We start from the raw sequence: 72,089 nt of genomic DNA, 5'->3' as shown, positions 1-72,089 counted from the left end.
ATAAATTGTCGAAGAATAAGAGAAATGGGTAAATACAACCTTAGAAATGAACTGTACTATCATGTTTCCCTTTTTCTGCAAATTTGGCTATGTACATGTACCATAAATATGTGAACATAACATGTACATCGTGTAATTATAGTAATTTGTATGGCTTTTTACAGGTTGACTGTTTCCGCTTGACAATCAGCAGTATATAATTATAGATGGCATTACAAGAAGGGACGTTTCACGAGCAGCATTTTAATATTGCTGTATTGGGTAACGCTTGGACACGTTAGTTTTTGAAAGCTAGAACAATTTATCGAACTTAGATTTTGCTAAGAAAAAAGCAAAATAATTCAGGTACCTGTAGACAGTTTATAAATGTATTTGCTGGATAAATTTGGTCCTCAATGCTCTTCAACTTCGTACTTGATTTGGTCTTTGACATTTTTTTATTCGTGCGTTACTGATTAGTTTTTCGAAGACAAAACTCGCGTCTGGCGTAAATATAAAATTTCAATCCTGGTATCTATGATGAGTTTGTTTACATGTTTGGGATACATGGATGCTTTCTACACAATATCATTTCATATGGGAATATTTGGTGTGTTCTTAATTTCTAATATCAAATTTGATATATTTGCAAACGGAATGGGTATAATCAACCTCAGATACGACTACTTATGACATTAGGAATATATCCCAGGTCTTAAAGTTTGAAAATAAGTACTATCATAGTTCTAAAAGAGGGACGAAAGATACCAAAGGGACAGTCAAACTCGTAAATCTAAAACAAACTGACAACGCCATGGCTAAAAATGAAAAAGACAAACATAAAAACAATAGTACACATGACACAACATAGAAAACTAAAGAATAAACAACACGAACCCCACCAAAAACTAGGGGTGATCTCAGGTGCTCCGGAAGGGTAAGCAGATCCTGCTCCACATGTGGCACCCGTCGTGTTGCTTATGTGATTACAAATCCAGTAAATAGTCTAATTCGGTAGGTAAATTGTTAGATCGAATTTTGTTCATTCTGGTGAAAAAGCTTGTCCCTCAGTTCAACAAAACGGTTCGTCATGTTTATGTCGATGTTTACTTGGTGTTGTATCTTTTGTTTTATAACACTCAAATAACAGATGTTACTGAAATAGAAAAAAAACTCCTTAGTCTACCTAGCTTCATCATTTAACAATAAAGTCTCTAGTGATGATATTGCATTCATTGTTGCATTTTAATATTGATTGTACATGGAATTTTTGTAGGCCGAACATAGATATCTGAGTCATGATAACAAGTCAGTTGAACACCAAATGTAACTGAGTAAGAAAACTTGACATAAACCATTTAACGATATTGCAATCCGCTTAATTAGTACAACACTATAGATCATATTTTCATAAAATAACTATCAAAGTAATAGTAAAAGTGGTTCACTTCTTGCTTTCATGTTTTGATGTATAAAAACGAACAAATGATTTTGACACAACGTAATTATCTGTATCGCAGTTCAAAGCTATCCAGATCAAAGCTTTCGTGTTAATTGTAATCAATTAGTTGTAGATTATAGAAATACAACATTGATTTTTTTTTACTGCAATATGTAGTAGATATAATTAGCGATTGTCAAATATGAAAACTCGATTCATACGTGTTGTATTATTTAAGATTTGGTATTAATTTATTCATTTGTATGAGTAGATGCACAATGCACGTTGATAAATTAATGTCTTGGGTCACAATGCAATCGGTACTGCAAACCTCTGAATCAAGTAATTGGTAACAGCTTCATAGTTTTTGTTCAACTCATCGGTCCGATGTCGTATGAATGATTTGTACATGGCCAACACTAATCCTTATCAAAAGTAAAAGAGTGACACCAAAAGATAGAATAAACCGAATTTGTTATTCATTTTTCAAAAATAGCAAGTGATCTTCTTGAAGTGAAATAAAAACAACATGTATATGAAGCTTCCCAATTACTATTCTGAAAATATTTAATGTATGTTTTTAACTCTTGGTTTATTTGTGTTTATCGTGATTATCGCGTCCCTACTGTGTCTGTCATAAACTTACAAATGACGAAGAGGTTGAATATGCCATTTTGTTCATAGGAAAACGCTTTTACCTAATCAGGACTGTTACATTTATTCAGTTATTTCTATTTGTTTGATGTGTATGAGCTTTTGATTTTGCTTTTTAATATGAGACTTCAATCTTTTAATTTTCCTTTGAGGTCGATGTTCGTGTTGTTTTACTTTATTCAACACTTCAACACTTTTTATTATAGATATATTTAGCGAAATATTTCTTCTCACTAATTAAAAGTTTACTTTATATTTTACCTGCAGCATTTCCGACGAAAAATGTCAACGATTAAACAAGATTCAACATTAGCAACTGATCGTCGTTAATGGAAATCATTATAAAATTTCAAAAACCAGTGGTATGATACCAAACTGACAAAAATAACAGCATGATTCTTTTTCACTTTTCAATTCTTATCAAGAAGATTTAATGCTGTTAATGTAGCAATGGTTATATCTGAAAATGTCTTTGTGTTGTTGGTTAGAAAATGATATCCGAAGGTCTTATAGTTATTTTGACACGAAAATACGTTCAACCAGGTTATGTAGACAGTATGTACATTATTCCTTAAAAAATAATAATGTGCTAAGGATCAATTCTTCCATATCAGCACATTTGAATTTTGAACGAAAACCTAATGAATTGTAGCTATGTATTCATACGAAACAAATCGTACATGTTTATCGATATTACATTTCAGATAACAAACAACTAATGAATGGACAAGACAGAGTGTCATTAACTGAAGTTCTATCATACAGATAATTATAATGAATTTCCAGATTAAACACCTCAATGGTTTACAGCCATTGTCAATCGAAATAAAATAGATTGAAAGATGGTAACAACAGACAATAACTAATGAAATAATCGGGGATGTGTCTTGTCATCTCTCCAACTCACTCTTAAGGATGTGAAGTATAAGTAATAGTTATACACCGAGGGAAAGGTATGTCTGGATAAGAAACCCCGTCGGCCAGCAACCAGTAAATCGTTATTTTTCATGATAGTAGAATACAAAAATCACACATCGATTAAGTATATTTAAAAGTACACAATTTGCCGAAATTGTGCAATCCTAAACGCCAATGCCAACAACCATAAAAAGGTACTATTTCAAAAATTTGCAAAGACACAGTTAAAAGGTGAACAGAGAAAATACAATTTAAAACCCCACTAAATATCGTTTCTTTCAAATTATAGACACATGTACACTAAAATAAACGACTTTCTCCTCCTTTTTTTCTGGATCTTCACACCCTTTATAGGATAACCATACTTTCGTATGTCGAACAGTTCTACCACAAACAAAATAGAGAATAAATTAACAATCGTAACACAACAACATTATGTACACTATTTACATTTTTTACGTCTTTATATGTTTTTACAAGGGCAGATATTTTAAATTTATTCTTAATTTTTTTTTGTCTACTGATCAATATTTAATAAGATAACATTTACAGATTAGGTCACATATTCACTTTTTAGATAATTCACAAAAGACAAGATGTGACACTAATTTATTCACTGTTTATTATGAGAGCAAATAGAAGGATAATGTGTTTACAACTATTTGCAATTAAATTCAAAGAATATTTATGAACTGAAACTCTTAATATTTAATAAGACTAGAACACACCCGTGATATCGCGGGTCTGTGACTGAATTAAAGTATACAACTATGCGCAAGCCTTATTTTAGTATTAGTATTGTCATCTGATAAAGTCATGCCGATTATAAGATACACAGTTTTCTCTGCTTTCAAATCTTTCTGTTTGAACCCGTCGAACTGGAACTTATCAATTTTTGGTAAAATATTAATTATTTGGAAAACAAAAGGTCCTGGAATGGAGTATATTTTAATCAACAGCATTGTCCTATATTAGTTATAAATAAAGTTGAATTCTTTGATTCGCTGTTTTACGTCATGCCCGCTAACAAACTGAAAACTGTACCTATACGCCTTATTTTTAGTTCAGATTTACAATAGGTAACAATTTGCCAATTTAGTAGTGTCAACCCTGTGATAATGACCCGTGTATATAGCATATTAATCCTGAATACACCGTTTGTTGGGGCGCCTGTCAGATTCGGAACGTACAGATAAGGTAATAGGTAACAGGTGAATATATTATTGGTATCGGTATCGGACTCGACCTGGAACTTCTTAATTATTGGCAATATTAATTACGTGGAAAACAAAAGGGCCGGGAGTGGTGTAATTTTTAATCTACACCTTTGTACTATATTAGTTATATATAAAGTTGAATTCTTTGATTCGTCGTCTTTACGTGATGACGGCTGACAAATTCGACCTCGTAATTTTAGTATTATAGATGGATTATACTGTTAAGAATAGTATTAAGTAGACTAAAACTTTAAAATGTTTGATATAATTTCACATTGCTGACCCTCCAATCCTTGCACCCACTCTCAATCAGCCTTTTTCTTTGCTTGTTCTTTCATCACCAGTTGAAATCGTGAGTTGTGTATGCGGAACACTAGTCTTCTTGATTGGAATTCTATTTAAGATATCAGGTCATATGTGATTCTGTATATCTTTTGTATTTTGGTAATGTCCATTAATACTTGAATTGTCATTTCACATGTGAGATCTTCTTAATGCACATTCCCATTTGTGGTAAGTATGTTCTTAATTGTTTGTAGTATTGGATCAAGCAGGTATTTCCACGCTTCACATTCTATAACCAAATGTTTTACTGTATCTTCTATACAGTCACAGGCTATACAATGATCTTCGGTTCCTTCTTTGTATATCTTATACCGTAAAGGTTGTAGTATATAAGTTCTAGTTAAAAGTTTGATCTTGGTTGGTACTCTCTTGCTGTCTCTGTGAGATTGGTGCTTGATTCGCAAGATTAGATGTTACAGTATTTTTCCTGGCATTAATATGTCACTGTTAAGGTATAGAGTTTAGCTAGAGATGAACTCGCTCAATTTAGTGGGCGTTAATACTTTTTTAAGCTTTATTTAACAGATCATCCTTTTTCATCTGAATATCTAGCCACTCACTTTCATTTCCGTGGTAGTATTTAAGCCTGATTGCTTTTACTTCAATAAACCAACTGTTACTATTCATTGACTTGATGCACAATTGCCTCCTTGATAGTTGTTATTCTAAACTTTCGTTTGGTTGGGAACATACATTTATGAAGAGGGTCATAACCTTTAAGTGTATTTGTGCTTCTACTGGTAGTATTCCTGTCAAGATGTTAATTGCAGGATCTGGTAGTGACATCAGTTGCTTGAGCATTTTCTGTTGACATTTCCCCAATTTCACTAGATCCAGAGATCGTGGTGTTAATAGATCAATTCCATATAATAACAATGGCAAGATGTAGATTTCTACTTCAATATCGGTTGTTTTTTTGCTCATGAGTGCGACGTCATCTGCACATGCGCTAGTATTGCAGAGTATATTTCCAATTCTACATCCTAAATTTGTTGTTTGTGAAGCTTGTATATATACGTAACTAGGACCACTCCGTTGCGTACTCCTTGTAGTACATTAAATAGCTCAGAAATGTTGCCATTTCATTTAACTGCAACTTTTGCATTTGTGTGTATACTCTGAATGATTGTCCAGTGTTTATCATGTTTATCATCAATTCCAGCATGCTAGAGCCGCTTCATAAGATGGGAATGTATGAATACATCAAAGGCTGATTTTAAGTCCAGCAGTACAAGTTCGAATTCTTGATTGTTATCTTTGGATTCACGGTATATTTCTTCGACCGGTAATGCTGCATTTGCTGGTCCTGAGCCTGCTGTAAATCCTCGTTTAGTTACCTTTTGTTTTACAAGTTCTGCTGGGTTGATCCTTACTTTCACAATTGTTACTATCACTTTGTTTAAAAGAGGGACGAAAGATACCAAAGAGACAGTCAAACTCATAAATATAAAACAAACTGACAACGTCATGGCTAAAAATGAAAAAGACAAACAGAAAAACAATAGTACACATGACACAACATAGATCACCAAAGAATGAACAACACGAACCCAAACAAAAACTAGGGGTGATCTCAGGTGCTCCGGAAAGGTAAGCAGATCCTGCTCCACATGTGGCACCTGTCGTGTTGCTTATGTGATTACAAATCCGGTAAATAGTCTAATTCGGTAGGTCACATTCATGAAAGGGAAGGGTATTGTAGTTACGACGTAAGGAACATATCCGATATCATTTGTGATTATAACATAGGTAATACAGTGATTCCTATGTAATTAGTTGTTAAGTTTTTCTCGCCTTTGTTTAAAAACATGGGGGTGAGTAATCCCTCCTTTAGCATGTCTGGCACCTTGCCTTCTTTGAATATTATGTTGATGAGGTTTACATGTAGTAACAACATTTTCATTTTTTTTCCGGCTTGCAATATATATATTCTTCAGTGATGCCATAGATATTAGCTGATTTTCCCTTATTAATTGATTTGATTGCTTTGGTAGTTAGTCTAGTGTGGCCATATTCTTGCCAATCATGACGCCCAAAATGAGCAGATTGAATATAATATAATTTTCAAACATAATGTGAAGAAAATAAAAAATAGGTTAAACCAAGTAAATCATATGATTAATTTTGATTTAATTGATTAATAGAAAATATCAAAGCAAATGAAGTTAGGAATTTGTAATAATAAAAGTATATAGTATAATATGACCCATTGTCTGTTACTCTGGTACCTTTATTGGACAACACATCTCATAGTATACTAATAATCTATCAAATGTAAAAGAAATGTATATATAATCATACATATCATTTTACATCTTCATATAGAGAAATCTAATTTAATATTGTATTTCTGTTTATATCTAAAACCTCTAATTATTGACAAATTATTATCAAAATGTTTTTATCTTGAAGTTCATTTTCCATTAACTAAATAAAAAGAGATTTGACATCACCTTTTGAAATATTTTTATTTTAAATATATATTTTGCCTAGAAAGTATTTTTCTAACATTATCCTAAGTTTTACATGTAAAAAGAAAATGCATCTCATCTGTTTTTTCCTCTTTACAAAGTTTGCAAATTATATTTATAGTTTAATATTCAAGTAACGACTTTTTACTATTTCAAGCTTGTGAACTCTAAATTTTAATCTTGTTAATTCACATCTTTGAATGTAACGTAATTTCAATAAGTATGGCTCAAAATCACATCTATCGTCTTTGAATTGGTCACTATTTCCATGTTGCTTAACAATGAAGTTTGATAACATTTTCTCTTTATCCATTTGATAGTCATGGATTAAGAAAAAAACAGACGACTTCGTAGTCTTAGATTTTAAAATAGCAGTAAATCATCGATTTAAATATTAATGAAAAATACAAAACGTGAGACAGCACTGCAATTTATTTGTAAGACTTTTCATCTAAATGATGAAAACTATGCAATTTACAATTTGCGACGACTGAGTTTGAAATAAAAACAGACTTTGTTTATTTCATTGTTTTAACTTAGCCATACTTATTGAAATTACGTTACATTCAAAGATGTATTAACAAGGTTAAACATTGGAGTTCACATAAAGGTGATTATTCAAATACATAGTCTTATTCATACAGAAATATACGGCCAATGTAAATATGTTGTAGCAAAATAAAAACAAGAACGGTGACCAAAAATCTAAAATGCATTACAAATTTTACACAATCGGCTTTTTTCTCCAAAAACTCTCAAATTGTATAGGTAAGTAGTTTTATATCTTTTCTACCAAAATATTTCCGACGAGCCATATTATCAAGAATTTTAATAATCAGTATTGTGAATTTTCTGTTGAAATGTATCCAAACACATGTACATTTTTAACATTACATGAAAACATGCCATCCCTTTTTAATTCAGAATCTTATATGAAACATTCTTTTGTAAATTATATGATTTGGATTAATAGATATACTTCTACACATTATAATTAAGTATACGGAACTATTTGGTTTGTTTAAAATTTCAATTGTCGATATTGGTATACAAATGGAATAAGTATATTCAAACTGAGATACGATTTGTTTATGACAAGTCATGGCGTATGATTTGAAAATAAGTACTATGATTTTAAACTGTAGGATTATATTTTGTTCATTCTAGTGAAAAAGCATTTAACTAAGTTAAACAAAAAGGTCTATATATCCAGTGTCGATATAAGTATATTTGCCAATTTCATCGGCATATTTAACATGAGGTACGATTTTTAAATGACAATAAGTATATACCCGAAGTCAAAACATAAGATTTGTAAAAAAAGTATTATAATTCTAAATTGTTAGATAGGATTTTGTTCATTCTGGTAAAAAGCATTTAACTAAGTTAAACAAAAAGGCCTAGGTTGATGCCTATCTGTCAATTATACCTTTTATTTAATTAGCACTAATATAACAGATGTAACAGATAAAGAAAGGTTCCTTAGTACAACTAGCTTCATCATTGCACATGAAATTTTGTGTGTTGATATTGCATTTATTCAGCATTTTGCATTTTGATTTTGCTTGCACATGGTATTTTATTAGACCAATCATAGATATCTTTCTCATGTTCATGAGTTAGTTGAAAACCACGTATAACTGAGTAAGAAAACCTGACATAAACCATTTGCTGATATTGAAATCTAAAATACTTGGGACAAAAATATTGTACATATTGTCATAATTTAACTATCAAATCTATAGTTAGAGTGGTTCACTACTTGCTTTCTTGTTTTAATGAATAAAAACGAATAAATGATTATGAAAAAAATGTAATTATCGCAGTACAAAGTTGTCCAGATGAAAGCTTTCATGTTCATTGTAATCAATCAGTTGTAGATTAGAGAGTTGTACCATTGATTTTTATATTGGAAAACGAAGTAGACACAAATCAGTGATTGTCAAATAGGAAAAGTCGATTTATAAGTGTTGTATTATTTCAGATTTGGTATTAATTTATCTAATGCATATTTGTCGCTAGTAAGTACAATAAATAAGATGAAATTAATATCATTGAGTCAAAATAAAACAGCAAACCTATGCTTTACGTACACTTGAAACTGGAAACAACGAGATGCACACATTTTTTCTGTGCAACTTATCGTCCTGATTTCCTATGAATTATGTTTATATGCCCGTCGTTCATACTTAATAAATGTAATTTCTAAATTACTAAAATTTAACAAAACGTTGAAACACGCAGGGAAGAAAGAGATAGAAATCACACTTGAACGCTAAAATACATGGACTGATTGACAACTTTGTCCAAAAGGTTAGATCGACAATATATTTGTTGAGTTTGGAGGATTTATATTTCAACAGACAATTGGTATTCCAATGGGTACTAATTGTGCACTCCTGCTGGCTGATTTGTTTTTGTACTCGTATGACGCAGTATTTATTCATAACCTTACAAAAGACAAAAAGAAAAAGCACCTTGCCAAATTATTTAATTTTACTTTCCGATATATTGATGATGTTCTATAATTGAATAACCCATTTATCAGCCAATACTTACATCTCATATTTTCCAGTGAACTTGAAATTAAAGATACTACTGATACTAAAAGGACTGCTTCATACCTTAATCCTTTCCTCAATATTGACGTAGATGGACGACTTCACACGAAAATCTATGATAAACGGGACGATTTTCAACTTCCAAATTATTAATTTCCGATTTCTCAGCAGTAACATACCCTCTGCCCCTTCGTATGGTGTTTACATATCACAATTGATACGTTATTCTCGTGCTTGTTCAAATTATACGGGCTTCATATACAGGAGAGTGCTCCTTACGCAGAAACTGCTCCAACAAAGTTATGCGGAGGACAGATTAAAATTGACACCATCACAAATTGGTGGATCCATACGATGTGTCTTTGACCAAACTAGGACATTTTTACCGCATGGTAGATTGTAATTTGTCATTATGTCGTCTTACCTTTAATTACCAAACGTGACTTATTCCCGATTGTGACTGTTTTGCTGAGTGTGAATTCGCATTACTATAAGACGTAGTACGGTACTTGTCTATCCAAAATGCAAGTATTTAGTTTAAATGTTCTATGTTATATTTGTAATTCTCATCGGATTTTGTCAAATGTGTTGACGACTTTTTTTATTATGTTGATGTGTTATGTTAAAGAAAATTATTCACCGCCTTCATTTATTAGATTTGATTTTGTTCAACGTTATCAGTACGATACTTTACGTTTGAAGTAAGATTCATAACAAACCGGATATAGCTTTATAATATAGTTAATTGCTACCTGAGTTTGCTATTAATAAGTATTAAAATGTGCATTGTTATTAAATGCAATATCAGTATTTAGTTCAAATATGTAAATGACGTCATTTTTGTCATTTTTTACAGTTTCAAATATGACTTCACTTGGCGTTAAGGTTTATACTTATTCGGATGTGTCTACTTTTTGTGTTGCAAATGTCTGGTTATGTAATGTATTTTAGTTGCTCCCTATAATTTGTTAATACTTCAGTTTTATCATGTACAACTTTTATATAGTCATTTTATAAAATTTACTGTTTGCAAAAGTATAAATGAGTGTAAATAAGAAGGATGTTCTGGTAACTAACAGAAAACCCTTGCCGTTTTTGGCACACCTTTTTTTATCTTTTGGTGGCTGTTGTTCGTGTTATTCTTTGTCAGTTGTGTTCTCCAATTTATTTATATTGTAGTCCTGTGGTATTGTGTTGTCATTTTGATGTTATATTTCACATGGCCATTAAAGTGCAAAGTTTGGCATGCCACAAAACCAGGTTCAATCCACCATTTTTTCCTTTAAAAAAGTCATGTACCAAGTCAGGAATATGGCCATTGTTATATTATATTTCGTTTCTGTGTGTGTTACATTTTAACGTTGCGTCGTTTGTTTTCTCTTATTTTTTAGTGTAAATTCACATTGCGATAAGACGTGTCACGGTACTTACAAATGTATATATCCCAAATTCATGTATTTGGTTTTGATTTTATATTTGTATTCTCGTGGGATTTTGTCTGATGCTCGGTCCGTTTCTGTTGGTTACATTTTAGTGTTATGTCGTTCTTCTTCTCTTATATTTAATGTGTTTCCCTCGGTTTTAGATTGTTACCCCGATTTTGTTTTTTGTCCATGGATTTATGAGTTTTGAACAGCGGTATACTACTGTTGCCTTTATTTAGAATCTACCTCCTGCATTTCATGCATTGACTATAGATGAAGAAACACCATTTGATAGCAGAATAAAACCTTTATTTTTAAAGGATAGACATGTGGGATCTATGACAACATATACACTTGTTTGTTAAAATAACGTTCTCATTTCAAATACATGAAGATGCATAACGACAGAGGCACCTCTAAATTTTCCAAGAAAGGAATTACAGAAATTACTTAAATAACATTAAGTATCTAATATCAAGCCACAGTAACTATCAAAACCAAACTAAATTAACAAGAAGGAAATATATTCATAGACATATAACAACGGTCAAAATTTAATCAAACTGGCCTGGTTTTGTACAAAACAAAACAAAAATAGGGTTATATTAACTATATTTTCGTATACTCATTAATTTGCAATTGTTATGAAAGTGATATAGATATAGGAAGATGTGGTGTGAGTGCAAATGAGACAAATCTTCATTTAATTTAAAATTTAAAAAAGTAGACCATGATATACACGATAGATTGTTAATAAATAGGTTGTGCAAAACAACTATATGGTTCCTCACCTGAACGAGGATAACACAAAGCAAACAAACAAGTTTGAAAGCATTTTTACTACCGGAAGCAAACTAAGACAAACTGTTGCTTATCCATTTGGTGTCAAGCACAATAGATCAACGACTCCTTAATACAATTATCTCGTTGATATTTCAAAACTTGTTTGTTGATCATTTTTCAAATATATCTACTGATGGTCTTTTTTAAAATAAATTAAGAACCATATCAAATAGGAAATATCCCAAAAATTATTCTGCAAATCTGTAATTATTTTTTTTCAGATGCTGGATTGGTTTTGTTTATCTTCATTTTGGCATCACTACTGTTTCTGTCACACAGTAAAGAAAACCAGGTTTACTCCACCATGTTGTCCAATAGAAAATGCTTGATTTTACCTAAATCAGAAACATGACAGTTGTACAATTTTAATCATTCGTTTAATGTGTTTGAGCTTTTATTTTGCTCGTTATTTATAGAATTCTCTCTTTTAATTTTCCTTTGAGTTTAGTATTTTTTATATTTTACTTTATACAACAAAACGACATTTTTGTCATATGTCAACACTTTTAACTAGAGATCTAATTAGCGATAGCTGGTTTCTTACTAATTAAAATGTTACTTAATATTTTACCTGAAGCATTTCCGAAGTTATATGTCAAAGATCAAACAACAAATGACATTAGCAACTGGTGGCCGTTAATGGGAATTGTTATTGAATTTCAAAAACCAGTGGAATGGTACCAAAATGACAAAATTTACAGCATGCTTCATCTTAACTTTTCACATTTTATCAAGAATATTTTATGTCGAAAGGGTAGCAATAGTCATATCGGAAGATGCATTTGTGTTGTTGGTAAGAAACAAAATGAGATCCGAAGGTATAATCATTATTTTGAAACGAAATTTTTAAGAGCATTTCCTTTCATGTTTTCGATGAACGAATAATTGCTGTTTACAAGAACGATGTTTGTTAAGAGCTTATTGCCAAAGGAGTTGTACAAAAGCGTTATCTTTGATAGAGATGGGCTCTTGTTAAACTACATTTTCTTTATGAAAATATACTAGCTTATCTTGTTTATATTGAATATTTAACATTGCTTGAACAAACAACAGTATATTGCAACCTCGCTTGCATGTTCTACAAATGAATAATCCTATATATAAACAAATTGTTGTCCTCATTGAAAGGTTGATTGTTATAAAACTTTTCTTATGGCATGAACCATATTTTGACATTAAGGACTCAAAAATAATTCTTTGAAATTAAAAAGCTGTGTTTTTTCGGAATTAATTCTACTAAATCCTGCTTTACCTTCTCGACTACCATACAGCGTGAAATTTAAAACCCATCTCCACATAAAAATTCCATTATATTTTCCATCATACTTGTAACGAAATATATTTTTATATATTTTGTTAATAATGACGGATAAAAAGGCATGCTATACCAAACAACATGGAGGTTTGCATTGACAACATATTCTTTGAAATTTGCAGGAATGTTTTCTGCAGGTTGTCGACATTCATATGGGAAACAAACTATGCACATCTACTTCGTATTTTATATTTTTATATTAATCATAGTTTCTTCAGACACTTGTTGAAAACAAGAAGATTAAATAAGCTAGAGTATTTTATTTCATTCACAGATATATTGATGATGCTCTTTTCATTAACAATTAAGACTTTATCTTACTTGATCACATTAATACCATCACCGTTGTGGTCTTTGCATCTTTGACGAGTCTCTACTATTTACCACACCTTGTTTTGTGTCTGTATCAGATTAATTTGCTTGTTTGTTATAACATTTAAGTCAGTTGTGTTGTATGTCTGTGTTGTATGTGTGGCCACGTTTGACTGCTGTGTCCCTATGATTGTAACATTATAAATTAACAGCAATGTTCATATATTGGCAACTCGACGAGTTGTTAAAAACAATTTTCCTATCATATCGGAGCAAAATATTCTACTCTTTTTGTTTAATCTCCTTCCGTTTACAGATTGCATAGAATACCGTTATACACGACTTCTTATTATCTCTTACCAGCCAGAAAAAAACAGATTGTGAACTCGGTATGTCAAATAATACATTTTCCACATACTTTTAAAACATTTTTAAAAGGAGGCATTGAATGCTTTAATATTTCATTTTAGAGCATCAGAAAATGTAGACAGTTCAAATTTATACATTCAATAATTCGCAAAACATAATAATGTAGTAACGATCAATTATTTCATATCAGCAAATTTGAATTTTGAACGGAAATCTAATGCATTCAAGCTATTTATTCATACGAAACTAATCGTACATGTATATCGATATTAAATTTCAAATGTCAATACCAAACAACTAATGAATGGAATAGACGGAGTGTCATTAACTGAAGTTCTATCATACAGATAATTATAATGAATTTCCAGATTAAACACCTCAATGGTTTACAGTCATTGTCAATCGAAGTAGAATAAATTGAAAGATGGGGACAACAGACAATAACTGATGAAATAATCAGGGTTTTACTTGCTGTCTCTGCAACTTACACTTAAGGGTTTACTTAGGTGAAAATAAAAAAAAAATGAAATTGAACATGATACTATAGGTGGGAGTAACATAAGTTAAGGAAGATAATAAGCTTAAAATAATGATAGGTCATGGAGCTCTTTTCGAGTTATTTGATTGGTTTTAATATGGCTGGACAAGGCATACTCTGACTTTTACCTTGTATTTGCATTGGTAATATTTTAGTCTCAAATCAAAAGAAAGGTATGAACTTTTATGAGCCATCAAGTATAATATGAAAAGATAAATGGGTGTTATGGAGAAATCTGTTTTTCCTTGTATCATATGGAGAAAAAGCAAGGAGTCAGAACTTTCGACATCAATTCTAAAACCGAATATTTATGAGTCTGAAATATGACTGTAGTTTTCCATTCGTTTAAGGTGTTTTATCTTTTGTTTTTGCCATTTTGCTTTCCAATTAAAATTTTCGTCTGAGTTAAGTATTTTTGTAATTTTACTTTTTCTTCACATACAAACATCAAATTTTGTTGCTCTCTTTTTTTTTTCTAAATTTCAACTAGACCAAACTAGAATGACAAAGTTTCAGGTTAAGGTAAATGTCTAGCGACTTTTAAAATAGAAACTATTTAGATCATATTTGTTGAGAGGCAACACTGAAGACAAGTCAAGACGTATTTTAACGTGCATTGGATATAATCCCGAAACAGACCTGGTAGCTCAAATTTAGGTTAATTACGTTTCCCTCTTGATGCTGGTAATGGGCTTTCCGTTTAAAGATTTATTGGAGTTTGGTGTGTTTGGTATTTTACTTTTTGATATAGTAGCTGTTTGATACATCTCGTACTCTATCATTTAACGTCACAAACATGATTTGAATTTACCGTTTGAAAAACCATCCTCATATTAAATTGATGTTTATCTTACTATTTGAAGATAATAAAAAAAGAACAATGATTCATTGTATACTAAATCATTAGGTTCTTTGTTCTCTACCTATAATACGAACATCAGCGTTTACTTGAAGCAATTATACGAATTGATTTTCAATAAAAGACAGAATACAGAATATAGTGATCTCATTTTATAATGAAATTGGTGAAGGGGGTAATTTTCTTATTGACGTTATTCCATTTCAGATAAGATAAATTTCAATCAAAAGAGAAAAGACACCAAGCGTAAGGTAATGATAGAGATAACTCAGATAATTGAGAAAACAGAGACGTTTTGACTTTGAATCGTAATTACAGAGCAATCATTTCATCGAACAATTTCTTTTTTTCTATTATTCAAATTACATAAGTTTCTACAGTTAATTTCGATTCCAAAATTACCATACAAAGAAACAGATCGAGTAATTCAAACACAAAGAACTCAACGAAAAAAATAGTGTTGCTTTAAAAGCGAATTAGAAAATGAAATAGCATATTTTGTAATTAATCTAATAACAAATAAAAAATTTGAAAGGGCCATTGTACGAACTGGTAAAATTGTATTACCCTGTATCTACAAGATAGTAGCGACTTTTATAAGATATGCTGTGCCAATAACCTTAATATGTGTAAGTTCTCAAAGAAAAAAAATTAATAGAAAATTATTGAACCTGAAAAAATTATTTGAAAAATAACTTTAATACACAAATTTGGCCGTTATTTTTCTCGTTTGAATTGTTTCACATTGTCATTTCGGTGCCTTTTGTAGCGGACTATGTGGTATAGTCTTTGCTTATTGGTGAAGGCCTTACGAGACAGCTAGCTACTTCTTTTTATTAGGCAATTTGCTAAAAACTGTTTATGGAATTAACATATCATGCCTTCTATTACTATATAGTATGCAATTTCGTAAGCAAAAATCGTTTTTTAAAATGCAGTGCATTTTCAAATTTTAAGATGTAACTAGTTAAATTAAGTACAGTCTGTACTATCATTTTATCACTTTTAATGACATTTAGTCTATGTATCATACATATGTGTGTGAAGCAAAATATTGTCCTATAAAATATTGTACCACAAGACAATATTTCATAACTATGTACCATGAAAGATTGTCCTCGTCTATGGAAAAATGTCCAGAGAAGGACAAATTTTCAAAGCGAACATTGGTCTGTATATAGACAATATTTCACAGATGGATACTGTGGAACTCTCCCTTGTTAAAGGGAGTTTATGTATTGTGTGAATTGAGACAAAAGTTCACAAATGAATACTATGAAATTGTGTTCTGTTAAAGGGAGGTAATATTTAAGTTATATTTTGTGAGTATTGAGACAATATTTCACAGACAGATTGTAATGGAATGTTGTCTCATGAAGGGGAGGTTATCACCATAAACCGGTTTTCGTGTTAGAGAAGGTCAATAGGAATTTTTGTGTATATATTTACAAGATAAATGATTGTCAGTACATTACTTATATTTCAGTGTACAGTATAATGTAATACAATGAAACATATGACGAAGAGTTGTCTCATTGGCACTCAAACCACATCTTCCTATATCTATTTGTCAATTCTTTATTGTATAATAAATCATTTGTAAAGCATCTATGCAAATTTGAAACTCACTGTTACTAATAATATAAATTCCTTACTATACAAAACCATTTTAGTTGTAAAGTCAAGCAACGTGCATGATGCATGCTTGTGTACTATTACTAGTTGAGTAAACAAATGGATTAAAAAAGATTTTCAAATTCAGTATTGATCAGTATTGCACAGTGAATTATTGTCATGAACAGAATTCCAGAGTGAAATATTGTTCAAAAGGAGATGACAAAATTTCATGGACAAGAACACTATTTCATTATAAAATATTGTCAAGGACAATATTTCATTATGCAAAACTGTCAGTCGACAATATTTTATATTTTATATATTTTGTCCGACAGACACTATTTCATGAGGGGGGCAAGGGGGGTCCCAATAACAGCAAAACAGCAAATTGATTTGGCTTATAACAGATAACAAGGAATTAAAATGGACAAAAACAGATAACAGTAAATAGAATATTAAAATAAGTCCAATCCTTGACAAATCCAGTATTTCTTATTACTGGTATACTTTTTTGTAATGTATTCCATTTTCTTTGAACATGGTTTTTATAATTTTGTATCTAGATAATGTATTTGGTATATTCTTGTTCGTCCGTCGTCAACATGTCGGACATTAACTCAAACACTCTTTAACCAATTTACATAAAACTTTGAGGAATTGTTTATATCTATTGGCGTGGGCTCCCTATTGTTTTATATGAGTTTTATATTTTAAGTTTCTGAGTAATGGGGTTTTATTAAATTAAAAATGGTGTTTTTTTCAGTTTTCTGATAATATCTCAAAAATCCTTTCACAAGTTTGCAAGGAATTTTTGCAAATTGTTAATATCTATTGACATGAGCTCCCTTTCAATTTTTATAAATTTAAAATTCTACGTTTTCGATTTAAGGGGTTTTATGAATCAAAAAGGGGTGATTTTCTAGTTTTCGGACATTTTTTAAAACACAAAAACGTTTTTAGCAGTTCTCATGAATCTTTGTTGAATTGTTTATATCTATTGTAATAAGCTCTTTTGATTTTTATAAAGGAGTAGGTCCAGTAAGAGTCCATGCTAAATTACTGAAATCTTCACAATTCCAGCATTTTAGTTAACTTTTAGACGGTTTTCGTGTAAAACGAAAGTGGCCGCATTCGTGTTCATCCAAAATATTGAAATGGAAGTTGTATTTGATAAAAATAAATAACATATATAAAGATTGAGGATGAACACGGATGCGACCACTTTCATTTTTGACAAAAACCATCTGAAAAGTGACATTTTTTCGCATATTTGGTTGATTTTTAATATTTTAGCTTGAATCGGATCGATTTTAATGACTAAATGAGTTAAAGTCTTTCACAAAAAATAATTGAATCAAATGAAACAGACACTTAAAAAAAGTGGTCAAAATCTATCATTAGATGAAACTGAAATTTAAGGCCAAAATCGGACCTTACCGGACCTACTCCTTTTCGATTTTATGTTATTCAGTTAAGGGGTTTATTCATTAAAAAATTTGTATTTTACCAGTTTTCGGACAATAACTCAAAAATGTTTTATTAATAAGCAGTTCTCATGAAACTTTGATGTTTTGTTTATATACATGATATATGTTGACTGATTTTGAAGTTATCGAATATTTCTAAAAGGTGACGGGCGTATCATGTGCTCATGGCGTAGCTGTTTATTTGTTATAGAACACTTTTTAACATTTATTTTTGTACAGATATTAAATAGAAACTCACACATGCTTGTAATTTAAAAAGTGTGTAATAAAATTAAGAATGGAAATGAGGAATATGTCTGAGAGACAAAAATGATATCTAGTAAAAATCAAGGGAAGTTTTGGTATCAAAGTAGGTCCAATTGACATAGTTCTTGTGTTTGTTGCTACTAAAAAACTACCTAAAAGAGTTTATATATTCGCATTCTGAGGCAAATTTAGTTGTATATAGGGTACAAAAATCAAAAGCACCGATTATAAGCATGCAATTTATCAAGTACCTCGAACCAATTTTGACACTCCAAAAGTAATTTATTCCACTATTTTCAAAGGCCTTATTTGAACAATTTTATCAGGTTTTTGATTGTATTAAGTCTACTAGTAAGTAAAATACATAGTTTAGTAGGGGAACAATGGCGTTGATACGAAATAAATTTTTGTTTGTAATGAGTTATGTGCAGCTTCGGAACCCAGTATATGGTGGTAACTTTCATTGTACAATGTATTTGGTTCTGCTTTAAAAAGAGCTTAGTCTACACATGTACAATATAATATAAAAGGTTAACTGGTTGTAAGGTTGTAAATCCTAGTCATTCATTGAGATCCTTGTCAGATATTCCTGACCATATGTTTTTCTTTTTGTCTTATTAAGAATTGTTCTAATTTAATATATTCGTACAGGAAACAAGAAACATTATCCTCATACAAAAAAATAAGATTATTCTAAATAAATGTTCCAAAAAAAAAATGGAATGTATTACAAAGGATAATCATAAGATATAAGGGAATTGTCCTGGACCTTACTTCTGTGATGGGTATATGTTAATGGAATCCTTCTCTGAATACAGGACCAATACATTAGTAGTGGTAGACCCCAATATCAAATGATCTTCATTTTCTACCGAATTTTGGCTGTCAAAAAATGCTAACATTCCAATCTTCAATAACAGTTAACAGCAAATATATTATCACAATAACAGATAACAAAAAAACTAAGAGCCCAATAACAGCTAACAAAGAATCAGACAATAACAGCTAACAGCAAATAGATTTTCAGAATAACAGATAACAAAGAATTAAAATGCCCCATAACATCATAACAGCTAAACCCCTTGCCCCCCCTCTTTCATGGATGACAATATTTTATGTTACATGTGGTCATAACGTGTACATTTCTTTAATCTGTAGTAAATTGAATACTGTAGTTGTTTTGAGGTATACTGTTTCCGCTTGACAAACAACAGAAGACATTTATAGCTTCCCTTGCAAATAGGAAAGTTTTCCAAGCCGCCTTATAGGTGCCTGTGTTATTTAACGATTTATCAACTTTGTATTCAAAATCGAGAACAATTTATCGAATCAGGATTTTGTTTTCTAAAAAGCAAAATATTTCAGGTATCTGTACACAATTTTATAAATATATTTGCTGGATAAAATATATGTGTGGGAATAATGAATGCATTTATACACATTATCACTAAAGGTACGGACATATTTGGATTGTTTTAAATTTCCATTGTCGATATTAGTATATTTACAGATAAAATGGGTATATTTAACCTGAGATACGAGTTCTTAATGACAATAAGAATATACCCGAAGTATGATTTGAAAATAAGTACTAAAATTCTAAATTGTTAAATTTGATTTTGTTCATTCTGGTGAACAATTGAACTAAGTTTAACAAAAAGGTAAAAGTAGATGTCTACTTGTTATAATGCTTTTTATTTAATTAGCACTAAAATAACAAATGTAACCGATAAAGAAAAGTTCCATAATACACCTTGCTTCACCATTTCACAAGAAAGTCTCTTTTGATAATATTGCATTTATATTTTTTGCATCTTGCATTTTGATAACGTTTTCACATTGAATTTTAAAAAGGCTGAACCTGAATAGCTATTCCTGGTCATAAGTCTGTTAAACACTAAATATAATTGCGTAATTATATCGGAAAACCTGACATACACCATTCGCCAATATTGCAATCCAAAATATCTTGTACAACACTTTTGAAAATATTTTCAATATATAACTATGAAATCTATAGTAAAAGTGGTTCACTACTTGCTTTCCTGTTTTGATGTATAAAAATGAACAAATTGTTATGACGAAAGGTAATTATCTGTATCGCAGTACAAGGCTATCTAGATCAAAACTTTCATGTTCATTGAAATAATTTAGTTGTAGATTAGTGAATTGCAACCTTGATTTATATGTTGCAATACGTAGAAAACAAAGTCAGTGATTATTAGCGTTATCTTTGATAGAGATGCGTTCCTGTTAAACTACATATTCGTCATGGCAAAATTGAATATTTCAATTAACAAAAAAACTACTAGCTTATCTTGTTAATATTGCATATTTAACATTGCTTGAACAAACAACAGTTAATTGCCGGTTCACTTGCATGTTCTAAAAAGGAACTTCAATCTATATAAAACAAAATGTTGTCCGCATTGAAATGATGATTGTTAAAAGACCATGACACTGTTAACTCGAGGCATAAACCATATATTGATACTAGGAACTCAAAAGAGTTTCTTTAAAATTAAAAAGCTGGGTCACTTCCGGAATTGATTCTACTAAATCCTTTTCTCACCTTCTCCACCACCATACAGCATAAAGTCTAAAATCCGTCTTAACGAAAAAATCCTTTATGCTTTCCCTCATCAAACTTGTAACGGAATGTATTTTTATCATATTTTGTTAATTATGGGGAATAAAAAAAAGCATGCTATACCGAACAACATGAAGGTTTCATTACAACATATTTGTTGAAATTGAAGGGAATTATTTTTGGAGGTTGTCGGCATTCCTATGGGAAACAAACTATGCACATCTTCTTGGTCTTTTCTATTTGTATATGCAACGGGGTTTTGTCACTTGTTGAAAACAAGAAGATCTAATAATCTAGATTATTTTATTTCATTTACAGATATATTTATGATGCTCTTTCCATTAACAATTAGGACTTTATCTGACATGATTCCATTCACACATGCACAAATGTAGTTTCGACATGTTTAATGAGTATCTACTATTTACAATACCTTTTTTTGGTGTCTGTTTTAGATAAACTTGCTAGTTTGTTTTAAATACTTTAGTCAGATGTGTTGTATGTGTGAACACGTTTGACTTCTGTGTTCCTCTTATTGTCACATTATTAATAAATAGAAATGTTCATTAATGGAATTTTTGGTTGGTAAAACAAATTTTCTCACGATATCGGAGCAAATAAACTCATCATAGATACCAGTTAATATTATATATACGGCAGACGCGCGTGTCGTCTACAAAAGACTAATCAGTGACGCTCGAATCCCAAAAAGTGTAAAAAAGTGAAATAAAATTCAAAGTTGAAGAGCATTTATATCCAAAAGTCCTAAAAGTGTTGCCAAAAATGCAAATGAGACAATGGGGTCAGTGATGCAATATATTCTATTCTTTTTGTTTGGTTTCCTTACGTATAAAGATTGCAAAGAATCGTTATACGCTGACTGAAGATGATATTATCAAAACGCTGGACTTTTTGATCGACATTATATTTGTTGAGTTTGGAGGATTCATATTTCCACAGACAATCGGTATTCCAATGGGTTCTAATTGTGTACCACTATTAGCCGATTTGTGTTTGTACTCGTATGAAGCAGAATTCATTCCAAACATTCTAAAGACAAGCAGAAAAATCACCTTGCGAAATTCTTTAATTTTACTTTCCGATATATTGATGATGTTCTATCATTGAATAACCCATATTTCAGCCAATACTTGCATCTCATATATCCCAGTGAACTTGGAATTTAGGGTACTACTCATACTAGAAGGACTGATGTACACCTTGATCTTTTCCTCAAAATTGACACAGATGGACGACTTCACACGAAAATCGTCTTTCTTAATTTTCGGAACACATTTTAGAAATTCAAATGTGACGTCACTTTGGGCGCTGCAATGGCTTCGGCTAAAACTGCTGTGATTTTGCAAGGTAGTCGTATTTATTTCTATAGCTAGTCACCACTTTCGTTTAATCAAATATATCTATTATATAGTCATTTTTTAAAATAAACTATTTGCGAAACTATGTATTATCATGATTATTCTTGGTAATAATGTTGTTTTTGTCCCAGACGGTTATTGGCAGCAACTTTTTGAAACTTTTGGTCCTTGACGATATTCAACTTTGTACTTGTTTTGGCTTTCAATTTTTTTTCCATCTGAGCATAGTTTTGTGTGAATGTAACGCACGTCTGGAGTAAATCTTGTACCTGGTACCTTTTGATTGCTATAATTTGTTTGTTTTTACATTTTTATGTCCTATATTTTCTCCCATTTTTTTTGTAGCCCTGTCGTGTGAAGTTGTCATTTTAATGTCAAAATTTACGTTGGCATTAAAGCGGGAGGTTTGGCATGCCATCAAACCAGGTTCAAACCCACCATTGTTTTCATTAAATGCCCTAAACCAAGTCGGGAAAACTGCCATTGTTCCGGTAAAGTTCGTTTCTGTGTGTGTTACATTTTAGTGTTGTGTTTCTGTTGTGTCGTAGTTCTCTTATATTTGATACGTCTCTCTCACTTTTAGTTTGTAACCCGGATTTAATTTTACATATATCGATTTATGAATTTCGAACAGCGTTATACTACTGTTGCCTTTATTTCTGAATATCTCTTACCAGCTAGTAAAAACCCACAAACTGTGAACACGGAATGTCAAATAATACATTTTCCACATACTTTTAAAAGAATGCATTGAATGCTTTAATATTTTATTATAGAGCATAGAAAGTTACATTCAATATGTTTAATCAGACAATGTAGACATAATAAGGCGCTAACGATCAATTCTTTCATATCAGCACATTTGAATTTTGAACGGAAATCTAATGAATTGTAACTATTTATTCATACGAAACTAAGCGTACATCTATATCGATATTACATTTCAGATGTCAATACCAAACAACTAATGAATGTACTAGACTGAGTGTCATTAACTGAAGTTCTATCATACAGATAATTATAATGAATTTCCAGATTAAACACCTCAATGGTTTACAGTCATTGTCAATCGAAATATAATAGATTGAAAGATGGAAACAGCAGACAATAACTAACGAAATTATTGTGGATTTTACTTGCCATCTTTGCATCTTACAAACATAAGGATTAACTTATGTGAAAATAAAAAATATCCGAAAATTAAAATGATACTGTAAGTTGAAATAGCATTAGTTAATGAAGAAATAAGCTTGCAAAAGTCCAATAAAATAGCTGGAAAAGGCTTAGTCGTATTTGACATTGTATTTGCATTGGTATTATTTTGGTATTATTTTGGTCTCAAATCAAAAGAAAGGTATAACCTTTTATGAGCTATCAAGTCTAATATGAAAAGATAAATGGATGTTATGGAGGAATCTTTTTTTCTTTGCATCATAAGGAGAGAAAAAACAAGGAGTGAGAACTCTTGACATCAATTCCAAAACATCACCTAAGTACATTTTTGTACATCCATAAGTCAGTAATATATCAGTTGCTGTCCATTCGTTTTATGTGTTGTATCATTTTATTTTGCCATTTGATTACAAATTTTCCAATTTGGTTTTTCTTCGGGGTTCAGTATTTTTGTAGTTTTACTTTTTTCTTAACATAAACAAATCAAATTATTTTTAGCTCTCTTTTTTTCAAAAACAATAGATCCTCTACAATAACACAGTGTTGGGTTAATGTAAATATCTAGCGACTATAAAAAAAAGAAACAATTTAGATGACCTGTGTTGAGAGGCAACACTGAAGACATGACAAGATGTATTTTAACTTGTATTAAATATATAATTCTCGAAATAGGCCCGGTAGGTCAAACCCAGGTTAATCACGTTTCAACCTCATAAATGATAAAGGACTTTCTGATTTGAGTTTTCCTTGATTTTTATACGAAATCTATAAGCAATTGGAAATGTCACTAGCAATTGATTTTACAGATGTTTTAATCTGTAAAATGCACCTCTATATGTCAGAACATGGAATGGGACAACGACAGATTCCTTAATTGACAATAGATTATATTCAAATAGTTAAATAATCAACGTATTTTTTACTGTTAAAAAACATTATAAAAGTGAATAATAAAATTTGAAGAATACATATACATATACGAACACTTTGGGAACATGCTAAACATTCATCAGTCTAACCAAAATCATAAATTTTACACGAAAAGCAACCAGTAAATCGACATGTTTCATGATAATAAGATACACAAAACGAAAACTCGAATCAAATTAAGCAAATTTAAAATTAGGTATTTCGCCAAATTATGCAAATTATCACAAATTGTACAATTTCAAAATGTTTGCAATGCCTCAGTTAAAAGGTGAACAGACAAAATCAATTTTTGAACCCCCAAAAACATCGTTTCTCTCTAATTAGATATTTCTGTACACTACAATAAACGAACATTCGTGGTAATATCATAGCCAACCATCTACCTTATATGCCAGATTTTTTAACCACATATAAGTCTTTCAATTGGTCAATATTTCTAGACTGCATTACTATGAAGTCAGATTACATTTTCTAAACGCTGATTACCCATTTGATAATTATGGATTTAGGACAATCAAGGTACTTCACAGTCTTATATGTTAAAATATCAGTAAATCATCGATTCACTTATTGATGAAAGTACAAAACTTCAGACAGCAATGCTTTTTTTTTGTATAACTTTTCATATAAATGATGAAATCTATGCGATTTACACTATTACGACGACTTTGTATAGAATCACCACATATTGGGTTTATTTCATTGTTTTAACTTAGCGATATAAGGGTGAACTATTCATATACATAGTCTTATTCATACAGGAATATACGTCAATGAAGACGTTTTGTAGCAAAATACAACAAGTACGGTCATGAAGGTGACCAAACAAACATTTTTTTCTCAAAAAACTTTCAAATTGTATAAAGTAATTAGTTTTCTGTCTATTCTAAGAAAAGATAGTTTGCTGAAAATAATTATTTAAAATTGATAATTTGGGACTGGCAATATCATCAAGAATTTCAATGATCAGTATTTTCGTTGAAATATTTCCAAATAAATATCCATATTTTATATTGCATGGAACACACTATCCTGATTTAATTCAGATCCTTATGCGAAAAATATGCTTTGTGAATTGCGTGCACACTAAACAATAACAAATACGACGACATTTTAAGTAATTGCTACCAAAATTCATTACGCACCATGCACATCCATTTTAGTCGATATGTCAATAAAACTGATATGACAAAATCGGCAAATAAACAGATAAGAAACGATTTATAGGTAAAGATTTTTTGACGCATATGAAAAATAATCAATTAAACAATAAGTAAAGATGCTTGTAAAACTTCGCTGTATTTGAATTCAGTCGTTCCTTTTTATAATTTGGCGGGAACAGTTTTTGTTATACTTGCGCACCTTTCTGTGAATATATACGTGCACCACCTATCTGCCGAAATATTCAAACGAGCAAAACCATGGCACAGCAAAAATTTATAGAAGAAACTGCATACATGCGTGATCAAAATTCATCGTTACACGAGGAACATGAACCCCTCCATAACTCGGCCATATTTTCCAGTAAATAAAGCGTGCATATATCTGTTTTATAACTTACACCTTTTCGTGTTGATCATGCAAGTGACACTCCGGGAATACATGTCAAGTTTGAGGTGCAAAGAACGGGATTGTGGTAACAACTAGTAAACTATATGCATGGTCATTTGTGATACAGTTATTTAATAAGAGTCAACCAATTCATATATAGTGGCTTCAAATAAATTTTTCATTTGGAAACCTGGCACAACGATTTCCACATATTAACTCTTTTTAATGCAAATCAGAATATGTAATGTAAATTCCGAAATCTATTAATCAACTGACCTTTAAAAATAAACATTATTTTCTTGAGCTGATGAAATTTTGAAAGAAATAAAAAAATGCTGTGATGATAATTTAACAAAGATCACAAAAAATATTCCTTCAATATTATTTCTTTTTCCAATTGGAATTAAATAACTTTGATTTGTTACAGTAACCTTTGAAACTAATTAATAATTAAGGAATGTATCTCCCTCATGCAAAGCTCTGGGTCCTTTTACGGATTTGGCTATTCTTTTTGGACCTTTTGGATCATAGCTCATCGCCTTTTATATAAGGTTTGGCTTACAAATATTGTGGCCAGGAGCAATAAGGGACATGTATTGTCGAATTACGTATATGGTGCAGGAAAATTGGTACCGTTAATGCTATTTAAATAGTGTATCATCATTCATCGTTCTGGTTTGCAAAAATATTTATATTTATTATATTATCGGGGCTTTTTATAGCTGACTATATGCGGTATGGGCTTTGCTCATTGTTGAAGGCCATACGGTGACTTATAATTGTTAATGTTTGTGTCATTTTGGTCTTTTGTGGATAGTTGTCTCATTGGCAATCATACCTCATCTTCTTTTTTTGTATTTGCCATCTTAGTTTACATTTATTTCCCTTTGTGCTTCTGTTTTTCGGACTTTTCATGCTTGATAGTAGTTCAAAAGTTTGACCAAGAGGATATATGATGAAGATTATTTAACAAATTTAAGAAATGTTTTCAATGATATTAGTTTAACAAATCACAGAAATATTTTACTTACCTGGCGACACACTGTGATTTTGATTCGTTCTGTTGCTTAGTGCTTATTATATTTATTGACGTATCTCATTTCCATCGGTTGTATGTATTTCTTAGAAAGTAGTTCCTAAGTCTATTTTTTTCCATTACTGATCATGCTGTTCACAATGGTTTTATATGGAAGTAATAATATAATTCCTCTTCGGTACATTTTACTTTCAATAAAGATTTAAAAAATCAAAGTTTGCAATTGTGCTTATTGATTGTTATAATCTGTTTTCTGAAATGTAAGAGAATAGTATAAATTGTATAAGTGTCAAGATTTCCATTTTATCTGATTTTTATATTTCCTGGGGTCACAAGTTTCCGCTTGCAGAGGAGAAATCAAATAACATAGCGACAACACAATCATTTAGTATCGTTGCTAGCAACACATAAAGTAGACAGTAATTACATTGGAGAAAATACAGAATCATTAGAAGTGTTGAAGTAGCTAATCTAACGAATAGAATAAATAACACTTAGTTCCTCCAATGTATAGACGTTACTATTGCTTTTCTGTGCTAATCTACCAAATGGAATAAATAAAGGATACTCCTACCACTGCAAAATATATGATCGTGGCTAAAGAGTGAATGAATATTTTAATGTGTGTTTTGTCATTGGGATTTATGAATATCAACTAAATGGTAATGCATTGAAGAGCAAGGAGAACAGTTTTAAGAAATGAAATGATATTGGATTTTTCACTTCACTTTGCATTAATTGGATTCATGTCTTTAGCAGGTAGGATAATTTTTCTCTCTTTTTACTTCCACCCCATTTTCTGCGGATCTTTTTTTTCTCTCTCTATGTCTCCTTCTCTGTCTGTGTTTGTTTTCATTACTGCTATAGTTTATATTTTAAATTTAACTTCGTTTTAAACGGGATTAAAATGTTTTAGTGGCATGCATCTCAAATTTCTCCTTGTCTAGTCAGTACATAATAAAGTACATTAAAAGTATTGTTAATGAGACAAATATTTATCATCAATTATGTGATTCACTGATGTTAAACAAAATGTTCATGAATTAGACATGTATTACTTCAAAAATATGACTGAAAAACAGAATGAAAAGGCAGTCCCGCATTCACATGTAACCAGCAAGAAAACAATCGACATTGAAAAGTCAAAACGAAAAGTCCCATATCAAATGACAAAATCAAAAACTCATACACATAAAAATTAATGAGAAATTAAACTGTCATATTCCAAAATAGGTACATGGTAAGGGCAACAAGCAAACACAAATTTATCTCATTTGAGTGTATATACTAGAATTTTATTTTCATATCATTTTACACAAATATATATCAAGTAAACACTCAGTTTTAATAAACAATATACAATACTATTATACATGTGGACTTATTTGTATAAAACACGTTCAAAAACTGAGCACGAGCTTAAATGAGGTGGTGGGTGGAGGTCATAAAGACTAGAGGAACATTGAAATCTCATTACTCAACGAAAAGGGATGCCTTACCAAAACAAAGATAAAACGACAAACAGACAATCAAGTAGTTAAGACACTACATAAAACTTTCTTGTAGTGAAATTATTTGTTCCCCCCCCAAAAAAAAGCACTCTTTTAAATTTATAATATAGCTAAACACGGTGTTCATATATAATTATCATACAATGATTTTTTATGCAAGGTATGATTTAATATTGCAATAGATTATACCTGTAAATGCCCTAAATACATCGGTCATTTATCGATGAAACAAACACTTATAATATGTAAAGAAATGAAACCATATGGCCGACATATTTTGTAAAACCCATCAATGATTATATATTCCTTTATATCTTTATATGATCACGATAACATCTCATCCAAAAATAAATATTATTTCAGTAGAATAAGAAGACTTTTTATGCTTGAATTTTACGCTAACAATTATTGTTATACAGTTGTATATCAATTTCATACGGTAAAATTACATCTATGTTAAATTCGACGTTTGACAGATAAAATATTTATTTTATCGTCCGAATGGTTTAACAAAAAAGCACAATATTTATCATAACAATACTATATATAGATGTGTTTTAACTTGATAAAACAAAGCGAATGTCTGATATAATATTTGAATACGTGAATAACATAGATTTGCTTATAATGAGAAAGTCAACGGGAATACAGACATATTCATAAAAGTTTAGTGTACCACTAACCTCACAAAATACTGAGTTTGATATCATTAAAAAAAACTGTTAACAAAAGTGGAAACACCCCAAAAACGAAAATCACGCTATAATGAGCCATACATTATATTTATGAATAAGTGTTGTGGTATGCTGTTAACGTTCCTCTGGCAACGATTTGATTTTGTAAAAAACAATGGCGAAGATACTTCGATGTGATAAATATTTATCAGTGTTCAGATTTATTGATAGAAGAGTATTTCAGTGCATTTATTTGTTTGAAATACATAAACTCATAAACGGTAGAAATAATGATGAGTGTTTAAATTCATGACAGAAACAAACCAATTCATACACTTGTTGTATAAAGCTCAATCGTAGAACGATTGGTAGAAGTTACCCATATTTTATCATAGACCCATAGATTTATACTTCCAGTACTAATGTCTCTATTTGTGATTATGACTGTTTCAAGGATTTGACAAATATTTAATATTAATAAACAAGTTGCGCAAACCTTGTAGCGACCAATATATTCAGTTTGATATTATTGTCGAGATAATAGATTCGACCGAAATAACGTTTTAGCCAGAAAGGGTGTCATAGATACATTCACATTAAGGACAGGGTTACATATGAGTAACTTTGGTATGAAGATTATCTATAAAATGCATTTTTAATTTGTGCTAATGGACGTCGGTTTATTGTTGCGCTTTATAATCTGTAAGATGCGTTCCGCAAATACCATTGATTATACTAATGAAAAAATCGAATACCAAAACCTGTAAACGAGTTGCCGATAATCCTATTAGTGCTAGAATTCACTTTTTGCAAGTGTGATTACTCATTACCGTTACGTCCAGGGATGACAAAATGTTATATTTCATTTTTTAGATCAGATACATTATATGTTGTATTGCAATAATCGGGCAATGTCAAATGACAAAATCAAAAGCTCAAACATATTAAACTAATGAGAAAACAAACTGTCATATTACTGACTTAATACATAATGGTAGGGACATAATAAGCAAACTACTCCGATCGTAAATCTGCAGGTAACTTTAAAGAACATAGTGTTTCATTCTATAATTCCTTCAATTGAGGTTCGATTCCAAATAATTTCCCTTGTGTCCTTTTTTTATGTTTTCCTTGTCCAAAACGTGTTGTTAAAACGCCAAAATCTAACAACCTGCAATTAGAGCTTTTCCATGACGCTTTATTGTCATAGTATTTTTCAAAACAAAACCAAAAATCAATATCAATAAAAACATAAACAAAACAATCATAATCCATGTGAACTTTTCGTATAAAACACGTGCATATATCGGTTATTCATCTACGAATCAAAAACTTATAGTATGTACTAATAAAAGAAAGAAACCATATGGTCAATATATTTTGTAAAACCCATCAATGTTTGTATAGTTCTATATCGGTTTACATCTTTATATGCAAACGATAAGATCTCAACCATAAATAAATGTTTTTTTTTCAGTAGAAAAGAAGACTTTTTATGTCTTGACTTTTACGCTAACAATTAATGTTATATCAATTGTATACGGTAAAATAACATTCATGTTAAATTTGAGGTTTGACAAATACAAAATGCATTTTATCGTGTTAATTGATCAACCGAAATGCACGACATTAGGAATAAAAACAAAACAATAAACAGTTTTGTTTTAATTTGAATAACTCAAAACGGCTACTGTCTGATATGAAATTAAAAAAAACAAAGATTTACTTTTAATAAGAAAGTCGTAATAAAGTGTTCAAAGTACCACTTACCTCACCTAAAGCTGCATGTGATATCATATGTACTTATTAAAAAACAAAACTGAAAACAAACGGGAAAATATCTCACACTTATATCTAACGCTGTTAAAATTTAATGATATAAGATTATTCCACAACAGATATTTGTTTTAAAACATAAACTCAGAAACGGTAGAATTACTACTGAGTGTTAAAATGCATCACACATACCAACCAATTCATAAACGTGTTGCATTAAGCTCAATGGTAGAAGTTTTTATCAAATGCCTGCTTGTGGATTTATACTTCCAGTAATAATTTCTCTATTGTGATATGATTTTGTAAAGGATTGCACACAATTCTTGAAATCTAAAAACTAGATTGATAAAATGTGTACCGGCCGAACTATCCAGTTCATAAATAATGTTGTCGATATAATAGAATTAACTGAAATAATGTGCAATACACAAAAAGCTGCCAAAGATCCATTTATATTGAGGACAGGGTTACATATGAGTAGCTAGGCTATGAAAATTACTTCAGAAAATGCATTTTTAATTTGTGTTAACGGATCGACGTCAGTTTTTTGTTGCATTTTATCTAAAAGCGAGACGTGTTCCTTGAATCCTGTAGAAATAACTTTTCAACGAAATCGATTACCAAAACTTGTAAACGAGTTGCTGAGTATCCCATTAATTCACGAATGCGCTCATCGCATGAGAGAATTATCATCAGCTTTACAATGGGGTTGACAGAATGTTCTATTTCTATAATTGGATTAGACATATTTTATTTCTTTGCCTGAAATGTTAATAAAAAAAGAATATACACTATCTTTTTAATAACGTCCTCAGTACTTTTTGAATTGTTGTATGACGTCATAGGGTTGACATGATTGGTTTTATATTACTCATACATCAGAGTTCTCCCCTGCAACCAATTAAACAAATGTTTAAGATCTGATAAACCTGAATTATTCACCGAGATTAAATCGTCTTGATATCCGCATCTTTCAAATGGTGTTTTGTTTTTAGTTTTAGCGTGTCAGAGGCTTCATTTAAAAAAATAACATTAAAAACTACCAATACAAGTTATGGTAACACACACTGAAAAGAAATACAGACCTGCATGTATATTCAAAAAGGAAAAGTCACTGAAACATAAAGAATCAAACACTAGATTATATCAAATAACGGAACGAATGTAAAACTAATGTCATATTCCTATATCTATAAACGAAAATGATGGTGAGCTGATCCTGATGTTAAGGATAGCTGAACCTCACATATAGTAACTGTATGACAGCTATGTATAGTGTTGTTGTATTTACTAAACTCTGCGACAATATCGGATAGTCACACACAAATAATATACAAATAATTTTGATCAATCAGCCAAAATTTGGTAAACATACATCACAGCTATAGCTTGCTACTCGGTGTGAGCCAAAGCTCCGCATTGACGGCGGAACCTTGATCTATAATGGTTTACTTTTATAAATTGTTACTTGGATTGAGAGTTGTATCTTTGGCACTCATACCACACACTAACTATCACAACTGGTTAAAACTTTGAAATAATGTAGTCGATTGAACATTTGACCAAGAAACCAGCAGAAAATCTGTTGTAGCATGTGCAGTTTAAAGTGAAAATAAATTACAAATGATCAAAATACAAATCAGGGTTATCAAAATGAAAACAGCACTACCACAACCTTTCGGGTTCGAACCTTACTTCTGGAGCAACCTGCACCTGATACGATATCGTCAAAATCTTGTAGCTGGATGCATAAATACCTAGTCACGTCAAGAGTAAAACAACCCAGGTACATAATAACAAACAAACAAATATAGGAAAAATTGGATTGATTATAATAACTTCATCTTCTAGAATTTTTAGCTTAGGACCACTAAATATATTTCTATAAGGTTGTTTACGAACAGTGTCCCTAGTAATGACAGAGGGTTAATTGCCATTAATTTTTATACCCCTTCCAAAACTATTTCTCCATGTTAAATGCCTCAAATTGAAAGAAGGGGGTAAAATTACACTGTACAAAAATTTGGGTCAAGAATTTTAAAGGAAAGTAGTGATTTGGTCCAGCTGAAAAAGGTTAAAAATTAACACTTCGGAAGCTGTCAAAAGATTTCAAGACGCCCTAAACATAAAATTGTCCTTATTTTGAGTAAGAGCAGATGGAGTTTTCTATAATTGTGATATAATCTGTCCCAAAGGTAGTACAACACCCTGTAAACATTTCATTAAGAAAGCGCAGGTGGGATTTTTTTAATTTTCATTTATCTTCTAAAAGAAATGCACTACGAAATAATTGTGGTCTCGGACAAGGTCTTTGAACTGTTCTGTGATCTTTAAGAAAAAAGGACGAGGAGTTCATTGGCAAAATCCCTAAGAGCTATTAATTGTTTATTCAGAAACTAATGAAATCATCTAGGTAGCACCTGCAAAACTGTTAACATAATATTAGTTGAGAAATGTATAATTCATTTGCAGATAAAGCTTGTGTATTGCTATTGGTCGAGGAAATGTTTTACTTTAATTTATCACATATTTTGTACTGATATGTACGTTTTTGCATGGCCAATAATAGCCGGAAGTCAAGGTTGGTTATCAGCCCTCGAAATCCAAATCAAGCCCCCGAGTTATTTCCGGTAAACTGTCAATCAAAGACTATTTGTAAACAAGTCGAACACAATGAAAAGAAATGTAGAAAATCTGCTGTAGAAGAAAAAAGTAGAAATCAACAGTGAAAATCACAAAATTTCCCGTAAAATTTTTACGTCATAAAGAATTTATAAAATATATGACGCCAAATTGGAATGAGTAGCGATATAGGATTCTTTTTAAGCATTTTTGAACATTTGTAATGTAACACTTTAAAGTCGTTTAATATTTGCAATTTTTAGAATTAATATATTGATTGTTAATTATTTCTGAAACTCTTCACAAAATGTTGTTTACCTACTTGATACGAACTTATTTTAACTCACAGTGATACATTTTTTATTTTATTTTCGTTAAATATCTTTTTGATTTTTGATGAGATATCAAACATAATTTGGTGTAAACTATTTGTTTTCTCTTGCTAAAAAATATGTGATAAATAGATTATTACATGTCATTTTTCATATCGTCCCTGGTATCAGCCCAAGACCCATATACATCGCGCGTCCAAAGCCCTCAGGCTTGATATGGGAGTCTAGGGCTGATACCAGGGCCATATGAAAAATGCCATGTACCAATATATAATTAAATCGTTTCGATGGTCAAAGAGTATAGTACTTAGATAATTATTGTGGTTAAATTCGACGCGATTGTCTAACATATTATTATACGTGGTTTTGTAGGGATGTATAAATACCCGGCCACGTTCACTTGTATTTTTTGTGTATCTGATGAGTTAAGCTTTTTTCAACTGATTTTATAGTTCGTTCTTATGTTGTACTGTTATACAACTGTCCCAGGTTAGGGGAGGGTTGGGATCCCGGTAACATGTTTAACCCCGCCACATTATGTATGTATGTGCCGGTCCCAAGTCAGGAGCCTGTAATTCAGTGGTTGTCGTTTGTTTATGTGTTACATATTTTTTTACATAAATAAGGCCGTTAGTTAATTGTTTTACCTTGTCTTATCGGGGCCTTTAATAGCTGACTATGCGGTATGGGCTTTGCTTATTGTTGAAGGCCGTACGGTGACCTACAGTTGTTAATGTTTGGTCATTTTGGTCTTTTGGGTATAGTTGTCTCATTGGCAATCATACCACATTTTCTTTTTTTATATTTGTTAATATCAAGTGTAGGATGATACATTACAGGAACTCAATTAAATAAGTTTGAAGATTTGAACTTATATGATTTAATATCTTTGATCATCTTGTTTGTTACAGTAGAAAGTCGTTTCGTACCTTAACTAATTCGTAGAGACAATTTCCAAATTGTTCCAACATTTTCCATTTTGTACCCAATATATAAACATTTCGTATCCTATGAGCAAGATGCTTCTTCTATTTCGTATCTCAAAGACAAAATACATGCTTACTCTTACGTATCATTTCTTCGGAATTTTTTTTTTTTTTTTTTTTTAAAGAAAAGTAATTTTGAGATGATTTGAATTGTTTAACATAAAAAAGCACTTCGGATGCATCCTATCATAGGAATATTTTTACATAAAATTTTGTTTAACATACAAATAGCACCTTAGATGCATCCTATCATAGAATTTTTATAAAAGACCGATCATTGGTTTGATTATAATTCACTTGAAAACTTTGATAGTTTTAATTACACGTGGTTTTTATGCAGGATTTATTCTTTACTAATTTGTTGACTCTCAAAATGTGTGATAGGTATCTATTTCAATGTGTATTACATATTTCCTAAAAGATTTTTTTTTGTAAACAAAAACAATACATATAATACATATATTTACTTAGATTCATCTACACCTTACGATAATCAATTGAGTACATCTCAATATTAAGGCTAGGTACGAAATGACTATAAATCTTTGTTTCGAGTGCTTGATGGAACTCCAACTTAAAACATCAGAGAGAAGATGGGCATAGTTGGTTCCAATAAGAATGCCTTTTGCAAAGATATATGGTTACTTTCCTTTGTTTTAAAAAACGAAAGGTTATAAACTACATTCCAGACATTTTGACATTTTCTTTTTGACGCTTCTGGTGAAGGATTGGTACAATTGGAAAATCACAACTACGGTACAATCAGGCAGGATTTGAGAAAAACCACCACGACGAGTTAAACATGTAATTAAACTTTGTGATAAATGTTAAACATGCAACTAAAACCTCCAACCGGTTAGCGAATGTCAGGGCAGACAGATTCAGGCAAAAATATTTCACCTGCCTTAATTTGTTCTCAAGAATCCACTGAAGAAAATCAATTAAATTTAATCACATTTATTTGCATTATTATTTACAGCAGTGTCAAAAGTTCAGGGTCATTCAGTTTTCCTTGTTTTAGTACGTTAATGTGTGCGCTTTTTGTTGTTAGTAAATTGTTTTGTTACAATTTGGCCGCTTTTCTTTTGAACTGTTTCACGTCTTTATGCTTTTAAAATCGACTTTTCAGAATGGGCTTTTCTCATTGTTCAGGATCATGTGCATATATAGTATCCTATTACGGATTTTTTTCAATTAAATTTTAACTCTAATGTATAGATGTCGCATTCGGCAATCCAATCAAATCTCCTTTTTTCTATTTGTGAAATATCAGAAACACCAAAACCTCAGCAGAACGAGCAGACTACTATGTTAATCAAAAGTAATGAATGTTACACCTGCAAACTGTAGTATATGTAAGATCACTTTTAACACTTATTCCAAGATGTAACATATAGATTATGCACAAAATAAGGAATCAATTGTCAATTCTCTGTGAATAACTAAGATGAGAAAAACGCTACACTAGATTATACATTTTTCTAGAATATATTTATATATAATACAAACATGATAAAATACAAAATTAAATCTTCAATCTTTCATGTGTAGATACCATTTTTCTAGCATATTGGTAATGTGATCATGTTCATTGAATATTTACCTTTAAGACACAATGATAAAGTTTCAGTGAAAGGTTATGCAAGGCATAAATGTATTACCTGCTTAATATTGTTATTCAAACAAATTAAAACGCAAGTTCTTTGGAATATTTTAATTTCAATAGTCTACTTTTACTATAGTTCATAGTTTGTACATTTCTTTCTCAACTTCCAACTAATGAAATTACATGAATGAAAATGTCAAACATTTTTCATAACTTCTGAGGTATTGACGTAATGGATACTAAAAGACCTTTTCTGAAAACAAATGCATATAAATTGTAATTATTTGTTAACTGTCAAGTGCATATTTTGTGTTGTGTTAAACGCCAAGAAAACGTTTAAAATAATTTTTCTCTCATTTAATCAATTTTCAATTTCGTTTTACAATATAAGGACATAGTGTGAAGCAAATCATATTGTATTTTAAGTATCCGTACATATAGATCAAAGGGGGAAACTCGAATAAAATAAACATTATGTTTTAATCTTATTCTGAATGCCATCGTAATTTTGAAGAGTAGTGTTAAAAGGAACTAACCTCTTTTTGGTTTTCCATGAGAAATGAAAATATATATATCGTCTAACATATTACAAATAGACATCATAATTGGCGTCTATTTCTCGATAATAAAATTTCGTCACAACTGTTTTAATAGTTTTGATAAAGATTTGGTTTATTTTCAAAAGTTTAAATCCTGTATCCGCAGACGATCAACATGATAGCAGATACTCTTACATATCTAAGGAACTTTGTAAAAAATCAATCTTTAATAACACGCATTTTATATACATTTTTAATAAATTCAAATGATATCTGTTCCCCGTTGTTTAATTGCTGATAGACGAGTTGTTATTACTTTTCGGGAAGTCGTATCGTGGGTAGCTGTTGGCAGAGTCATATTCATTTGTACATAATGTTGTCTATAAGGGTACAGTTATGGATGTTCAACCAACAATTAACGATACACAAATAGAACTTTGTTTAGCCTTTTCACAGGAAAAGCATCTACTGTAATCTTGTAAATAGTCAATTTCAACTAATCATTAAATCATTTTCTGAAACTTAAATTTAACCAGTACAGAAGTTAGTGTTCATATCTGTATATCATTGTTAAAGGTCGTACTTTGACTTACAATTGTCAAACTTTTATACATTGTGACTTTGATGGAGAGTTTGTCTTATTGTCATTCATTCATATATCCTTTTGTTTGGATTTGAATTTGAATTTCGTTGTATTGTTTGATATTATCGAGTTTCCGATTTCGTCAGGTGGAAAGGACTTCCCCTTTTTTAATTTATTATACAGTTCGATATTATTTCTAAATAAGTTTTTTTATCATTGTTGTAAATCAAAAGTAATGATTATACTGTTAAGATAATGACCTTTAAGAAACCGTATAAGTTAACATGAATCGACTTATTGTTTATGCTCTGGAACAAATGCAATATAATTGTTAAAATCTCAAATGATGCTGCTATTTGTTCTTTGTTTTAAGTGTTCTTCGGGATCAGCGAATTTTCCAAACGAATATATGTGAACAATTAAGAATGTAGCGAAGATTCTAGATATTGTGTTTTGACGAGATTCTTAACATAGTTGGTCCTTTAGATAACGTTCTACAGAGAGCTGAGGTTTTTCAGAATTATTGAAATCAAATAAAAATATCAAAATATATATATTCCTTTGTGTCAAGTTATCGGAATTCTGTTTATAAAGCATATAAATACGTAATATGTTTAATTCTTCTTTTGTTTCAATTAATACTGATATCCTTACCTATAAAGATGTAAAAAAGAAGCAGAAGTCGAAAATTAAAGTATTGAATATGAATAAAAATTGCAAAATGTGTAAGCGATAGTTAAGAATTCTTAAACCGGTTTTAAATTGTCCTATGTCTAGACTTAAATAGAACACATCAAAGATATGAAAAACTGAACAACCTCAAATTACGGAATCGGCTTTTACTTCTTCTGTGTATTCAACATTGATCTCATGGCATACATGGTCTATTGTATCCTGTAAATCCCTCTTTAGTTCACCAACAATGGTCTTAACGGATTTTTAATAGGACTGATATAATAGCATATAAACATAAAACCAGGTTCAACCCACCACTTTTATTCCCCTTTAAAAGTGTCCTGTACCAAGTCAGGAAGATGGTCATTGTTATATTATTGTTCGTTTCTCTGTGTGTTGCATTTTAACGTTGAATCGTTTGTGTTTTCTATTATTTTTGAGATATTGAGATAAGACGTGGCACGGTACTTGTCTATCCCAAATTCATGTATTTGGTTTTCATGTTACATTTGTTATTCTCGTGGTGTTTTGTCTGATGCTTGGTCCGTTTCTGTGTGTGTTGCGTGTCGGTGTTGTGTCGTTGTTCTCCTCTTATATTTAATGCGTTTCGCTCGGTTTTGGTTTGTTACCCCGATTTTGTTTTTGTCCATGGATTTATGAGTTTTGAACAGCGGTATACTACTGTTGCCTTTATATATGCTCTTTTGAAGCTCCTTTAGGCTGAACTTTTATTAGACCGAAAACGTAGAAATGTATTGTTTCTGATTTATTATGATTGGTATATTGTCATATAGTGTAAACTTATGTTTTCATTCGTCTAAAAAAAAAACATAAACTTACAAAGGAAGATAGAATCGATCTTATCTTTGTCAGTAGAAACATGAGATAGTTATCAAATTAAAAATACCAGGATTATAATTTAGAACGCCAGATGCACGTTTCATCTAAATAAGACTAATCAGTGACGTTTATATCAAAATATTTTTAAAGCCAAACAATTACAAAGTTGAAGAGCATTGAGGATCGAAAATTCCAAAAAGTTATGCCAAATACGGCTACGGTAATCTATGCATGGGATAAGTTAATCCTTAGTTTTTCGAAAAATTTAAAGTTTTGTAAACAGAAAATTTATAAAAATGACCACATTATTGATATTCATGTCAACACCGAAATGTTGACTACTAGGGTGGTGATACCCTCGGGGACGAAACGTCCACCAGAAGTGGCATTGACCAAGTGTAAATAGTTATTAAAGGTACCAGGATTATAATTTAGTACGCCAGACGCGCGTTTCGTCTAAATAAGACTCATCATGAAATATTGTTTATATGATGAAAATATTTGATCATTAAGAAATAGCATGTCTACTTGTATAAACATGTCGCTACTTAAATTGGTACACATGCTTATATTTTACATCTTTTACATGCATAAACACACCAATCATAACATGTTTAACTAAACAACTGCTACTTCGTGAACGCAATCATGAACGGTACTTGGACCTATAATGATCTGCTTTCACGACCTGTGACTTGAATAGAGAGTTGTCCTTCAAAGCACATTTCCTTATATCTAACAACTGGAAACCCCCTACCCCGATATAAACTAGGCATAACTGTTTCATATGGCTGAATGACGACAACAAAAAAAAGTAAATCAAACAGTGAAAGAAACTACTTAAAAAACAAAATTCCTGTTTAATTTGAACGGTTGCGTTTTTCGTTGAATTGTATAAAACTACGTCTTATCGTAATGTTTACCATGATGGTTTTTATCATTATCGAAGCTAATTCGGTGACCTTTGTTTGTTCACATTTGTGCATTTTGGTTGTTAAATTATTGAAATGAATTCACATCTTATCAGTCCATGTACCCGTTGCTTCGATAATGTCCTATGTTTGATTTCATTGCATTGTTCATTCGTTATACTTTCGATAAATATCAACAGTAATGATACGTGATGGTGATTAAAAAATAAACTTTACGGAATTTTGGTTCAGTTTTTGCAGCTACCTCAACTCAATTTTTCATTTAAGTTAATAGTTTTGAACTTTCACAAATGATCTCTTATGTCACGAAAATTGCATTTGGACTAATATATCAAAACAATTACAAATGTCTGAAGTCCAAATAGTTTAATGAAATACGATATAACTAATCAAGCTCGAATATCAGTGGTACAGTCATTAAAATGATAGATGTCAGTAGTCGTAGACAGGTTGTCTATCAAACAAAATTAAATCAGTATGCGCGTGGCTTCATCAAGACATCAAAGGAGTAAAAGTGGTCTTCTATGATACTATTGATTTCTCAAATGATTGATTCATTGGCTTGTGTAAAATGAAGTTAAACATGTGCAGAAAGAGTATTTTACAGTTTTACATTTTTCAGAATATCGCACGTCGCTGACACATCATGTAACTGTTATCATACTACCTTAAGTCACAACTTTTACATGATACATCATTAGAAGACTTTCCACCTCTGTTAATTAGTTTGTCACACACGTGAGACGTGTAGCTAGCTATACAACCAAGTTTAACTTTTCTAATTAAATTGTAAATGTTGCTGTTGTAGAAAGGAACCAGTCAAATCCTTTCACAATATGTCATAAATTGTTAAATAGAAAACTAACGATGACATGTTCATTAAATATAACTATCCAACTAAATTAATTAGAGTTTCAACTGCAGAACAACACATCAATTTCATGACATATATAATTGCTTTATTCAAAACATGACTACCTGCTGTAACACAAGAATGTTATCGTTATCAAGTCCATCATTGTAATCATTTCATCCACGATGTGTACTTTAATTCAATACGATTCTCAAGGTAACATTTTCATGACCTTAAACACAATAAAATCAGTATGCAGCTTAGTCTGCAATTTATCAAGGTCAAAAGCGTCCCATTCCAATCTCTCTTACAAAACAATGCTAATATGACAACATGCATTTGTAGAATATACAAAACCATATAAAACAACTGTCTGAGGATCCTGTCTTGCTCTGTATTTATCATTAGATAGTGAAATTCCCCTTTGTTTAATACATGAACAAACTGTTTAACGTATTTTTAACATAGGTAAACCGCTGTGGCCTTTTTTTATTCATCAGCATAGACAATATTAAACACACATGCTGATTTCATGATATTACAAAATTGATGAGAATTTTAACAATTAGAAGCTTCGTCCCAAGGGTATTCTCCATCTTCTGATATTTTGTATTAATCAATTTCATGCGTATTTTGTCCGTGCTGAAAAGACGCTACATAGAGGATGCCTTGTGTATGGTTTGAGACAAAAGTCAGAACGTTAATTTTTATATAGATTATTTATTATTTTGATCCTTTAAATTAAACATACAGTTACAAATATCCTATTTTACTTTTATAACACTATAAACTGATTACTAATGATATCTACTATTTCAGTTTCAGTGGCTGGATTGAAGTGTTTTAACTGTGAGAACCACGTTAACCCTGCATGTGGGGTTTATTTTAAGGCATATCAGTTTAAAGCCGATCATTGTCCAGGACCAGATGCTAAATGTGCCTTGCAACGACAACCTGACAAAGGTAGTATACACAAGTTGACCAAAGCTGTTTTTTATAACTGTAGAATATCGAATAATTGATAATTTGGATGATATTTATCTATTATATTAAGAACAAAGTTATCAGAATAAAAACGTGATGATTTAAAAGCATATCAACTACGCCATAAGTAAGCTACAACAGTTATGTTCGTTCATCCTTCTGGGATAAATTGTATGAAATAATAAATTGGTTAATTATCACATGAATTCGTCACTTACAATTGATAAATACGCTTCACTTCCTGATATCTATACCTTTCATTTATACAACTATACATCATATCGAATCAACCTTGTTCAAACGATATAAAGAAAAAATTACAATTTATCGTGGACACATTTCCATTTCCAATGGTGTTTTCTTTTATTAACAATTTGCCTCATTTCAACCAGTGTTAAAATAGACTTTGCATATATCAATAGAAGAATACAAGTTAAAAAAAAATGACATTTCCAATGTTTTTTTTATTAACAATTTGTCCATTTCAACCAGTGTTAAGATAGACTTTGAATATATCAATAGAAGAATACAAGTAAAATTTCAATCTCGTGTTACCGAAATTAAAATATCTGTGAAATTAGAATCAAGTGAAGATATTGAAAACCTACAAATCGATAGTCCGTATACGAAACTCAGGGCATTATCATATTAAATTGCCTACTTTTGCTTTGCGCTTTGTGTAGCGAACATAAATCGGAAGAATTTACATTCTAGAGGGACGACTAAATTTACAATTTAAACATCGTTGTGCCATAAATATATGACCATGCATTTATTACGAAACGCTATATTATAAATCTAAGACACTGCGGTAAAGGAGAAAGATTTGAATGCAAATAATGCATGAAAGCAGAATTCAGCGATAATTTAATAAGGATAATGTTTCCCGATATGAATACATCTGTGTTATAAATCAAGTCTTTTTTAAACAAAAGTAGAAAACACATTATTGTACCTTTTAAGAATTTTGACAGTGGTGCTTCTAAGTTTACACAAAGTTTACCTTAATTGTATAAGAAAAAGTGTATAATAAATTACTGTACTTTTTCATATTGTTGCTGGAATGTGAAATTATTTAATGGTTAAATGAAAAGGGACAACAAATAAGAAATCAGAGAAAAGAATCCAATGTGACAATATTATAGACGAAAACTCAAAGAAATCATCCAGGAATATAAATTAACATTACTAACCTTAGCAACTTCAAAACCTACAGTTCACATATAGGTTGGACTTTTCTGTTGCAGTTTTAACTTTATACACTACATGTACACGGGTTTTGATATATTGTTTTAAAAAACGATTATACATTGTCTGTATTTGTACAAAAAAAGATATCAGTGAATACCTAAGCAGAAGAAACTAGTCAATATTGAAATCTCATTCCAAAGGATGCAAAGCAAGGTTCAACACCAACCTTGATGGTAAAACATGAACTCGAAAGACAGCGAGATTGTTGCGTTGACATAAAAATCGTGTAAGACTGTGTATGTACGCTCTCCATGGTTATCCACAATCAAATTAGCAATATTAGCAATAGAACGAAATATGTACATTTACGGATCTAACGAAATATCTGTTATCTGTTATCTGTTATCTAGAGATCTTATGATTTGCATCTTATCGTTTAGCCAAACAGTGGTTGTGGCAGTAAAACGTATATAGTAGCAATTTTATTTCATATTCTTCATTACTCTGTAAGAGAAATCTGTGTGGAAGAATATGATTCGACTATAAAAAAGAAGATGTGGTATGATTGCAAATGAGACAACCCTTCACAAGAGACCAACATGACACAGAAATTAACAACTATAGGTCACTAAAGTTGTCTGCCCTAAATCGGTATCATCTGTTTTAGACGCATGTATGACCATATTATGAAACATACAACAAATCTCTCAATTAGTGTTTTTAAAAGATTGGACATATATTGAATCTGACGATCTGAAAATCCCTCTTTTCTTAGATGCATTGACAATTACTTTTGATTTAATTTACAATTAAAGGCAAGCTTAAGATGTCGAAGATGTAGACCACTGATTTTTCCTGTATTCATAAAATGTCACTGATGAGTCTTTTGTAGACGAAACGCGCGTCAAGTGCAGATATGAATTTAGTCCTGGTATATATGATGAGTTAATATACACCTATCCCAAGTCAGGAACATGTTATAACTAAAATTGTCGTTTATTGTTTGATGTGGTTCATAAGTATTATATAAAAGGATCGCAAGGGTTCCAGGGGACAAAGTGATTCGCCTACTTTAGCTGTTGTCTATGGGGACAAACTATTAAACATTTACCTTTAAATACTATCGTTTGATTGTAAAAAGATTCTGTCAACGTTTGAAGACTGTATGTAATGTTTACTGGAAGAAATACTAAGTCCATTTATAAGTAAACAATTGGAAACAACACGTTTTATAATTTCTTGAAATCAGAAGATGTATATTCCGAAACCGAAAGCTATATGTCAAAAATACTTTAAACAAATAGCCAATTTCAACTTAAGCCGACTTTGCCCGAGGGAGTTGAACAATAAGTTTCTTAATAATATACGGAAAAAAAACAGGAAACAATTTTTACCTTTGTTTTGTCCTTCTAGATCATGTCGATACTATCTTTTTATCATAAACAAGCTTCTTACAAGATTTGTATAAATGGAGGATATTTTATGAAAGTTATTAAGATTTAAAAAAAAAATCCTCCACAGAGTGAGTATTTGTAGACGACGCCGCAATTGACAAAGACGACGACGTCGACGGAATGTAGTATCGCTTTGTCGTACAAACGTCGCAAGCTCGAAAAAAACGAGAAACGAGAAAAAACTAATGAATCACATTAACAAACGACAACTTCTGAACATCAGATTGCTGACTGGCTAGGGGCCGTTAAAGTTTGATGTTCGGAGTTATTATATGAAGATAAGATAAGAATTTTAGTTTGATTCGGCATAAGTACAAATAAGCAACACAAGCTCTAAGGAGCTTTTGACCGAATATAAAAACATATAAATAACATAAAAACAGTGCATTATGACATATAAAACAACCTGTAATACAAAGTTGAAATCTCACATACATAGCATGCAAAAGAAAATAAGCAACATATTTCGAATAAAGTAAAAATTTGCTTGACCAAAGCAACCAAAAGCAGCATAAATAATAAACATCTCAAGAAGTATCTGCAAGAAGAACAGCGATTTTCAAACCGTTCCAGAACTGAACAAGACTTTTAAAATGTGAAAAAACTATTTTCAGTTCTGAAATAGTTTGGAAGGCTGTTCAATAAAGTAGCAGCATCAAATTTGAACGATTTTTTTTTACCGTAACGGGTTGACCTTACCTGTGGAATTTCAAGAATATTTACATACCTGAAAGAATATTTAGATTTTTTGACATTCACCAAATTTTGTAAGCAGACAGGAGCTAGGTTATTTTAAAAGTTTCTAGAGCCATTGTTCTTATTCGTCTGATCTGCAAGGAGGGCACCTTAGCTTTAAGTAAGAGGTCCTCGTAGGAGTTTGTAAAATCCTCAGACACAAAACGGAGTGCTCTTTCCTGCACCTTTTCTAGTTTGTTGGAATTTTTCTCAGTGCAAAAATGCCATGCCAAAGGGCAAAAATTAAAATTACTAAGAATAAAAGAATGAAATATAGTAAGTTTACTAATTCTATACAAAACTGAGCCCAAACGTCTTAAAATATTTAATTGCTGTGATGCCTTCCTACAGATTGAGCTGATATGAACATCAAAATTTAGCTGGTAGTCTATTGCAATGTCTAATAATTTTACTGTTTTTTCACATGTGAGTTCGAATTTTGAATGTGTATAGATGGGTTCTTTTCAAAGGTCTTTTTGCCAACAGCCAAAACTTGAAATTTGTCAGGATTTGCTTGCATTTTATTCACCATGAACCATTAAATAAGTATTTTTGAATCAGATTCCAAAGTTAAAAATAAATAAATCGAAATCTGGAGTACAAAAAGACAAAGTAATGTCATCTGCATAGTTATATAAACTAACATTTTTAACAAAAAGAAAAATATCATTTATAAATATGTTAAACAACAATGGTCCTAGTATCGAACCCTGTGGTACGCCTTTATGGATGTCAGCCAAACCACTCAGAACATTGTTTACTTTAATTTGCTGTTTTCGATTAGATAAATAGGAGAGCTACTGAATTGGGGGTTAAACCATATAATGATAATTTATCTAGCATAATATTGTGAGGCAGGCAGTAAAAAGCCTTAGAAAGATGAATTAACACTGCTGCAATGTACAGGATTTTATCAAGAGCTTCACGCCAGTCTTCTAACACTCTGAGAAGTGTGGTCTGACATCCATGTCTATGCCACAGAGTGAGCAAAGGCTTTGTGGTGAAGAATTCCTTGACCCAAACTTGGTTACTTTTTACACATTGGAACATGGATGGAGAGTTGATTAATTGGCACATACCATATCTTCTTAATAATATACACTAGATTGTATTTTTTCTAAAGTACTTAAATTTATTGGTTGTTAATAATATTAACTATATTTTTTTCCAGAAGGATGGATAGGTATTGTTCGTGTATGTTATCATCCTGGATCTTTACAAGGAATAAATGAAACTAACGGATGCAAAAATTGGACTAATGATGCTAGTGGATATACCGCACATTACTGTTTTTGTGATACAGACTATTGTAATTCTTCATTAATCAACTCAGGTGTAGTAAACGTTATCATGTTTTTAATGTTGATTATATGGATAGTCAGTTAATTGCCCAATGCATAGGGTATTTATTACTTACATCTTGGAAATGACTTTTTTCAACAGAAAACCAGCAGCACGGTGGTCTAAGAATACCTGGTGTTTCATCTAGAGCATTGCATTTTCATCCAGATTTGACAATTTTCTGAAGTACAGTCAGATTGTATCGTGAACTGATTTTGGTGAAAAATGTTGATTCAATTGACCATGTCTTTTTTTGGATACAAGCTTTTTTCATGTTAAATTGAGTATGCTTATATAAGTCACTGCAAGAACATCTTTCATTTTGAAATATTATTTATCTCATTTGTATTTTATTAAAAGAAAAAGGTATGTTAAAGTGATAAAAAATGTACTACACTTAGATTCTTATTTATTCATTTACATTGATTTATGTTTGTTATAAACATTATAGTTGGACTGGTATTGTCACATACTAAACTCGGAAGGGCAAAACACGCAAAATGCTAATAATTGTAATGGTTTTAATTTTTGGTTTGCTACAATAAAACTGTCATGTGTTCTTCTTTAGAAACTGTTATCTGAAATAAAAATGTAACTACAATGTCAATGCTCATTAAAGCATGAATATTTTATAATATTTTTTAGATAAGCTCAGTCTTAAGTGTGATTTGTCAATGTAACGAGTGTCTGTATTGTAGCTTTATGACTTTTACTAAAATAAATGTCAACTTTGCCATAAGGAATAAGATGATTTAGTATTTGACAAACTTAGATTTAGCAATCACTGTTTCATATATTATCTATTCAAATAACGCTTAAATTGTATAACGAATCGCGGATAATTGGGGATTCAGGTGGATTTACAATATTTCCAAGTAAGGAATCGAAAACAAACGACACTGATACATGTATCTTAATCAATCATCTAGACCGTCAAACGCTTAATTATATTATAGATTATGGTTTCTTCAATTCATACATTACTGGGATTCAATGTACATGCATCTTTACGGTTGTGGTAAAACTTGATCGAACTGCACATTCATGATATTTTCTTATAGTAAAAGAAGACAAATTAACTCTAGTGATTATTCAAATCCGACTTAATATGAATAAGAATATGTAATATGATTACCAATGAGGGAACTATATTACAAAAGACAAAGATGAAAGCAACTATAAACTTTGGAACAGAAAAATTGGCAAAACCCCACATCAAGAAATTAATCAATAAAAAACGCCAATATGCAAAATTGTATAATAAATAACCTGAAAACATAAAATACATCAATTTTAAGCTCCAGATTTTGAATATTTACATATAGAATATACTGGGGGTAATCATGTTTGCTAGCGTTATATTCATGTGTTTAGTAAAATCTAAATAGTTTGAGAGCTGCTGGATGAATTTTCTTCATTTCGATGAACATATCACTTGAACCTATTGAATAGTTTATGTTATACCAGACGGACGGTAATAAAGCTACAAATCTAGTTGTATCCATTTATTGAAAAAGCTGGTATCAACACAGGAATATAACAATTGTTCACCTTACGTTCCATTGAATGCTGTAATCTTATGATCATTTTTTTTAAACAATTTTCTCTACCCCTCCTTTTTACTTTACCTTATAGTTTTGTTACTACTTATTTGTATCAAAACACGTAGTTTCATTATATTCTATTCGCAGGAGAATTTCAACATGGGAACACAAAATAACATCAAAATACCTGTGGATAGATCTGTAATGTGGTGATATAAGTATTGATAATGCAAAGAGAAAAAAAGTCACAAATATGTATCAGCTGTTTTATGTAGAACTGTTATAACAATACTATTTTATCTATATTAATGGTGGTCAATGTATGTCTGTTTATCAATATACTTGTTTCGTCATTTAAATGCGCATGAAAATTGGTACCGTTAATTTTATTACTGACAACACATATACATATGCAGCGACAAATCAATAAACAAGTTGCTTTGATATATATTGTAATGACAAATTCATTTTCCAAAAATACCGAGCAGCTTCTTTTCATTTAACAGATGAAGTATGTGCTAGCATTTTTCGTGAAGTTGTTGTTGTTATTGCTGTACCTTTTTTTTCAAAGAACATTTACTGCACGCATGAAACACTCCGAACATATAACAGTGAAAATAATTAACCGATTGATTTTAACTTGATGTATTAAATTGTTATGTGGCAATCTCATCATTGAAGAGCAGCAAATCTCAGAGTTAATGAGATTTGTCATCTCTTTTGAATGGATAGAGAGACGTGAAAACACTTTTATTTCCACGACAGTTCACAGCGAATCTCGGTTAATTAAAAACAAGAACCTTTTAACTGTAAGTGTAAATCTGGAAAAGTATAAATTCGATTATCGTAGCTCAACAAAACCAAACAATATGGCAGACAAACGTTAACTGTACTTTAAGAGGAGAGTAAGCACTTGTAATATAACCGGATGACGATATGAGGGTGTATATATGTGCGTCCATACGTTCGTTGGATCTGTATAAAGTTGAAGATGAATGGTGCTAGTTCTGTTGAAAAAGTGCATACAAGACTGGACTTAAATTGAGGTCTTGATCTTGCATGTCAGTATCTGCCAGTAGTCCTCAGTTCGGTTATGTATCATTCTCAGTTTGTTTAGTTTCTGTGGTTACCTATTCTGACATCAGATTCGAGCTTATTAAAACTGAGGTTTATTGTCCGTTTTGTGTTTGTTTTTCCTACATTTGAATTTTTCACTGAACTAGTACATATTTTTTTTAAGCGGCCGTCTGAAGCCTGCCTCCGGGTGTGGGGTTATTCTCGCTGTGTTGAAGACCGATGTTTGCTTTAGTTGGATTGGTTCTTTGACACATTCCGTATTTCCACTCAATTTGTTTCCAGATGTATAACAAATCTGACTTTAATAAATGAATCATTTACAGATATCCCTTCTTGTACTTTTTTTTACGTCTTGTATGAAGTCCTATATATGCATGAGACGACGACGATTGTAAATTAAATTATACTTTATTTCCAAAGTACTATTTGTTACGAAATGTTCATGGTTTTATTGATTTTTTTTCTAAAAATATGAGCAGGTGTATTATCAAGGGAATCACCGCAAAAGTGTATGTCGGATTATCAAATTAATGTTGATCTACATGTACATAAGTGTTTTGAATGATATTGCGTAAGAATTGAAATAAATGGAATATTATAAGATTTATTATAGCTTAATCTGATTAAGCACCATTTACTTAATTGATGATATGATAAATTCGTTGGCAATATGAATTATTGATGTTTATACAGATTAATATGATTCCTCCTTAGTTGATATTTAATTTCATGAAAGGAATATCAGTGAAACATCAGTATTGCATGCCAACAAAACGCAATGATCAAAAGGACCTCCAATTTCAAATAAATATCTAGTAAACCGTAATTAGAATTAAAGGTTATTATTGGAAATAAATTCTTTAAAAACATAATGGATAGAAATAAAAATGAACCCAATGAGATAAAGTGCATTTGATGTGTTTAATTTTCAAGACTACAATCGCTAATTAATATATTTCAATCTAAAACGTGACCGTCATTTCACTGTTTCACGACTATGCTCCTAAACATTTGTCTTGTCATAGTCAATACAAATTATTCATCAAAGTGGTAAGCGATCTACACAACTGCTTAACCCTGCAAGTAGCCGTTGAGATAACAGTAAACTAAGCCAATATAGTCATCATACCAAACCACCATCCAAGTACAACATTGCAGCCTTCATTTCCACTTTGATCATGTTTTCGATTACAAATTATGTTATACTCATCAAACCCGACCGTATGATGTCTTATTAGCCATACAGAGTCATAATAAACCATCAGTTAGTTACATCGTTTCATATCACAGTTCAAATTAACTCTATAGTAAAAATCAATTAAATGTTCCTCTGTATCAGATGACCAGCCGCTATATAGGAAGACACATGTTACTATCGTTTAACCACACACGTTTCTCCTTCACATATAAGTGTTGACAACCTTGCCAATCCAGGATTTATTTAACAGAATTATCTTAGAACCAGGAATGTGCAGCATTCTATGTTTTGAAAAGTATGTGTACCTTTTCAAATGTTGAACTGGTCATAAATGGGCATTACTTCAGTTTTATGACAGGCAGGTGATTGTTTTAAATTAATTACCATGTAAATCGAACCCCAAAGATTCATCTCATAATCAAACACTCTATCACAACAATTCAAATCATTTATTCTCCTTTTTTGACTTTAAAAAATCAGCTATCGAAATCAACTCATGGTTTTTCTGGTCGAATATTTCTAAGTCATTAATGTTTTATTCACGGTTTGTGGACTTTTACTATTTCGGACGACTTTTTCTTATTTACATCGTCGCTATAAAATGGCAACGTTTCTTCATCTCATACACACAGTTTCGATTGTTTGATATCAAATGCCTCTTTTTTCTATTCTTAATCTAGCTTCGTAATAGAACATTAAAAGCTTGTTTTTATAACTTTGTGATCAAACATTACACTAAATACACCCAGTATTATACGAATATACAATTGATTGTAAAATGCAAACTAATTTGATTTTCAAACGCAAAGATCTGTGATAATACCATGATAACTCTTGATTTCCCTCATTAATGCTTCGCAATTAAGTCATGACGTTATTTTTTGTCATATAAATAATACAAATTCAATACTTACGATCATCACACAATCAAAGGTGCTCAATTTAGTTTGTCCTCTTGCATTAATGATTAATGTAATTGAGATGAAAAAGATTGATATAATCGTTTTAAAGTCTTATTTTATTGATTGATTGTAGATTTGAAATAATAAAATCTTATTTCATATTTTGACAATACTTTGAGTCATAACAAAACTCTTCTTTGAAATTAAAGATACTACCGACACAGATTAATCTGTTCATATTTAGACTCTTTCCTCGAAATGACTACTGATGGTAGGTTGAATACCAAAATTTATGACACATTTTAATTTTCCCATAGTCAACATTTCATTTCTGTGTAGCAACATCTTAAAGGCACAAGCATCTTATGGTGTTTATTGACTCAACTTGTACGACTCGCTCGTGTATGCATCAATGTATTCGATTTAATTGAGAGATATTTATGTATTACTGAAAAAATATTACACCAGGGTTTTCGATATAACAAACTATTCAACACATTTATTAAAGTTTATCTTCGGTATAAGTGTATCATTCGTAAATATAACTCAACATGAAAACATATTTTAACGTTCAGGTATTTCACATCTAATCTTTTATATAAATATTCTTTATAAAGTACAAAAATGTCAGTATTCACCTCATAAACTAACAAAACCTTTAAATATACTTATTGAGAAGGGATACAGTTACGATACTGTTGTCAGGTCATTAAAGATTGCATGTTTTGGCTTTAATATTAATTCACGTATATCGTCTATGCATCGGAATTAAACACAGTGATTCTAAAACCAGTAGTTGGCATGAGACGGGTTATGTTCTTTTCATATATTTAATGATGGTACAATACTAAACTCCTTACAGGAGGGATTGTGCCTGATTTTCATGTGAGGAAGACATACTCTTTCAATCAGTTTAATCTAGATCTGGAGCTGGCATGTCAGTCTTTGCTAGCCGTCTGTTGTTATTTATGTAATATTGTCATTTTGTTTATTTACTTTTATTTCATATTATGACCTCAGAATCGGACTTCTCTCAAACTAAGTGTATTGTTGGGCCTTTGTTTTTTTCTACATTTGCTAAAGGTATAGAGGGAGATCTCAAAACACATTTTAGATTTTGCGCCTGTCCCAAGTCAGGAGTGTCTGGCTATTTCATTCCACAGACTATTTGCCATTCAATAGTTTCAATGACAATTACCCCGGTTTATAGTTTCATAATCATCTTTCCCGTACTTTGTCATCCTTATTGTTCATTTGACAATGATGATGTCATTGACCATTTTGCTTGACAACGGTCAAACTCTAATATTGTAGACGGTATAATCTCTTTGTGTCGATAGCAATTTCACTCACACAAGAAGCAATTATAAAAGAGAGAAAATCTTCACGCTCATTTTTTAAAGATCTAAAATATATAGTATGCATAATATGGGTTCGGTCGTGGTATTCCTAAATTGTATTTTCGTTTGGTGTATTTTAGCTTAAATTTATCATATGCACAAGTATTTCAAGTGTTGATTGCAATTAATTAAATATTTACACATACAAGAAGAACGATATAAAAACCGTATAGTTCATCTTGTGCATATCAAGTTATGTGACATTTCTTTTTGATATGTCTACACCTAAGAAAATTAGTTAGTTTGGTATATAAAAACGCTTAATGACTGTGTTGTTTAGTATAATAAAATATCTAATGACTGGTTTTGCGGGTAATAGCATGTGTGTTGTCCCTTCGCATACCAACTATTGATCTCGGCTTTGCTTCGAGCAATAGTTGGTATCTCAGGGACAACAAAATTGCTATTATCCTCACATCCATTCAATAGGTGTATACTAGAGTATCGGTACAACTATATGAGACTACTGACCAGAACAGTCCTCTGAATATCATTTATGGGAAGATATACCATCATTATTTCATTGGATCATTAACATTTGAGCTCTTTTTACCATAATTTGAGAGCGACACTTTATGTGTAGGGAAATTTGATAGTGACTTGATAGATGACCATGAAATACCAGTTGAATTGGATTATATCTATGTTTTAACGTAAACAAAAAATCATTGAACATCTTTTACTAAATTCATTTACATGCCAGTTTCGTTTAATATTCGCTAAACCTGTTTGGTGGTAATTGTAAACTAATGATTGTCTTTATTGTCATTGCCTTTAATAATATAGTTTTTAATATAAATCTGTGTGATTAATGTCTATGAGTATGTGTATTAAAAGATGCCAGGAGACATGGAATATGATTGAAATGAGACAGCTACAATATCCACCTAATATCAAATGAAGATGTTAAAAACTAGGAGTCTACACGTACTATCGATGAATCTAAATTATGTCGTTCTTAATCATCAAAACACATACATGTACAACATAGTCGATACATGCAACCAACAGTCCATACATGACATCAGTCTTTTATACCAAATTTTAAGTTACGACATCAGAGTAAGGAGATGTGGTATGATTGTTTTATATAGCTAAATGATATAGATGTTCACTTAAGTTTAAATGAAGTGGATGTAAGCAGCTATACAATATTTCCTTATTTCTTACCATGATTGAGAAAGTCACAGTGTTTTACATGTATATTTAAATAAGTGCTATGAAGTCTATACTAGCCAAACCTATACAAAAAATATATACTGTTAGACGATAAACCTTTTTAATTTAGTTATCATGTTGACCAAGACATTATTGATACATAGCTATAGAGGTTTAGACCTAGCAAATATGACAGTAACACACAGACAAATTAGACTTTTGTTTTAATACTTTACGCAAACCAGATAAGGATGTACTGTTGTAACTTACCTCATGTGAAAAAGTACAAACATACAGTCAGAAAAAATAACCGAATTCTTCTTTGATATATGACACGGTATCATTAGTCGCTTTTCTCAAGTTAATGTCTGTATTATACTTTTATACTTAGCCATCATCATGAATAATCTTATGATTGACTATTTGAGATGTCGTTATGACAGAGAGCTGACAATATAAAGTTGCCCTATTTATTCTTGAACAATTGATTCAAGTTGTCTGACAAGAATAAAACGTGCATTTACTATTCTAGAAATTTGCTCGCAGTGAATAATTTATAAGACACAAAACGTATCTTTACTGTCTTTATAATAATTGGTATTTGCTACAGTATCATGCAGTGACAATTTTATAGGGTTTGCCAGTGGACCTTCTCTTTGGCAGTCATTGCCCCACCTTATGATAATGATTAGCCACTGACATGTATATACTACATAATGCAGTAATTCTTCTTGAAGTTTGTGGTCAGTTCACATACTATGTAAATTGGCGGAAGAGCAGCTCACAATATCGATTGTTGTGGTAAGATTGTCAGAGCTTGACACAAAAATGGTTTTGCACCTATTTCCTGATATTGATAGTTTCGAGAGAAGAAAATGTTCATAAAGCAATCATGTTATAATTAACAAAAAAATACGTTCCGATATCGTAAGGGACAAGTAGTAGCGTAAGAGAAAACGATAAATCGCGAGATTTCAATCCTTCTTCCTTTACAAGTCCTTGTTTAAACAAATAAATTATTCCCCAAATCAATACTTCAACGTTTCATTTGGAAACGACATAAAGTAGTACATGTATATGGTATTTGATTCAATACGTAATTATCAAGAATTTCAATTTTATATTGTTATGGTTGATTATGTGGTATAGGTTTAGCTGCTCATAATTGAAGATCGTACGGTGAAAAAAGTTGTTTATTTCTATACCATGTGTGGTCTCTTGTAGAGAGTTGTCTCATTGGCAACCATACCAAATCTTTTTTTTTATATAAAACTTGGTTTTTTTTCGTTAATAATAAAATCACCCAAAACTGAATGGTATTCACTGAAAACCGTATCCAGTTAACATGAAGTTTCTCAAATATAGAGAGGATAAATCCAGAGAGGTGTGTCGAATGCATTGCATTGATAACGTATTGTTTTCATTTTTTTTTCAACATATTTTAAAATTAATTATAGTCATCATATAGATAAACAATGATTTAGTAAAATTCTGAAAGATAAAGTAAGGTGTCGTCAAACATTTAAGATAGTTTTCAAAAAGACAATTCTACGAAACAGCACCCGCCAGAAAAAAGAGTCAATATTTTTTCCCCTTTAATCAGTATAACATGATAAATCTTGTTTTAAAAGTTGTCAAAATTACCCTTCATACAACGATGCAAAAATTAATATCACTAAAGTTCTGAACTTCAAGGATATATCAAAACAGAAAGTTGGTAGTCAAATGGCGAAATCAAACTCTCAAACACTTCAAATGAATAGATAACAACTCTCCCATTCCTAACTTGGTACAGGAATTTTTAATTAATTCTAAAAGTTTTAACAAATGTTCTTTATAAGTTATAAGTTATGAATATATAAAAAAAAGATAACATAAACATTCCAGTGAATAATAAAAGTTATATCCCTATTAACTAAGTTTTCAGTTGTAATAAATGTATGTTTCGCGCCAATGAGTGGACCTTCTGCTTGCGTTTGTAAAACAACTGTATTTAATTTTCGAACCAGCGGATATTATGCACGTGTAAAATTTGAGTTTGTGCCTTTGTTTGTATAAAATCAAATAAATTGAGAATGGATGTGGGGAATATGTAAAAGAGATAACAACCCGACCAAAGAGCAGCCAACAGCAAAAAGCTCCAATTGAACTCAAACGCACCGAGAACATTTCTAAATAATAGTAATGACATAAATATTCATAGCATATTTAATGAATATAAGTGACAAAAATAATCACTTGAAACACCAAACAGTCAAACGGATCATATAAATTCCGCAACCAGAGGTGGTCTGCAGCTGTTCTTTAAACACTTGTGTACTAGTTCAGTGAAAATGTATACTCTCTTTTGGATGCAAACATTAGTGGGAAGATTTATAATAAAATTGATGTTTATGTCAACAACGTAACGTTAACATCACACAGTGGATTCACAGTAGTAAAATCTAGAAGTATCATTACAGTCTTCATCAAAAATGTACTTTTATTCTTTTTATAACTGCATTTGACAAAAAAAGGCAAACTTATTATTTTGACAGGATGCTAGGTATCTGAAATATATAAAAAAAAATGATAGTAGCTAATGATAACTACATGAAAGAAGTTTTTGTATATAACAAACACAATTCACTGTAATGTGGCAACATACAGTTAAGACAAGACTTTGACTCCCCACTATGCAACTTTTACAAATGGGGGGAAAGTATTATCTATTGGTTCTAATAATTCAACAAACATAAATACAGATAAGAAATAGAAATGGTTTAAATGCTAGGTTTCAATACTGTTAAACCATATATATAATAAGGAGTAATAATTAGTGGAGTTTATAATTTGAATTGGATGGTTATTGCAAATTTTATGCACCCTCGTTTTTATGAGATAGAAGACTGGCAACCGAAATATGTTTTGTATTGTAAGGTTGGTATAGAGATGACAAAATCAAGTTTATGCGAAAAAAGGATATTTAATGTCGAACTTACATCGACATGGTTTGATAGTAATATACGCGTATTGTGAATTCATCATTATTCTTTTGGTTTCAATTTTCGTGGATTTCGTTGGTAAATGTACATGTAAACCACGAAATTAAATGTTCAACGGATGATAAATTTTATATAAGCTTGTATGTAGAGCTCGGCAAAACCACACAATTCAATATCTGCTAACATACAAGTTTCCCTTTATTCACGAACATTTGTAACCACAAAAATAAATGAAACAACAGTATATAGATTATAACTCTATAAAATCATTTGTACATATCTAGAACCTGAATCAAAAGTTGCTGGAATATGTTAATACACAACTGGAGGCCGATAATCATGAATATTATTTCTATAATTATTTGTATCTGAATGTCATATCTGATGCAGCATAAAATTACAACAACACAAGTTTCAACATTATATCAGATAATTTATAAGATTATGGAAATGCCTATGAAATGTTTTTTTCCCCGTAAGCTTATATACTTTATTCATATAACAAATGCATAAAGAACACAACAAACAGTAACATATTTTTTACTCAGCACGTATTTGGCTTCTTAAACCATAAAACTTTACAATATGTTCTAATCAAGGTAACATTATATAACAGAAAAACGATTAACAAACATCTGTTTGACTGCTGTACCCATATTTCTTCTTCATTTTTTTCTTTTATCTCTGTTTGTTTTGTTCACAGATCGTTGTCAAAATAATGGAATTTAATGCGGTTGTCCTACAAGTGAGAGGTTTAACTTGCTTTAAAACAAGGTTCAATCCACCAGTCTCTTCATAAGGAAATGCCCGAACCAAGTCAGAAATCTGACAGTTAATATCATTTATTTAATGTGTTTAAGCTTTTGATTTTGCCATTTAATTAGGAATTTTCCTTTTTGAATTTTTTCACGGAGTTCAGTATTTTTATGAGTTATACTTTATTTGTACTCTGGTATATTATCATATCATTGGAGACTAAAACACATCTCTTCATTCATTAATCTAAGGTTCAAATCCCGAGATAATAAACACTTGATAGGTCAAACGAACTATTTATACCACGCCTCCGGGTTCGAGAATTTCTCGCTACATTGAAGACCTGTTGGTGACCTCCTGCTGGTTTTTGTTTCTATGGTCGGGCTGTTGTCTCTTTTGACACATTCCCAATTTCTGTTCTCAAGTTTACTTTGGTAATACAATGTAATCCCTTTATAATAACACTATGATTTGAGATGTATTCCAGATAGAGGCTGAATTATAATGTATGGTACTCGTTTCATCATAATCCTATCATCTCCACTCCTTACCAGAATAGGAAATGGTTTGAAAAACTATTTTAATTTAACGTTTTGTAATGCAAGTCGATATAGCAAGTTAAAACAAAATTTTAATAATAGTATACAACAATTAAATAAGGATTATATAAAGAACGGACTGCTGGACTATCTTGATTGCAATCCGATATTATGCAATTCATGTTGAAACAATCTTATGCTCTTTTTATCATATCCAAGCTAATTATTTTATTATCTCTCGAGAAATAATGTGATGGTAATTAAAATTTCTGTATGTGAAGATTGACACAACACAAAATTAAGAAAAAAGATTGGCGGCAAATGAGACAAACGTTAGGATGACAGATGATATCAGAATAATTTTAATGATTTGTCATCAGTAGATATTGTTTCATCTCATTGGTATTCATTGAATTGTAACACAATCTTCTTAGCTGTATTTTCTATTAGTGACAACGATTATTATGTATTACGGACATGACTATGATGAGATTTTAAATGGGTACATATATTTCATCGTGACGATCCAAATATGCAACATCATCATGGAAATATACCAATAAAGCTGTACTACTCATTATATTTACTTATTACATATGTCTAAATCAATAACAACAATTTAGTTCTCCGTTATGTGAATACAGTAATAATATGAACTGTAAACAATATCTTGATGATGTGTTGCACTGTGAATATTATATATTTTAGAATAACAGCTTATATAACATGTATAACACAGTATTCTTATTTTGTATTTAATAAAAAGGTTATCTTAATTCTTTTATCAATTTAGTGTTTAACTTTGGATTTTCGTGTTTTGAATGTGAACACAACGGCAAGATCAAAACATTTTGAAATTTTACAACTGTTATTTCATAAATCAATTAGAACAGAATGGCCCATCAGATAAGTACGATTTAACCCCCCCCCCCCAAAAAAAAAAATAAACTAAAACAATATGAACAAAAAAGTCAATAAAACCTGAAACAACGAACGCCGAACCATATCAACCAACGAAACGAATAGTTGTAAAACTGACCCAGTATACTTATATATTATTAGTACTTCGAGATTCGTTTTAGTTACACTGCTCTCCCTAAGTGTGTCTACATACTGTTGAATTATTTTTCCAATTGGTTTTTGAAACAATGCTTTTCCATAATGAGTCAATTTAATAGTTCATCAACAATATACATAGTCAGATGTAAAATGCACTATTTATACTCATCAATGTTAGAATATAAATTGAGCATTACAAATCTTGCTAGGTCAGGAACGCATAATACTAATACATTATTATGTTGACTCATTGTGGAAAAGGTATCTTATATTAAAATTCCTGATCTAATGTATATAAAAATCGTTTTAAATGTTAACAAAACTTTGATTTTTTTGAAAAACTTAGGCTTTTCTCCCTCAGGAATAGAGCTGTATTTTGCAAAATTTTAAGGAATGTTTGGTCCTCAATGCTATTCAACTTCAAAGACGGAACTTGTGTCTGGCGTAAATATAAAATTTTAATCCTGGTATCTATGCTTGGTTTATTTGTTACGATCTTGTGACGGCAATATATATTTAGCTTTAGATATTGCGATATCTTTAAAGAATTAAACGCCCGTATTATACCGTAATTACAAAATTTAAGAACAACAGGTTTGATTGTAAATATTTTAACCATATAAGAAATAAAATATCTTAGATAGTATTTCTTTTTTCAGATAATTATGTACTAATAACCAATATGTTTTAGATACATGCAAGGTTTGTTAGCATAGCACCTTATTCCGGCAATATAACTCCCCTATACAGGCAAGGTAAAATACAAACCATAATAATGTTCTATTCAGTCAATTTTAAACTTGATACTTAAACTGCAATGGTAATGTGAAGATATATTAACGAAAATACAATGACAATTGATGTTTCTGTTAAATATTCCTCCCGTTCTCAAAAGAAATAATATAATCCACATGTGGTACTTCTCGATGTACCTTTTAGAGATGTTTATAAGCCAAAAAAGTATACAAAGATACACAAAACAAAGGATGATAATTTGAATCTGGTCTTTTTTATCATTTAATATGAAATCATTACAATGACAATATTCAAATAAAAAACCTTACATCTTAATTAGACTCTTCATTCATTTATTTTATAATAAGCCAACACATGTTTATCTTAGATTACTTTATATTTCCTAGTAGACATATATTATCAGTAATTGTTTGTCGATGTTAATCAAATTTGATATTTAGTAATATTTTTTCTACGTTTAAAGTGTGTATTTAAGACAGAGAGACCGAGTAATGAACATTGGAATAAAAAAAAAACTGGAATATATACCCATTTTCAATCACAATAAAACAGTTTACAACCCTTACTGTTACAATTTAAAACATGCTAGTATTGAATATAGATTGTATACAAAAACTGAAAAGAATAATTTTCTTTACGACAGCTGCAATTTCTAGATCAGAAGTAATGCATTTGATACTGATGTCTAGACTAAGCTTATAAATGCATCCAATATCATTTTATTAAACTCTCTTAACAGTCTTGACATGTAAATGACAATGTTGAAATAAAAAAAGGATTTGAATCGAATTATAATTTATTAAATATTTTTTTTATTAAAATAAAATCCGTCTAAGTAGTCATCGACAAGAATAAGTAAATGACAATACAAAATAACATTATTGTTTTATATCTATATTAAGTATTGCTGCAACAACTAGAACTCTTATAGAAAGACATGGGTTTTAAACACATGCATTTCTTCTAAATGAGCTGGAACGTAATGTCAGCATTGCAATATTAAAGAAATGTTAACTTATTGTCTGTTTAAAAAGTAAAATCACAAGAATACTGAATTCCGAGGAAAATTCAAAACCGAAGTTCCATAATCAAATGGCAACATTAAATTATAAAACACATCAAACCAATGGACAACACCTGTCATATTTCTGAATTGATACAAATATTTTTAAATGTAGAAAATGGTTGATTGAACCAGGTTTTTTAGCGCTTTAACTCTCATTTGTTTAACAGTCGCATGAAATTTCTTTAAATTTGTAACGATTCATGAACGACAGAAGCACGTTTTTTGTTTCAAAATGACAGCTTAAAAACGAAGGAAAACAGTTCTTACACAAATATTTCCGTATCAACAATACACGTAGCAGATTTAATTGATTTCAATACAATGTGTGAAACTCAATTAATTCTGAAACAATCACATTTATTGTCATTCTTTTCTTGAAAGTGTTCTTCCATTACCCTTTATGAATAACTACTGGCAGCTATTTTAAAAATTTTGTGATTTTATCACAATATTTTCTTCGCTCAAATATTTTTAAAACGGCGTGCACAATTATAATCGTATATTTGATATAGTTGCTGGAGTTATTATCGTACCGATAGCGTTACAGTCTTTCTTCTTATATTTTAAACATTAGTATTTATAGTGGACCTGGAAAAAAGTTATTCAAGCTTAAGTTTATCATTTCTTCTTTTAAAATCAGATGTAATATTTCCATTTTGACCGGAGGTGTTAACTTATTTATATACTCAACACAGCCAAAACACTACTTTTCAAGGTTTTACTTCCCTTTGGAAACACACTAAGAAAAATACTTATTCTGTACCCAAAGTCACCATTTGGGTGATATTTCTATTTAGCATAACAGTCGTTTTGATAAAGGTTAAACATATATGATTGTTGGTCAATAGCACCAAATGTGTTGTTTTAAAAAAACACAAATAATTCTTCTATCTAAAGAAGGATTCAATACTAAATCGTTTCAGCGCTGTTTTGTTTTTTTGATGTATTGAAATTATACAGGGTTGGTTTTTGGATTCACATTAACATTTTTCTTAAACGTTTCTATCAACATCCGCAATGAAATACAGCAATCGATATTGAAATTTAGAACGGAAGCATTTGATAACCGCAAGTTTAATACTTCGAATTAGTGTTCAGTAAATGCAAGAGTTGAAAGATACTGTATGATATTGTTTATTAATATTATGAGCCTGTTTTCAGTACGTAAATGTAAACATTCTTCGATATAGCATTTACTTATTTTTCTGACTTTTTGTTGAGTTAATACACACGACGTATACTACAGTATAATATTTATATTAATACTTTGAGGTGCCTGTGTTTTAAATTTCCCTCTCACGTATTGAACATGTTGAAAGTTAGATAATGGATGTTTTCTGTATTATTTTTTGTATACATATATATCTTCAATAATATTTATTTTGATACATGTAGTTATTGAATACAGGTTTGCGAACGGATACAATTCGTAGTATATGTCTTTATCCTTTGTTTTACATTCTGTTCCCCTTAAAAAAATCCCCTCTTAAAATAAGTTGATATATAAACTGGGTAACAATTTGATACACTAGTTTCGACCCACCACATTTTATAAGTCTTATATTGCTATTGTAATGTTCTTCCGAGAAAAAAGACGAAAACTCTGTAATAGTTTTTTGTTTATCTATCAATGTGGTATTTCCAATCTTATAGGAATCGGGAAGATTTATAGCTTGACATTTTGTAAAAACATCCGTCGGCTATTTTCATCCAGGTAAATTTGGACGTTTTTGACTCAATATCTTTTTAAAATAACACTACAGACTTTGAAACGAATACACATCGTATTCTTTGCTGGTTTATTTAAGCCAATGTGTGATTATCCCTGACACCAATTGTTGATTCATGTTTTCCGTTAACTATTTATTACATACATATTATTAATAAAATGTTGTACTTTTATATGTGCATTAGCATTATACAGTATCTTAGACATTTTGGTGGAGCATTTATTTCTCTTCAGCTGTTTTCATTATAAGTAGATGAATTGAACTGTTACTTAGCATTTATACTGATTGTTGTCATTAAGATAACTTATAGTTATCAACAATATCATTAACACACAAATCATGTAACCACGCTGTGTTTACAAGTCAAGGATAATGACAACAGTGTGATCTTTCTTATGTGTTTGTTCTAATTATTTTCGCCAATTCAAATATCTTTCTCTAGTTTGTTTAGATGTATATACTATTAACGTTCTATACATATAATCATGAAATGTTTATAAGTCAAATAAAAGACAAACGACAGGTTTATACAGTCAGACCACTGCCAATTGTTTTCGTTTGTATTGTTTATTGTTAGTATTCGATTGTTTTTGACTACTCTGTTAGAGTTTACATTTGAGGTCATTTTTTTGTTATACCTTTTCACCAAATTAGGGGATACAGGATACTTATCTTACTCAAACTTGAATTTGTAAATTTCATATTCATGCAAACCAACAATAAAATAAACCTTCTGTCTGAATCATTCCTGCATTTACGTTGGGCTTCAGAAGACGTGAAAAATATCCCACAGCAGTATATGTCTTTAAACATGTAAAGACAATCGAAACGACTACCAATGATATAGTGTGTATTAAATGTTCTAACATGCTTAACTAGTTTTATGATTTTACAATTATATATAAGATGTCAAATGGTTTAACCACAGGTTTTTGCAATTTATATCCATTTCATTGTCCTTGTAATAATGCATACATGAAATACATTGATCATCGATGTAGATGCAGTACAAAGTGAGAGAACTGAAGAGCAAAAATGAAGAAACGCATGCATAGGAGTTTGCAATTTAGTTCTGTTATATTTCAATATAACAGATGACTGCACATTCATACGTGATATTGTCATGACAACTGGGTGAGTTGTATCAATAAATCTATGATAAAAGATTTGGAATTTCCAGATGTAACTGTGTTATTATATCTACAAAATGATTGAACGTAATTTGTTTTAATGAGAACTATGAAAATGTAACAATCACACTGTAAGAGCTAATTTATGAATCGATAAATTCTAAAATATGTTGTTATGTTTTTTTTCATGTACCATTACCAAGATCGAAATCACAAATATGTAAGACACTCGTGACTTTATACCAGGCATAGTATAGCTTGGTAGACATCTTTATAGAGTTTATAATTGTTATGAGATCACTTTTCTATGACTTCAAATTAAAACAAGAAGTACAGTGCTGCATACTGTTAGGTGACTCGTATATGGAACGCCGGAACTGTTTTATAGTGTAAATATTTAATGTGTTTTGTCGCTTTGCCTTTACGTCCTGTCATTTCTTCTTTATGTTATGTGCAGATGCCTTTATGTCCTGACACGGCATCTCTGTGTTATGTCAAATTAGTAATTTGTTTGGTCAAACAATTGTATGATATGTCATTGGTAAACTTTGTTGTGTAAAATATGCATTACATTATGCTGTAACTACTATATATTCTGTGAATACTTCGGAACTTTATGATCAACCAATTTTACATTCTCTCATATTTTATCTATGTTGTGTCTATTCTTTTTTCACGTAAGTCAGGTAATAATTGCGTCCTGTCTCAAGTTTTATTGTTATGTCAAATGTTCTAAACGTTTTGTTGTGATACACCTTTGTTCTACGTAAATCTCATGATACTATAGTCTTTTGGCGTTATGTTGTGTTAATTCAGATGTATCTCCAGTGAAAAACATAATACATCATGGTATAATTTATATACGTTTTGCCGTACAGTAGATACTTTCTGTGAGCATTCATTGCGTCATGTGCAAATACCTTTTACATTATGTGCAAACAACTCAACGTTTTGTGCAAACCTCGTTTACGTTATGTGCAAACATCGTCCACTCTATGTACAAACATCGTTTACCTTATGTGCAAACACCTATTACGTTATGTACAAATACCTATTAGGTTACGTATAAAAGCTACATCATTATGTGCAAACACTATTACGTTATGTGCAAATAGAGATTTCCAATAAAATGACTTTACTCGACATAACCGACATAACTCAACGTATTTCGTCCTACTGCATTGAAGCATGACGGAGGGGAGCATATACTGCATGCATGTTTTGCTCTTTGAACAAGCATTGTTGCTGGAATATGCCTTCAGTAAAAATCAACCACAACTATTTTTTTTTACTCTTTAAATATTTTGTCATTAAACTTTGAATGATTTTATTAACATAAATACTATAATGGAACAAGTACATTACCAACTTGTAATCAAACACACCCATCATTTCTTGTCATTTCACTTGACCCATATTTTAGTTCTTCTCACATTATGAATTTGAAAAACTACCAAGACGACATTTAGCATACAAATATTAAAATAACGAATTCCGAAGCGAGAAGGTTGCCTTTTTGTTGTTTTAAAAAGATTTAACGTTTAAAGTAAATTCCAAAACACCCGAATGTAAAAGGTGTACTCGACTTGTAAAACAAAATAATATTTTTCTATAATTTAATTGAAGGTAATTTGATGATGGCAGAAATTCATATCAATGATATATTTTTCAAAAGTACTTTTTCGTCTTTAACTATACCAAATTATGGGACAAGGTTTTTGTATACCTAAACTTGCATCCGAGGATACAGGGGTAGAGGGCGTACTCCCCCTTTTCGATCGATAAATAAGAAATTAAATATTAGAAAACATTAAAAATCGAAAAGAAGAATCTATCTGATAACGACACACAAAATCATTACAAATATCAAATAATAAGTTCATCAAATTTTGCAATTATATCTGAAAACCAAAGTCATTGTCAAAACCATGAAATACAACTCCAATGAATCGTATGATAGGTAAATATACGTATATATACGTGGTCTTATGACAGTGAAGTTTAGGCGGGAATCTCAAGAATCACGTGATATATAAAAATCATGATTTCTTTCGTTTTTTATCATCTTAGAAATATTTGATATTGATTACATTTATTATGAATGGGTTTCCTAGTTTATGAATACTTAGTTAAAACTTGAGTAACGCATTTTACAAAATTAATTGGTTAGCAAAAACCGGTCCCGTTACGTGCGTACGTCGAGTTAGGTACGTATGTCATTTTATTGGAAATCTCTAGTACCGCTTACATTATGTGCAAACACCATGTAAGTTATGCGCAAATGCCTATTTCATTATGTCCAAACATCTATTACGTTAAGTACAAACACCTATCCCGTTATGTCCAAACACCAATCACGTTATGAGCAAACACCTATTACGTTCTGGTAAACGCTTTCTTGACCCAGATTTAAACAAAACGCATTAGTGATATACACTTTGAAAATTAAGAAAATTTTAATTTTTAGCTTTCTAAAAAGCTCTGAACTACTTCGCTGTATTCTTCTTCAAGGTAATATCCATTGGATGATGAATGTGAACTGAAGGTAATATGTGTGCATCGGGTTGTTGATTTAGTATTGGAAACGTAGTATTTTTTTATATTGATTGATATAAAAAATGTTATATAAATATTAAGTTTTTTGTTCTTCTTAAGGAGTGTGCGTTACACATCCACTCTTTCTATATTTTGTTCACGTTACTTGTTGAAATTAAAATATTTACAAATATATAGACACGATTTTCGAGGGTGTGCCAAAATTGACAAAAGTCATAAAATACTTTTAATGCATTTTTGAAAACATTGTACGGGAACATTTTTAGCAAACAAATCGTACATATTGCAGATTAGCAATGCAAGCAAAGACGTATTAATGATTGATATTTCAATTTTCAATTTCAGTGTGTAATATATGCATAATAAAACGACCATGAACTAATAACATTTGAAATGAAATGTAATACACACAGTTAATTTTCCGGCATTTGATGGCTTAATATCCTCAGAAGAGAACAGTCTGTTAATATTTATCTCATTTAGGCCAATAGTTGTTGCTGAATTTCAGCCACAACATAAAGCAACCAAACATAATTTATATGTGAAAAGTAATTATTTCAAGAAAGCGTGTATGTCGACTGAAACTAAAAGGTCTACCCTGTTATTCAAAGCAAAAAAAAAAAGCTACATGTAAAAAACAAAATGCAACCCCTTTTCTTTACGGAAAATGTAAACGAGAATTAAATTGATATAAAAAAAGAAGACGTGGTATGATTGTCAATGAGACAACTCTCCACAAGAGACCAAAATGACACAGACATTAACAACTTTAGGTCACCGTAAGACCTTCAACAATGAGCAAAGCTCATACCGCATAGTCAACAATAAAAGGCCCCGAAAAGAATAACTAAAACAATTTAAACAAGAGCACAAATGGCCTTATTTATGTAATGTTCTTTTCCATCTGTACCATGCGGGTCATTTTATAGGTCGCCATATCTTGCATACATATGCATAATCATAAAATATGGTTTTGGAAGGCGCCAAATAACATTTATGAATTCTAGACTTTTGACAAGGTCAACACATTATATATGAGTCTGTTCAGATTATATTGACTGAGGGCGAAGATATTTTCTCGCAACCTCTTATCTTGTATTTTTTTTAAATTAGCGGGGAGTTTTGGCAAAACTGAGTCCCGAGCCCCCTCTTAATCAAACTGCTTATAGAACCAATGAACGCAGCTCCCTCATTTTCAAAAATTCTGGTTTCGCAACTGGTTATTGAATGAGAAATCAAAAGAGAAAAAAAAAGTTTTTTTTAACATAAATTAATAACATGAAAATTTATTTAAACTCGTTAGAAACATAAATAAAGGGAACAAATTTTTAATATTTATACACACGTACAGAAAAGGTGTGTTACCGCATGCGGAAGAATATCTCAAGAACGTTTCCGATGCAGAGTTGTCTGTCCTCTTTGCTTCCTCTTTCGTGGGACATTAGATATAGGAAGATGTGGTGTGAGTGCCAATGAGACAACTCTCCATCCAAATAACAATTACAAAACAAGTTAACCATTTGAGGTCAATGTAAAGCCTCCAACACGGAGTTTTGGCTCACACCTAACAACAAGCTATAAAGGCCCCCAAAATTACTAGTATTAAACAATTCAAGCGGGAAAATCTACGGTCTAATCTATATAAAAAAAACGAGAAATACGTATATATTACACAAACAAACGACAACTAATGTACATCAGATTCCTGAGTGTTTTGCTGGAAAATATGAATGCCCACTTAAATGCAATCTTTTAGAAAAATCGAAACATTACAGAATAGTGTCCACCATGCATATATAACTAATATAGTGCAATAGAATGATATACAAATGGATGAAAATTATATATACATGTAACTGTAATTTACAAGTATTAAAATAATGTATAAAAAAAACCAGAGTTTACTGATGATTTGTATGACTTCTACGATGAGGTTGAATTTATCATCCACGAGCAGAAAAAAAATCTTTCTGTTACAGCCTCGGTCACACCTAACCGGATAAGACGAACGGACGCCTAACGGATGAAAATAAAAGTTGTTGTTGACAAAATTGTTATCCGTTGGAAGTCTGTTGATGTACTGACCAACTAAAACGGACGCCTAATGAATGCATAACGGACATGCAACAGATATGCAACGGACGAGAAATGGACACGTACCGGACAGAACGGATGTAGAACTTTTATCCAACGGACGAGTACCGCATCGGACACATAACGGAAGCATACCGGATAAAACGGATAAACAAGATATACGACAAAAATTCAACGCAACAATAATAATACATGTAAATCGCATTAATATTGAAAATGTCCTGTGTAACTGGTTTTGGTTTGTTCTTAAAAATGCCGCTAAAGGGCAGTGTCTGACCTAAGAATAACAGCTGCTTGATTGTGAAGATCCCTTGTTCTAAGATCGATTATGAATAATAAGAATTCATGAACCATAAAAAATCTTAATGGCATTTCTGACGAGAAATTCTCAATTGACATTTATCCGTTTCATATCCGTTCATCATCCGTTTTATCCGTTATACGTCCGGTAGAAGTCCGTTTCACATTCGTTAATCATCCGTTTTATCTGTTAGACGTCCGTTAGAAGTCCGTTGATGAACTTATCCTGGTACTTTTGATAACTATTATCTGCCAGACCTCCAACGGATGTATAACGGACACGTAACGGATACAAAACGGAAACGAAACGGACGAGTACCGTACAAAACGGACGGCAAACGGACGTCTAACGGACATTTTATCCGTTGGACGTCCGTTCAAAGTTTTGAACATGCTCAAAATATTACATCGGACAGAACGGACGTCGACGAATAAAACGTACACTTAACAAATATGCAACGAACATGGACGGACGACTAACGAGTACGAACGGACGTCTGACAGATATGAACGGACTGAAAAATATTATCCGTTAGGCGTCCGTTCGAGCTATCCGGTAAGGTGTGACCGAGGCTTTACAGTACTTTGACGTCACTTTCAGGTAAAGAGATGTGCATTAGGTTTTCTGAGACAAGTGCGTGTGACCGTCCACAAGAACTTGCAGTCATCCGATGTTCAGTACTTCAGTGCTTTGATTCATATATTTAGCATAAAGATGTTCTCAACTAGTAATAAAACATAACAAGAGTTTTATATTTTTTACAAATGTCTTATTGTCCTCATATTATCTTGAGTCATTTTGAGAACTCGAATCTTATCAATGACATACTGCACATTTAAAGATTCTTGAAAACTGGGAGTTAGCTGGCAATTGTTGCATGGTGCTTTAAACGGATAAACAACAAGGTTCCGAAATTCAAATAATACAAAAAATGACAAGTGAACTTTCTGGATTTATAATCAGTAGCAGGAAAATTACAGAAGAATTTTAGCCTTCTCTTTCGAGTTAAGGTCTGTCACAGTTTTCTTTTCGTTATATAGGTGATTTTTTTAAAAAAGAATTTTGACTAAATATGTTACGTCGATTTCAAGGCGAACAAGATTGCAGCAATTCAAGATTGTTTCCGCACTTTGAGGATAATTTAGATTGAATCATATTAACCTCATGACTCGCTAGCCATTTATAAAAAAAAACGTCTCGCTTTAACAGTAGCCGAGAAAAGGGGGACCGATGTATCTAAAAACTCGTAAGGTTTCCTCGGAACCCAGTGTCTCGACTACTTTTACTGTTAATCGCAGGCTCAACAAAAATGAGGAAAAAATCAATCAAAATATTCCTCTTGATACGATCTTTGACTGTAAGAAGCTTCTGTCCACGTTTGGTAAAATTTCAGGCTAGTTTATGAATCTAATAAATGTTTAAAAAAAAATAACTTCAGACTGTAATGTTAACTGGAAGTCCATTCATAAGTAAAACACAGGTACAAAATCTTAACAAAATTTCTTTCAAGATACTAGCTTTTGATCACAAACAAGCGTCTGTCCAAGTTTGGTACAAATCCAAAAGAGTATAAGAAAGTTATTAAAATTCTTAGAACATTAACCACAGAGTGAATGTGTTGCTTCACAGTGTAAATCATTGATGCGTTTTGTTTTAATCTGTGTCAAAAAAGCGTTTACCAGAACGTAATAGGTGTTTGCACATAACGTAATAGGTGTTTGGACATAAAGTAATAGGTGTTTGCACATAACGTAATAGATGTTTGGACATAATGTAATAGGCATTTGCACATAAATTAAATGGGGTTTGCACATAATGTAAGCGATATTTGCACATAACATAATAGTGTTTGCACATAATGCTGCAGATTTTATACATAACTTAATAGGTATTTGCACATAACGTTAAAGGTGTTTGCACATAAGGTAAACGATGTTTACACATAGAGTGAACGATGTTTGCACATAACGTAAACTAGGTTTGCACAACACGTATTAGTTGTTTGCACATAATGTAAAAGGTATTTGCACATGACGCAATGAATGCTCACAGAGAGTATCTACTGTGCAGCAAAAAGTATATGAATTATACCATGATGTATTATGTTTTTCACTGGAGATACATCTGAATAAACACAACATAACGCCAAAAGACTATAATATCATGAGTTTTACGTAGAACAAAGGTATATCACAACAAAACGTCTAGAACATTTGACATAACAATAAAACTTGAGACAGGACAATTATTACCTGACTTACGTGAAAGAAGAATAGACAAAACATAGATAAAATCTGAGAGATTGTAAAGTTGGTTAATCATAAAGTTCCTAAGTATTCACAGAATATATAGTAGTTACAGCATAATGTAATGCATATTTTACACAACAAAGTTTAGCAATGACATATCATACAAGTGTTTGACCAAACAAATTACTAATTTGACATAACACAGAGATGCCGTGTCAGGACATAAAGGCATCTGCACATAACATAAAGAAGAAATGACAGGACGTAAAGGCAAAGCGACAAAACACATAAAATATTTACACTATAAGACAGGTCCGGCGTTCCATACTCGTATATCAGATGCGTCTTTCATTAAACCACTTATGCATTAATCTATATTTCTCAACAGGAGCACCGCATGTCATTTAAAATACTTCCAAACAAATTGATTCATGTTATCAACGTATCTAATTAACTATACTTTAGTATTCTCTAATACAATGCTAGTTGTCAGATTGTCTGATGAGTTCTTCAAAACTATAACCGTTTTCAAGATTCCATCAATCTATATGTGTTTACTTGAGATAAACTCAAAATAAAAAAAACGTTTTCGTTACTTTGAACGTCTACATACTGCCGATTTAATCTTTATCAACTGATAGAGTAAAATCAGCTTCCTGATTTTTAAAGATAAAACCATGGCTTAAGTATGTCGTTCTGCA

At 31.0% G+C, this 72,089-nt stretch overlaps 1 protein-coding gene across 2 annotated transcripts; it reads left to right on the top strand.

Annotated features, from left to right (window-relative positions):
• The first annotated feature begins 27,568 nt into the window (after positions 1 to 27,568).
• On the top strand, positions 27,569 to 47,796 carry LOC134683905 (uncharacterized). Of its 2 annotated transcripts, none has more exons than XM_063543213.1 (3): positions 27,569 to 28,014; positions 42,004 to 42,147; positions 46,723 to 47,796. In XM_063543213.1, the coding sequence occupies exons 1-3, from the start codon at positions 27,960 to 27,962 to the stop codon at positions 46,932 to 46,934; spliced, it is 411 nt and encodes a 136-aa protein (XP_063399283.1). In that variant the 5' UTR covers positions 27,569 to 27,959; the 3' UTR covers positions 46,935 to 47,796. The 2 variants fall into 2 exon arrangements, with proteins under 2 accessions (XP_063399283.1, XP_063399282.1); XM_063543212.1 differs by having other exon boundaries at positions 27,637 to 28,014; positions 46,720 to 47,793.
• The last annotated feature ends 24,293 nt before the right edge of the window (positions 47,797 to 72,089 follow it).

Source organism: Mytilus trossulus, chromosome 9 (assembly GCF_036588685.1).
Source record: "Mytilus trossulus isolate FHL-02 chromosome 9, PNRI_Mtr1.1.1.hap1, whole genome shotgun sequence".
NCBI lineage: Eukaryota > Metazoa > Mollusca > Bivalvia > Mytilida > Mytilidae > Mytilus > Mytilus trossulus.
Note: the sequence above shows the minus strand (reverse complement) of the source record. Positions and strands in the feature narration are given on the sequence as shown.

Coding starts and splice junctions, on each gene's coding strand:
- LOC134683905 (XM_063543212.1), top strand. CDS start 27,960: ATGATATTGGATTTTTCACTTCACTTTGCATTAATTGGATTCATGTCT. Junction 28,015..42,003: donor TGGATTCATGTCTTTAGCAG/GTAGGATAATTT, acceptor CTACTATTTCAG/TTTCAGTGGCTGGATTGAAG. Junction 42,148..46,719: donor GCAACGACAACCTGACAAAG/GTAGTATACACA, acceptor ATTTTTTTCCAG/AAGGATGGATAGGTATTGTT.